General features: G+C 37.0%; 1 protein-coding gene and 2 long non-coding RNA genes across 6 annotated transcripts; all 3 read right to left on the minus strand.

The window, feature by feature from the left end:
• Window positions 1–13,297: 13,297 nt before the first annotated feature.
• On the minus strand, window positions 13,298–30,159 carry LOC104449178 (MADS-box protein AGL24). Of its 2 annotated transcripts, none has more exons than XM_039304893.1 (9): window positions 30,022–30,159; window positions 29,421–29,630; window positions 15,400–15,481; window positions 15,089–15,150; window positions 14,885–14,984; window positions 14,722–14,763; window positions 14,480–14,521; window positions 14,242–14,362; window positions 13,298–13,624 (listed from the first exon to the last, which is right to left on the minus strand). In XM_039304893.1, exons 2-9 carry the CDS (start codon window positions 29,600–29,602, stop codon window positions 13,545–13,547), a joined length of 711 nt encoding a protein of 236 aa, XP_039160827.1. In that variant the 5' UTR covers window positions 29,603–29,630; window positions 30,022–30,159; the 3' UTR covers window positions 13,298–13,544. The 2 variants fall into 2 exon arrangements, with proteins under 2 accessions (XP_039160827.1, XP_039160826.1); XM_039304892.1 differs by having other exon boundaries at window positions 14,206–14,362.
• A 15,303-nt stretch (window positions 30,160–45,462) lies between these two features.
• LOC104449177 lies at window positions 45,463–47,690 on the minus strand. Of its 2 annotated transcripts, XR_005547753.1 has the most exons (4): window positions 47,245–47,690; window positions 46,953–47,131; window positions 46,292–46,329; window positions 45,463–45,746 (listed from the first exon to the last, which is right to left on the minus strand). It is a non-coding gene; the product is annotated as an uncharacterized LOC104449177 (long non-coding RNA). The 2 variants fall into 2 exon arrangements; XR_726505.3 differs by having other exon boundaries at window positions 45,463–46,329.
• A 4-nt stretch (window positions 47,691–47,694) lies between these two features.
• Window positions 47,695–49,921, minus strand: LOC120286132. Of its 2 annotated transcripts, XR_005547755.1 has the most exons (4): window positions 49,305–49,921; window positions 48,207–48,278; window positions 47,896–47,955; window positions 47,695–47,789 (listed from the first exon to the last, which is right to left on the minus strand). It is a non-coding gene; the product is annotated as an uncharacterized LOC120286132 (long non-coding RNA). The 2 variants fall into 2 exon arrangements; XR_005547754.1 differs by having other exon boundaries at window positions 48,207–49,921.
• Window positions 49,922–72,089: the final 22,168 nt, after the last annotated feature.

Here is a 72,089-nt window from a genome sequence, read left to right on the forward strand (position 1 = left end):
TTTTCGTGTAAGCTTTGTAGCCATTGACATGTAAAGAAATGTATCTCAATTAATGATTGAAAACATTTTACCAATTTAAATATTTACTTAGGACGCTTTTGCTATTATAAATATTATATCCCATTAACTATCTTCCAAGTTGGTGAGTATTAATAATTCTCAATGAGCTTTTGGTGAAAAATAATTGATGAAGGAGCTCCTATGGATAATTTAACGGTAAAAGGGAAAAAAAAAACCAAATGAAAGCTTCTAGAACCTTGATTAATATTTTCCACGTGGCAGCTCAGTTACACTACATGTCACTAAAACCTCCCCAAGCAAAATCTTATCTTATAAAATGGGGTAAAGTGATAGCTTAAAAAAATTTGACTAATATTTGCCATGTGGCAATCCTATTATAGCCCATGCGTTCACCACCAATGGACAAAATAAATTTAAAAATGACGCGAAGACAAAAGGGACAAAAATTAGTTTTCTGAAAAAACACTAGACTAACTAATTATCGATCAAATTATTTTAACACTCATGAAGGGTTAGGTCCACAAATTAAGAACGGTGAACCATCCATTGGTTTCTAAACCCACCTGAGAGCTAGACCATTGATCAAGTTTCCAAATGGGTCCACATAATTAGTTGTGTCTTGAATTGGTTGTATGTGCAAGTTTGCAAGCTTCACCACCTACGAGTTCACCACAAAGTTTGATGATCATAACACAAATATCACTCCAAGAGTTTGCCACAAATGCCACAAATCTACTTGATTCTTCATGTAGACCGCTCTAATCAAAGAGGGATTAGCGACTTATAAAAGGGAGCGAAGAGTGAGGCTACGAGAAGGGCGACAAGCATCATGAGTGATGAGTGAGACTGCGACAGAGAGGTGTGAGACTGAGTGAAGAAACTAGGAAAAGGGGCAAAAAGGCAATTATGGTTTTGAACTTACCAGAGAGGGAGCGACGAGTGTTATGAGAGAATGAGGCTTTTCCGGTCTAGTTCTTTTGCTCACCCCTACCTTGTATAGGATTCCAAATCTATCTCCTAATAAGTGAGAAGGGGTAGCTCAAAATGTTCAATTTAAAAACTTTTATTAACAAAGAAATTAATTCCTTCAATCCTTTCTTGTTTGGTGAAGGTGGCCTATTAGAAATATCAATTTAGAGAGAAATCATTTCCAACATTCTATAGTAATTGTAAGTCCACGTAATATCACATGGTTATGCCACTGTCTTCAATATGAATAAATTTAGAGAATAATTAGAATTATCACTCACTATATAAAAGTATTTTTATTAATGAGATATGTGAATTCATTAAAAAAATTAAGCCGAAGCTCATTGAATAAAATGATTGTTATTATCTACTTCAAAAACGATTCGTTGATTTAAAATTTAACTGAATAGCTAAATAAAAATAAACGACTCAACCCACTCCGCTTGTGGGATGCGCTAGCTTGGGCCTTTTCCCCTTGCGGAAGGAGGGAGATTCGAGTTCTGGCGTGCGCATTGCGCGCCTTACCTGCGACGTCATGGGAGGTGGGTCCTTGCAGCGCCGCCCCGGATTTACGTTGTCAGCTGCTGGCTGTACGACGATTCTCGGATTACCAAAAAAATAAAAAAAAAATAAACGACCGAATGTATCTATCTATATATGGACAAAGCATCGTATTAGAAAAAGTGCCTCGCTAATTGTTAATTTCAAGATGCTGGAACATCAACATGATCTTTTGGGATGCAGCTACTGTAACTTCACACATGGCAGCACGAGCTTGAACATCTGCCATCCTGTCCCGGAGCCGATCTGATCGATGTATGTGTTCATGATACGCATCAATAAAGGAAGCAGGTCGAGACCGGATCCTTGGCAACACTTGACTCCAGGCAACGACAAAAAAGGTCCTTTTGACCAAAAACAAAAAAAAAAAAAAATCCACGGAAACGACGAAAAAGGTCCCAAGTAGTTCAGCTTGTTCTCTCCGCCATATCGAGCCCGCGAGAGGGTTTGCTCGAGATTCTATCTTTCCATCGACCCTCCGTCCTATGACGTAAGCTGGGGAGGATTATGACCTATTTGATCACACTCCAATTCTTTTATATTTCCTTTCTTATGTTGGTCAAGATAAAAAAAGACTAGAAATTTATTTAATAATATCAATTAATTTTTATATTCTCAAAATTAGATAAGTGATTTAATAATATATTTAAAATATAAACAAGCAATAGAAATAAGTTACATTTTTATTCTCGAAAATAATTTTTGAAAACAAGTCATTTTTTTTTTTTTTTTTATTTCTTCTTCCATTTCTAACTAGTCACCAAGCTAAGCAATGGCTGGCAACCTGCCAGAAATAAGGTTAGGCGACCTCACTGGTCTTTGACGGGGTTTGACCTCATTAGATCTAAGCAAGATCAGCAACTAGCTAGAGGATTAAGAAGAATAGAGGAAAAATAAGAAGAAGAAAAAAAAAATTTATTAAAAAATTAAAAGAAATTATATGTCATACATTTTTGAGAATCGTATCAAATACATTTAAATTCGCTTTTTATTTCTAAAATAGAAGTTGTGCACAGTGATCAAATGCGTTCACATGTTTAGAAACTCATTTATAATATAAAAATTATTTATCAATAAAAATTATTTTTAAAAATAGAATGTTTGTGAAACGCATTATTATACTGCGAGAAGTCTTTCTTGTGATGGTCCAAAAAGCAGCTTCGACCATCTTCGTTGTCGAAATTTCAATGGACAAGTGCCTTCGCTCCTCGCTCCATTCCTTTTATGTGTCCTTTCCAAGGTCAATTCGTGGACAGATTCTAATGCACCAAGTGGAATCGCTGCTATGATTCATTTCGAATTCGAATGTCCTTTTTCGCTTTAATGATTCACGGACTGGGACTTGAGAGGACAAGAAGCCACGTGTCTACCCGAAAGCCTATTAATTGAAAAACCTAAACTTCTATTTTACTAGCGTGAAATACATCGCTTTTGAAAGTAGCATCTTCTAGTATGATAGACAAGATTATTCAATCATATCTACATTATTTAAATTCCAAATGGAGAGGAAATAAAGAAGTAATCCTGAACAAATAGAGCATGCGTCAATGCTCTTATATGCAAGCACATCCATAAGCTAATGTATTGCTTTTGAATATTGTGACCTTCCTGAACAAGCATGTTGATGATAGGAAAAATGTGCAATTTGATTTCGGAATATTGGTCAAATGTGCAATATAATTTTTAAACTTTTAATTTGTTTAATGTAATCCATAAATTTTTAGTATATATTCAACTTAGTCTCCAAACTGTGTAATATTATTCTTGAACTTAAATTATAAAAGGATAATATTAAACATTTTCAGATAGTTTATGGATTAAATTGAATGTGTATAAAAAATCCAAGATCAATATTGAGCGAATTAAAGGTTTAGGGACTATATTGCAGTTTAAGCTAAAGTTCAAGAACGACATTAAACAAATTAAAAGTTTAGATAATGCATTGTATATTGGCTCAAAATTCATGGATAACAGGTTTAGAGGTAATGCTGAGTTGAGTACTAATGGTTTCTTATCGACTCGAATTCTCTCAAACCTTTATCTCGCGTGACATTAAGATTTTCATTTAAATTTGATTAATATTATGAGAATTCTATATGAGGTTTATAGCCTATTGCAGTTAGTTGGAAAACAAAGTGAAGTATGGAAGTATACTGCCCTTCCTACACAACCTACTATTTATGGTCAAAGACTTAATTACATTAGTTATCTAATTAGCACACTTTTGGTAGCTAAACTTGATTATTATTAACTAAGGTGTTTGTGCAGTCTTTACACAAAATTATGAATCCTAAGATTCTCGTCCACTAAGTGTCCATGCAATGCTTTTATGTTTATTATCTCTTGAAATGTAATCCAACCATTCAACTAAAATATGCAAAACACAATTTAGAAAGAAAAACAATGTAAAAGAATCACAATCAATTCATCAAATATAGTAATGAAAGAACGAGTAAAGAGTAAATGTAGTAACGTAACCCAATACAAGTTAGGCAAAAAGTATAATGTGGTCTTGTAATTAAGCTCCAAGATAGCAACCCTATGAGCTTAGTTCAAATCAAATTCAATTCACTGTCTGATACTAAACTATAACAAAAGTTCTCACTAAAATCTCTAAACTACATGAATATCAACTAAATGACACTAAGGTAAATCTAATTCTAAGCCCTAACTATCTAATCAAGACCTAATTCTCTAACTAATTTTTGAAATTTTAATTTCGAATTCTTTATTATTAATATATATATTCCCAATCCGAATATGGTCCAACATGGTTTCACGGGTCTAAACTAATGGGTGTAATTCGAACTTTATTACACAAATTCTCCCTTAGTTACAAGCCTTTGAAGCCCATTCTTGAAAACAACCATTTAAGGCCGATTTCTATTAAAATTAAAGTAAGTCCTATCTCAATTCTTTTTAAGACCAAATATAGCCCCATTTTTTCACCATACTAACATTTAACCCAAATTCAATCAAATTCATTGGAACATTCCAAATAAAGATATGAAGTGTCTTCATTTTCTTAAAAGAGTGTTTAAAATAAATATTATTTCAAATGAAAGTCTAAAGTAGCTATAATAGTTTGAATAAATGCCACAACTCATCAGCTAGCCAAAAATCCCGACCAATCAAGAGTACTTTTGTCGAGAGATAATAATTTTTTTTTAAAAATTTCTTTGTGCTTCTTCCTTGTTCACCTTCTTCTTCATCTAGCAAGATGAAGAGGGAAGAGTGGCCAATCACGTTTGCTTTGAGGCAAGAGGCTATGCCCAATGTGGAATCCAAGGATTTGAAGTCTCCATTTGATGAAAAGGACAATCGGATACAGGAGTGTCCTTCAAGTGGTGCCTCTTCTTCTAATTTCAACGGAGAAAAAATCTATGCAGCAAGGAATTCAAGTACTGGAAGGGTATAATCTGGGATATAGAAAAGTAACGGCCTTAGTCAAGGCAAACGTAAGAACAACCAGCCCCAGTGTAGCAACAATACTGGTGGCGCACGTACGAGCATCAAATCCGACCACTCCACTTGGTGGGGACATTTAGAAAAGAAAAAAATAGAACAAAACTCTCGCGCCAACGAACAAACAAAACCCAAACCCAAATGCAAAACCTCGACACTACCTTTCTTAGATCTACAAGCACTCCTCTCTTCCTCCTCCACAATGCAACCACCACTACTGCTCTGATTCCATTGCAAAACCCCACCGCATCGGCAGAATCTCCCCCTCCGCCGTGGAAAGTGAGCTCAAAGACCTCTTTACCATTGCCACTCCCCACTCCCCAGCCCGCGGCCCCCGCCGACAAGGACGACTGCCTTCTCCTCAAGCTAAAGTCGGAGGTTTAGGCCTCCACAATCACGCTAGAGAACCTGGCCAAGCTACTGGCTGGTCACGACAAAGAAGATGTACATGGCATTAAAAAAAGGAAAATTCTTATTTATCTTTTAACAAAAATACTCTTGATTGGTCGGAAAACTTGAAGGTTAGACCTTTATTTGAGATTAACATAGCCATTTCAGGCTCTTGTTTGAAACAAGTTTTAATTTAAGTCATCTTTTGAAAAGATAAGGACAAATTTTATCAGAATTTTTCCAAAATCAATTTAAGCCCTTTTTTCAACTATATATTCCTTTTATTCATCTTCTATCCTTCTTTCCTATTTATTTTCTTGTTACCATTGTTTTCCTTCTTCGTCAATTGAAGAATGCCGAGAACTTCCGCCTAAAATCCAGAGCAGCCTAAATCAACAATCGGCGCATTCAAGCTTCAAGCCGAGAGCAATATGCTGCCGGTCACATCCGTCCACCGCACTAAACCTCCGCCGGAACACCAAATTCACCACCAGTAACTACCAGCCACCGACATCTCCAACACTCATAGTGGAGCGATAATCAAAATAGGGAAAGATAGACTAACGCGAACATTTTCTCATATCAAAGCTGTCCATCAATTCGAATCCATTCGTTCTCCATGAGCAACCATGGATGACCGCAAAGATATGCAAATCAGAGAACACGAGGAGGGGCTTACATACGGCCACAAACACGAATCTCAGGAAAATGAATGCAAGATGGATTAATCAAAGACGAAGGTTGTGATTTGAAAATGAAATGAACATCAAAATTACTTTGACTCAGAAGATTATCCTCAAACAAGAGCACAGCTTCGTTTAGACATTTTTGCAAACACAGAAGCATCGTGGACGCATCGCTTTCGATCCATTTTGTTGTGATGACGTCAAACTATACATAATCTATTTACAAGCTCTTATTCATCATTTAACACTCATTCGAGCATCGATTGTGGCTTCCCCATTTCGCAAACCATAATAGAGTGAAGAGATTCGTACCTTGACGAAGAGGCTGCGGTCAGGATTGGAAATCGAACAGAGGAACGTGATCTCACCGTCGCCGTCGGAGTTTCGAACGAAAATCTGAGCAATTGGGACTTCTTGGATTACAAAACAGAGCCTAACAGATTTACCTGCTCCGGCGATGAAGAAATTGTAGGATCAAGGTTACGCTCTGCTTTCGGTCGAGGCCGAAGACAGATGTACAACGAATTTTGGCGACCGAGAGTGATCGGTCGTGGATTCCGGCCACGAGAAAGCTCCTGGAGTCTGGCTGGGCTGAGAAGATTTTTTCTGCGTGACGTCTGTCTTTTTCCTCCGGTGAAAATCGACGCAGGCGAAGGAGCTTCACACGATAATTTTGAACTGCTTCGAGATTTCTCGGTCAATATAAACAGAGCGGAACAGACCAAGGCGAGGAACAGCGAATGGTGTCGACCGGCGGCGGTGGGCGAATGGGCTGGACTTCCGCCAATGGACCAAGCAACGGCCTGTCTAATATGGGCCTGGTGGGCCGCACCGACTTCAAGCCTTTTATTTCTTTTTATTCTTCTTTTTTATTATTATCTATTTTTATAATACAGCTTCATTTGTCGACTAAAATTTAAATGTCGACATTGAAAAAGAATCCTTAATCCAAGCTAGAATCAAATTTAATTTTACTGATCACATTTGACCCCATCGCATTTTTATTGGTTTTGACTTTTTAAGCTTTTCTTATACGTTTTTTTGTCTTTGAAACCATGCTTGTCATTTGTGTTGACCTGTTTTCTTATATTAAAAATATGAAATTGCACTGTTTCATCACAGAAAAAAATTGTTAATCAAGTGTTTATGCTCTTGTTTCTTCATGTGTGAAGACTATGTTTTGATTCTTGATAGGTGCTAGAATATTCTCTCTTTCTTCCCCTTGAAGAGGCTTTAAAATCGGTAGAAGATTCCAGCCTTGAATCAATCGGTCCAGGGTTCTCGGATTGAATCAAACTCAACGTTTATCCCTACTTGTTATTTAAAATTAAGAAATGCCTTTTTTGGCATTAATCAAAAGCAAAAAGTCTGGTAAAAATTTAAAATCTCATCTTAATTTTAGAAAATTATGAGAAAACATATGTTATACATGTGGACATTTATATATTGTGAAAACTTGGATATCCCGGATTGGAAAAAATGGTCAAAATATGTGAACCACAAAAATTTAATCAAGTAAAAAATAAAAATAAAAATCATTTAGACATGCCTATATTTTTTGATTTGGAGCGAGCTTGATTTAGAGAATAACTTGAGTTATCACTCATTATATAGAAAAATTTCCTTTAATTAAAGATGTAAATTTATTTGAAAATCCAGATAAAACGGTTGCTGCTATCTGCAAAATTTTAACTTAGAACCGTAGCAACAAATGATTCCATGGGCTCACCTATATATGGACAAAGCATCTTATCAGAAAGTTGCCCCGGTAAATTCAAATGCAAGATGCTGGAAGGCTTTGATAGGTCTTTCCAATTGCAAGTACTGCAACTTCACACATGGCAGCACGAACGGTGACATCCGCCGTCTCGTCCCGGAGCTGATCTCATCAGGGTGTCTATCTCTGATACGCGTCGATAATTGAAGAAAGTCCGGACCCGATTAGTGGCAACAGCCCGTACGAGAGGCAGAGGAATTCCCTGTCCGCTTGTTCAGTGTCCTTTCGAGTCCACGAAACGACGAGAAGGGTCTCGCAACTCGCAAGTCCTTCAAAGCTTTATTGTCTTAGTTGAATATAATGTGAAATAATAAGTAGGAATTTGTGTATATTTCGATATATGATAACAAAAATTACATGGCTCTATGAGAGATTATCAAAGATAATATATATCTATCAAAATATTATAATTTTTTTTATTAATATAGATAATCAATAGTATTATCATAATTATTTTTAATATAATATAGTATTTTATAGAAAATCTTAAGAACTTGTAATATAAGATAGTATTTAATCAAATCTAATTTATTTGAATACGAAGGAGATAAAGAAATAATAATGTACAGATGGAGTACACGTCAAAGTTCTTATATCTGAACACATCCGTAGGCTAATGAGTCAGATAGGGATAGAGTTTTGAATTTACCAATCACATTCAACACCGTCTTCATGTTCTATTGGCTCCGAATACTTAAACTTTATTGATGTCTTTTTTCTTTGAAACCCTTGTTATTTCAAATTAAAGAAACGTTCCTTCGGCATTAACCAAAAGTGAAAATATTCCGGTCAAAATTTAAAATATCATCTACATTTCCACAAATTATGTTGCTCTATGTGTCAACATTTATATTTTAAAGTTTCGGACGTTATTCTACGGGAATTGCAATATTTTAAATGAGGAAACAACAACAAAAAGTAAAAATTGATATGCCTATGAATTTGTATATGGAGCTAGTTGGCACCCTCGACTGACAATAGCTAGACAATGCCTTGAGAAGTTCATCAAGATTCAAGAAGCTCTCACACATGAAGCTGTTGGAAATGCCTCAAAGATGGCCAAATGATGCCTCCCATGGTCTGCCAATTCCATCCTTAGCCGAAAAGGTCTATTGGTTCCTACTTTTTGCATCAGGATTTTCTACATAGGTCCAAACCTCAAATCTCAAATTGGAAACTCTACTATCAAATTAGACATGATCTAGTGATATATGCAAAATCTCTCTCTAAAGCTAGGGGGTGGTTTCCATTTGATGACAAATGATATGGTTTCACCATTGAGTATGGTAATCCAATGCTAAATGAGTCACAATACCCATGTTGTGCATGAGTCAGGTCGCGAATGAATCTCTAACCCACCTCCTCCTCGCTGCAATCACATCTGTAAGCCTCCACATAAATATATTGCATGCTTGTACAGTACCTATGAGAATGGAATAAAAAGCTGTACCCCTACTCTCAATCCATCTTTTGTCATGAAACTTTTCTTAATTAGCTGATCAGAAGGAACAATCTTACCACTTGGTTTCTTTGGGATCAAGACAATTCTTAACTAGAAAAAGCTACAATGAACAAGAAATTGTTAGAACAAATTTAAGCCAATACCTGTTGAACCATGATCCTCATGGATCTGCACAAAAGTTCAAACTAATATCTGTCGATCCTTGAAAAATATGGATCTGCATAAATATGCGTTGAACTTCCGAGAAGATAGATGAAGTGGAGTAACTGCGCAGTCCAAAACAAAACAAAAACTACATCATGAATGACAATTTTCGCATTACATAATAATATACGCAATCAATCTAATAATGTAAAACAATCATATTGTTGGACGTAAGAGAATCAAAAGATAAATCTCAGATTTCGAGAATATGGGCTGAACAGACAAATAATGTCCAAGAATAGTTCAACCATGTAATCATTAACAGTATCAATGGCAAAAGCACATTGGTAGTTAAGATTGTATTCAGACTTCAGAAAGGATCGTGATATCGAAAAAGAATGCTTTCTTCAAGGAACTTCCAAAGATTTTGTTTCTATTACTGGATTCTCTGCGGAATAAAATAAATTTTGAGTAAAATAAAGGAGTTAGGGAAGATAATGACAAGATTTATAGCTTAATCCAAGCCTATGTCCACTCTCCCACGCTAACAGCCTTCTTGGCTGGAAACTTCACACTATCTCACTAAGTCAGTAAATTGAGTACCAAGAAATTAAAACCTTATGAACGTATTAATTGGATAGCCGAGACCAAAAGGTAGAAAACCTAGAAGTTGGACATGTGAATTATGGTTTCATAAGAAATTTTGACGACCTAAATTCACTAAAATCATCAGCAAAATAACACAAAAATACCATAGCAAACGTTATGATAATAAAAGAAGATTACCGTTTAAACATTACGCTAAAAAAAATATTTGTAAAGCAATGAAAAGGCTAGCTGACTTTGATAATATTTTCAGCCGATGTCTATTACTCAATCATCAAACATATTAGTAGCCTTTGATTTATTTTGTCATCTTCAAAAATTGATGCAAAGATAATAAAAGAAGATTATAGTTTAAACAACCTAAAAAAATATTTATAAAGCAAGAAATTCAGCCGATGAAGAGAGCAAAGTAGGAATGGTCGAGAAAGTACGGAGAATATGTTTCCATTTATCGTCCATCTTGTGGCTGATCTTCCCTGTTTTCATCTATATTTTATCATCTATATTTTATCACATAATACGTTGGAAATATCTTTGAGTTTGAGTTCAAAAAGGAAACTATCCTAATTCAAGTAGGTTTCGTCAATTGAATAGGTTTCCTAGTTGGAGTAGGTTATCTTAAGGCCTATTTAGTGACCATTCTATTCCTGGAAATAATTTATGTTTAGAAATATTTTTTTTATTCTATTATATGGATGAGTTTCTGAGCATTCGAGGGCATTTAATAATTGCATAAAATTTCTATTTCTAGAATAGAAAAAGAACATAAATATGTTTGGTACGACATTTTTTTTTTTTGTGCATACAACTTTTAATTTTTTTAATAAATTTATGAGATTTCTTTTTTCTTTCTTTTTCCATCTCTTATTCTTCCTCCTATACTCGAGCTAAGGACTGGCCAGACAAGAGTTAGCAACCTTGCTAGCCTTTGGGGAGCCTTGCCAGATCTTGTTTGGTCGATCATTGACCATCACCAATGTTGACGACCAGCTAGAGGAGGAAAAAGGAAAAAAGAAAGAAAAAGAAAGAGAAGAAAAACAAAAAGAAAAAAAAGAAATTGGCTTGATTCTAGAATTGCTCCCTGGAAGAAAAGAGGTAACATTTTCTACTTCTTGATTTTGTTTCAAATCTATTCTTGGAACGAATGTGTTCCAGAGAGTAGAAAAATTAACTGACATTACTAATGGAATTTTGTTCTTTTTTTTTTTTTTTTTTTTTTTTTTTTTTAGGGAACAAAAGAACGAAAGTAGTCAAAAATTTGTCAATGACCAAATGGGCCTAAAAAGAGATTTTCTATTATGGATACAATTCTCTTCTATATGTAAAGTGGGAACCAAGAGGAGCTTTTGCTTGTGAATTGCGTGCTAAAGGTTTGAAGTCATTGATAGTTTGGGTTACGATTTTGTACAATTCTTTTGTAAGATTGAGAGGTTATCTTATTAGAATATTTGGGGCTAAATATTGCATGAGTTGGGTGTAATAGGACGCTAAGAAACACTGAGAATGTTTGATTAACTCGAGTGTGGCTGTCATCTCCATTTTATCGCTTAATTTATAATGAAATTTGATGCTACTCTCCTCATGGATGTAAGTCATAGTAATTAAACCAAGTAAATGGTATCCAATTTATTTTCTTCCATATATTTTATTATTCGAGCTTGTTTTCTATAATAATTGGTATTAGAGTTAGGCTTAGTTGAGTTGAAGTGAATCGATTATGACAAACAAAAGAAAAAGTGAAAATCTATAGATTTGATGGAAAATATTTGTTTATCTAAAAGATACAAATTTAGAATTATCTATAACAAAAAAATTTCACTTAACCTTGACTTGGAAGAAGTTGGAGTCGGTGAAAGAAGTTGATTGAAATTTGTTGGATGAACAGATGTTGGTGTCATTTGGTTGATGTTATGTTGATTGGTAATATCACATTTAACATTATGAAAGAAAAGACCATTGTGGGTTTGATAAAGCCCTATCAGACATGTAATGAGAAGCCCTTTGCGAACAATAGTACCTATGATTAGAAAAGACTACTGCATGTTTGGGATACTTTATAACATCTACAATTTAACTTTTACTATATCAAGTTTGAGTAAGTTTAAATTTTTGAATTCATAATGCTTTGCAATATGTGAAGTATCAAAAATGAAATAAGCTTAGAGAGAGATGTGGTAGCAACCATCACGTACTTTTATAGATATATATATGTTCATAAGGAGAGGCGACTTGAATTTTCTTGGTCTCTAAGTAGAAGTATCTACTAGAGAAAAAGAGTAGATATATATATATTTTTTTTTGATTTCCCTTTTTGCTTTTGTGCTCACCAAAAATAATTCTATGCTTGAGAGACTTGGGGGAGAAGAAAAAAGAAGGAAAATGCTAATAAACTTGAATTTTCATTTCCTTCTCTTTTCCACAAAAAATTTAAATTCATTTGCACTCAGGTTGTCACTCTCCATACTTTCCCACTTGCCCAATAAAGCCTAAAGTCCACCAAACTTTCCATATTCACCCATGATTTTCCTCCCCATTCCCTCCTTCCCAAACAACACATTACTACTGGGATGTGGTTAGCGAAGTGGCGCCACAGTAATAAAGTGTAGAATCTCGTAATTTTGTAAACCTAGCTTCTTCAACCATGTGAAACACTGATTCTTATAATCCTTTCTAATTTAGGTTCAGGTTGAATTTTAAAAGGATGGATTACTTAAAACCAATTCTAAGATGCCTTTATTTCTTCCAATTATGCTCCTATTAATTGACAGGTCACATATTAGGGCCATCATCAATTTTGTGTCCATAACTTGTAGCCCACTTATTAAAAATGAAGGAAAACATTAGCCTTTCCCAAATTTGATTAAATAGGGGTGATTTTTCTCGAGCGGGTTGCTCGTAGATAGAGAAGCTCTTAGAAAGGGAAACTCTAGATTTCTATTACTTATAAGATGTTACAAATGAGAGGGAGCAGGCCCATTCATATACGGGTGCTCCTCAAATTACTATAGTAAATTTCTCTTCAATCTAACAACCTATTGACTCACCCTCATTTATTATAGGAATACTCCAGATTAGTATACATTTACAATATTGTCCACCCTAATAATATTTTAGAGAACACTACTAGAGGGGCTTGCATGGTAATCTTGGATCATTCACAATTTTTCACGCATGGAAAATCTCCAGACCGTTACATACAGATATTACTAGTATTGATACATTTAAGCAATGTAACTTGTTAATAGATATCCTGCATTCAATGGTACATCATTATATCAATGTTGTCTAGAGCAACCGAGCAAGAGAATATAGTACAAATTCTTTAAGACGGAAAATCGTTACAACATTTCCATCTATATAGGAAGTTAAATCATCAACTAGCTATATGCACTAACTATATTCAATGATAGTTTTTGCAATCATAGGCTCCAATCCTTCGTTGCAATTATTGAAGTCACAGGCTTCAATACTTTGTTGATTGCTTGCAGAAAAATGCACCTGTTGGCTGTCTCCTGTCCGAGACTTCAGCTTCGGAAAGGACGCCTGCAAGATGATGGTTAGTGCAGAAAGGTTATCAGCGGAGAAATTAATGTTGCCAAAAGGTCTCTCAAAATAGAAACCTAAGTGACATGGTTAGTGCAAAATAGAATAAAAGTCTTGGGATTTGTGATGGTAATGAGTTTTTTTTTTTTGCTTTCGTGATGATAATGAGTTGAATCGTAGACAATAGGCTGGTGGTGGATCCTTCTCGGGCAGTCTAGAAACCTATTCTACTGTAATTCACATCATGGCTGAGCCAAAAAACAGAAAAACCCAAGAACATCAATCAAAGTCAACTTTTATACACTGGGACAACTTTAATTTCGAAAAATCATCTACAAATTGCCCTGACAGCACTACGTCCTCACGGGGAAACCTAAATGAAAAGCAATCCAACTTATTCGCCGGACGCATTATCTAACCACAATAATATCAGCTAATTATAACTTCAAAAATAAAAGAATTGTCTCCAAGAGGCCGGAGCCAAAAATTGTTAAATTGGCCAAATAACAAAGCATCTAAAGGCAAATATAAATTCAATTGGCAGAAGAATAAAATAAAGGGCATCAGGATATATTATGTACTCATTTTCAGTAAACCAGTTCTAATTGTTTGCCAACCCGAACTTGGGGGATAAGGGCTATCGTCATCCAGAGGAGGAATGCTACTGCTGCCGATGGAAACGTTGTTAACCAACTCTGAGTTCACGGTCACCAATTTCCCTCGATCTAAAATCTTCATCTGCGATTTATTGAAATCAAATAACCACCTTTCGACATTTGCAATTCTTTTTAAAAAGAGAGTGCATGGACATAAATTAGTGACGACTAATTTCAATTATCAGGGAAGCAATCTTACTTCATGTTTCAGTTGCTTGTTCTCTTTAATCAACTGTGCTTCCTGCAATTTCAGAAAGAAATAGTCTTCAAACCACTGGAATAGTCTTTGTATTCATTATGACCTTCACCGAACCTTAAATCTTCTCGAGTGGCGCTTCTTGGGTATGTACTTTACGTTGCGCAGTGCTTGCAGCATATGAAATTATCAAGTGATGTTTATAATGAAAGATGCACACACAGGTCTAGTTAGCGTGCACGAACCTCCCTTTGCAGTTTGTTGATCTCGTTCCATGTTTGCTCTTCCTGGAAAGAGAGGAACGACCAAGATGGGGAGAGACAAAAGAGTGAAACAAGAAAAACTCAAATGAGGGACCATTTTTTTTGGTTCTTATGAAACCCAAATGAAAAATAATTAAATAGAGACCTTAGTCTTGATCACGAGGCTCAATCCCGCCTCCAGTTTCTTCTCTAATTGCTCCAATTCCTCCCCGTTCAAACCCTCCAGATCCTCTCCCTTCATCTGCCTGTAGAAGAAATGGGAATAAATCTAATCGATCCGCCAAAAGGAGAGACAAGAAAAAGAAACATATTTTCAACTCAAACAAGCATGGAAAACATAGGCCCGCACCTCAGTTCATGAGCCTGACCATACACTTCGTTGCACAACATTTTCCAATTGGTGTTCTCTATCTAAGACAACAAAAAACAAGCATGAGAATAGGTTAAATCCTCCATATAATAATCGTTCTAATTCATTTATATCGGTGTTTCGTATGTCAGTATTATACTTTACGGTAAAAGAATGCAAGGCTTGCCCATTTGAAGAGGAATATGTCAGTATAACAGAATGCTTTCCTCAGGAGAATATGTTTCTTGTTTCACGAACATAAGGCACAAGTTTAAGAGAGCATGGAAGGCATATCTAAGCAAGTGATTCACCTCGAGTGCAACACATGGTCGGACTGGTTTCTCAACTTTGTTGGAGTGGTGCCCATAATACCTCGTTAGTGTATCCTCCATACTTCACAGAAAAAAGGACCCAAAAAAATAACAAAAGAAAAAATAAAAACAAAGGAAGATTTAGAAAGTGAACATGCTACTCAAAGTATATGCAGAACTACAACAAACTTACGTATCTAGTGTTATAAGACGCAAGATTTTCGCCTATTTCAATCAAGCCACTGAACTTTTCGTTTTTGGCCACTACGCCAGTAAGTTTTGATTTTGTTTTCAATGAAGTCACTCAGCTCGAGGGTCAATTAATAACTGACCCAAGATGTCGAACATAGAAGATGATGTAGCCTATAGTTGGCTGACCACTGTGAAGTCTACAATAGGTTGAGTGACCTCAGGTGAATGTCAAGTAAAAAATCTTCATAGGGCAATCGTCATTGCTTATGGACCCGAAGTTGGGTGAACTATCCATGACCAGGATGAAAGCTTGGGTGAAACCAAGTGGATGATTGAATTGACTGATATTGAAGAATCAGTGGATGAGTTTGTGGCTTGGGGCAAAGTGAACAAACCTGATAAAAAATGAACTTGCGAGCTAATTGACCTAATTGAGAAAAGAAAAGATTCAACATGCAGTGACCAATATCAAGACGTGTGAGCACAGTGCATCGTATTATAATTGATGAAACTCCAGCATATTCATTTATGTACAAGTATAATTGTTGAAGAGTGGCCAAAAGAAAAAGAAGAAGAAGAAGAAGATATATATATTGATGGTCCCTTGGGTTAGGTTTTGTATATGTGACATGTATTGCCTCAATAAACATAAGAGGGTTAGGCCAAGAATTACTAGCCTGCAGCAGCAGGCGTCAAAATATACTTCAGGAGGCGAGATATGAAAGTTAAGTATAGTGCATGTTTGATAAAGTCTATACCAAGTACCAAGGGGTATAGTATAGTTTATTTTGCTTGTAGTAGAGTATATGTTTGCAAAGGTACAGTACAAGTTTGTAAAAGTGCTGAATGAGGATTGTAGAATCTTTGATTAAGTACATTTTGCTTTTAGTATGGTACATATTCGTATAGTATGGTACATTTTGTTTTTAGTTTAGTACATGCTTGGTATTGTAAGTGTTTGTAAACTTACCCTAAACAAAGCTCAGAGGAGAGAACACATAGATTCTGCTTCAAGTGTTCAGCACCAGTTTGTAGAGAGACCGATGCATCAAACTGTTGTAGATATCTTTTTAGATTCCTGAAGTTTCCATTCTAGTTCTGAAATTCGAGGTTTGTTCATCTCTCTCCCTCTGGGTAAGCCATTAGTTATTGCTGCCATTTCAAGACAAAATTCTCTGGACTCTCTCTCTCTCTCTCTCTCCCTCTTCCCCCACTCCTAAGTCCTTTTGGAAGCCCTGAATCTGATATACGGTTGTGCTTTTCTCTCTTGTTGTTCTTTTGAAGTTTTGATCACCGTCCTTGTCGTAAGATTATAGTTGTTAACTATCAATCTACGTATATATTTAAGTTAGTTGGAATTTGTGATCCAATTTTTGACATGGAATTCTCTAGTCCAATCTAGACAACTCTAGTAGATGTGAGAAACAAACGATGAAAAGACAATCAACAAGCTGCCAACTTGTATGAAGACATCCACGCCATCTCTAATTTGTTCTGGAACACTCCATATTGTATTACTATAAGATGATAGTAGATATTTGTAGTAGAGAACTGTGGAGATCCAATTTCTGACATGGAATTCTTTAGTCCAATCTAGACAACTCTAGTAGACGTGAGAAACAGACGATGAAAAGACAACCAACAAACTGCCAACTTGTACGAAGACATCCACGTCATCACTTATTTGTTCTGGAATATTCCATCTTGTGTTACTATAAGATAATAGTATATATTTGTAGTAGAGAATTGTGGAGACTTCCTCCACCGATTTTGGCAGCTTATATTGTTGGGAATGACTGATCCCCGAAATACCTAGGATTCGACACTAAATCGAACCCCTAAATCAATGCGGAAGACGAAGCCCGGGAAAACAACACGCATCACCGATCCTAAAGCACACCACGGATTCGAGCGTACCTTTTAGCCACAGATTAAATGTCACGCCCCGATCCTCGGGCACGCACACATCCTTCTACCTTGGTCGATTTTATAATGCGATATCCCAGGATAATGTATCGCCGACCCTTTCTTTCTTTAAGCACATGCGGAAGCAGTTAAAATCTCCAGACAATAAAACAATGGGATAGAAAAGCAGGGCCATATTTTTCATATTGAAATTTATAACCAAACTTTTATACAAAACACAAACTACTTCAAAACTATTCACATCAAAATGGAGATATCAAAGAAGATAGCATCTCAGTCCATCTGGGCCGTACTCAATGCCTCTCTCAGGATTATCTTCTTCTCCCAAAAATCCTTCTCCGACTTCTCCTCCTCAGCTCCTTAGCGGGGTCCTGAAATGGTTTCCCCAAACTGGGATGAGACTACGTCTCAGCAAGTTCTACCCCACTAAGCCCGATTAGCAAACTATTATACTACAGGCTGCCTAAATACGCACAGGGCAGAGGACTTACCTTGGCCTCAGATCCCACCTGCAAGTCGGTACAATTCATAATAGGCACTCAAGCAATCATATCACCGATCGAAACATCGATCAAATCGACCTAGTCGATTATATTCCGACAAGACCACTCACGGTCAATTCCATTCGGTCAATCAATTCACAACATCAAATCAAAGCATCGACCTAGTCGATTACATGTCAAACACATCAATCCCCACCTTTGTGGGATATTTAAAAGCTAGGCCACGTGCATTCTCCGGGATGACCTTCCAAGTCTCGGGTCACGTGCCTCGAACCTTGGGCCCACGTGCATTCTCTAAGGCGACCTCTTCGCCAAGGTGATACATCAAGTCACCGAGCCACGTGCCCTTTTAGCCCGCACTTAGTCACGAGCTCCATCAATGCTCTCGGGCGTCGATTCGCCAAGGTGACGTACAGTGCACACTTTACTATGCTCTCGGGCGTCTTTTTCGCCATGGTGATACACTGATCACAGAGCCAACATAAACAATTCAATATGCTCTCGGGCGTCTTTTTCGCCATGGTGATACACGATCACGTGAGCCAACATAAACAATTCAATATGCTCTCGGGCGTCTTTTTCGCCGTGGTGATACAACGATCACGAGCCAATATAAACAATTCAATAAAGCATTATAAATGCTAAATAACACACTTGGCCAATTCAATCTCAATCAATACTCAATCAAATAATTAAATTAACTCAACAAAGCATTATAAATGCTGAATAAACATACTTGGCCATTCACCAATCGATAATTCAATCTCAATCGATTCCAATCAATTTAGGGTAAATCCCTAAAATATCACAATTTATTCAATTCCATACAACGTAGAGCTCAAATAAATAAACGGACTACGCCACGACGATCAGCACGAGATTCCGGTCATCGGCCATCAAAATCTTAATTTCCGAAAAATAATTAATTAATAAATATTAAAAATTCAATTTAGTACAAAATAAAGCCCGATTAAATAAACGGACTTCACCACGGTCATCAGCACAATATTCGGTCCCGGGCCATCTCCTTGAATTTTCGGAAAATAAATAATTATTAAATTTAATTTCGAAAATTAATAATTAAATACTAAAAATATCCACTTAGGCCCGAAAAGCCTAATTGGAGCCCACTAAGGGTCGGGAAAATTCCCGAAGCACTTCCAATAATTAGTAGACCACGTCTACTTGCTAATTGCGCAATCAATTTATCTAAATCGCATCACAATTCACTAATAATTGCTAATTTATTATAATCTAACAACCTAAACATAATTAATTAAATTTAAACCAACCTTAAGCATAATTAGCCAACTAATCCAAGATTAGTGAGATTACTCACCAAATCGCGCGCAAGTCGGGTCAATCCGACGGGGGCGACGCGAGGAACGACAAACTCCAAAGCGACTCACGGATCCGAGGCCCGGAAACGGCCCAAAACGGGCCCGAACCAGCTGGAAACCCATTTCGTGGGTTTCTGCCCTTGGCTGGTCGGAGCAGATCCGACGGCCAAAACGGCGAGGGAAGGCCGGCGGAGGACGAGGGGAACGCCGGGGAGGTCCGGCGGAGCTGGACGGTGGCCGGAGGTGGCCGGACGGTGGCTGGTCGGAGCTGGAACAGGAGCGAACAGCGGCTGGTTCGCGCGGCCTGGGCGCGCGCGGACAGCGGAACGGCGGCGAGCGCGCGGGCGGCGGTGCGGCGGTGCGGCGGCAGGACGAGCGGCTGCTGTCTTCGTCTGGCGGTGATGCTCGCTGCTTCTGGTTCGGGCTTGCTGGTTCGCACGCAACAAAACAAGGAGAAGAAGAAGTTGGTTCTGTCGTGTGCGGGAAGGAAGAAGAGAGAGGAGAGAGAAGAGAGAGAAAAGAGGGATAAGTATTGACTGGTCAATAAAAGAGAGAGAGAAAGTGAGCGGTGGGGCAATTTGCACGAGGGGGAGGGGAGAGGAGAGAGAGAGAAAAAGATAGAAAAAGGGGAGAGAGAAAAAGAAATAAATAATATCATTATTCCACTTTTCCTTTTCTCTTTCCCTTTCCCTTTCTATTTTCTTTTGGTGCTTCGATTTTTCTTCCGATAATTCTTTCTTGAAATTTGACTCGTCAATAAATTGATAGACGATGAGACGGTCCCAAAATGAATTGTGACACGCCGAATATTCGATTAAAACCAATTTAAATTTCATGGTTAGAATCAATCAAACGCGATTTTAGTCCAATCCAACCAATTGAGTAGCTTTTAGGGATTTTACGCGGATACATCCCTTAACGGCTTCACCCGATAGGTTAGTTAACTCGTGAGTGATCACTCGAGAGAAAAAAGGGCCATAGGCACGTTGACGATGTACGCCATTTCACTTTATCGAAACGGGCCGAATTTCGGGATGTCGCATTAAACACCGACGTTGATGGAGGAAGAGATCCGAGCAATTCGATCCGATGAAGCCTTGAAGGGAGGAAGAACAAGCCGTATGCGTTCGTTCTTTCTTTTTCCTTTTGAGAGAAAATACGCGGGGAGAGAAGACGTGAATTCCGATTTCCACCAATGTCTTCTCTCTCTCTCCTCCCTTTTTATACCTTCCCCCTCCACGGGCCCTATTCCCGTGGGCCGGGCCTTTTGGGCCCAGCATGGGCGGACGGGCCTTAAGCCCATCTAATAAAGCTTTCATCTCCCACTCGCACATGGTGGGCCGAACATGATTCTCTTTACCTCTCTTCAACATTCATACTCGGTGAATAATCCGTGCGACCAACATACTTTGAGAGCTCGTTCTATACATCTGTTAGGAATATAAGCTTGACTCATAATGGGCATCACACTCCGAGTAGATTTAGTATGCAATACCTAGATCGATCGATCACATTTATATCTCCTTGATCTCTTTTAAACAATGATATATATATATTGTATTCACAATTATAATTATCACAAAGACAGTCATAATTGGTCGACCGGTGAATACAAAACCACTGATGTGATTCTCCAAAATCGATCTTCCTCTTTCCTTCAAACTCTCATTTCAGTCCCACTTGCTTTTCTAGGAATGCCCCATTAGATCGAATCATCTCATGACCATTGGCAACACCCTAAGATAGCAAACACTAAATAGAAATCTTGAGAATAAGTAAGAGTCCTGAGGGGACTAAGAATTGAGGAACTCATTTCCTCAAGAGTCTCACACGTCATAAAAGTTGAGATTAAACTTTTGCCACTCTTATTGGTCGTCTTATGCATACGTAGTATGAAATACGTATTACGGTATTAACTCCTTTCCCATGGAGCGTATGTCTACATTTTTTAATACCGTACGGATGATAGTTCGGACATATCCAATGTCTAACTCGAGTTCACGTATCTACTCATTCACAAAATTAATCGAACTCACATCAAAAGCATCTTAGACGGATAAAGTAAAATATGTGGGGTATTTTACTTTCGGACATCACAAGTATTATGTCCTCATCTTAACACTTAGTTAAGGCGACATGCGTATTTTAAGCTTGAGCTCTCGATTATCACCTAGATAATAAGCTTTAAATACTGTCTCATCTCTATTTATCACACAAGTAAATAGAGGCGATTACTGTGTGAGTGGGCTAATCTTTTATCGTCCGACATACTTCTCAACTTAAAATAATACACTAAGTATTAAGATGCATAAAGATCATACAAAGATTCATAGGCATTAATCAATGAAAAACAAAATTTCATAAATGTGAACAACTCGGGAAATTACAATTCAAGTACATCAAACTCTACGCAATCCTAGAGATTTTACATGACCACAAAACACATCTCTAGGTATTGGCTTTGTCATAGGATCGCTACCATTCTATGCGTAGATATGTACCGCAAGTTCACATTCTTTCGTGCAACCATATCTTTTACAAAGTTATACTTGGTATCTATATGTTTGGTCTTGCCATGATACTTTGGATCTTTGGTGTACGCTATAGTCTTGGCTATCACAATTAACCAATAATTGATTTGCAGCTTTCTCAATAACACCTAAATGATCCAAGAATCTCTTAAGCCAAACCGCTTCTTGTAGCTGCCGATAATGCCACGAACTCAGCTTCCATCGTGGATAAGGCTATGCATGTTTGCTTCTTACTACTCCATGATATGGCGCCATTGCTCGTAAGAAAGCAAATCCGAGGTAGATTTTCTTTCATCTAAATCTTCTCCCAATCGGCATCGAATAGCCTTCAAGTCGCAGATCCTTTCCTTGGTAATTCAACTTGTAATCGCAGTTCCCTTCGGATACCTCGGTATTCTCTTAACGGCTTTCCAATGTCTTTGGATCGGGATTGGATTGGTATCTACTCACCATTCCAAGCGCAAAACATATGTCGGGTCTTGTACACATCATAGCGTACATCAAGCTTCCAACAAAGACTTGCATAAGGAACATGTTTCATTTGTTCCTTCTCTTGTGGAGTCCTTGGACACGTCTATGGCTCAATCCTTCACCTTTTGCAATAGGAGTGTCTATGGGTTTACAATCTTGCATACGAAATCGTTCAAGAACCTTATTTATATAGGTTTCTTGCGAAAGAGACAACGATCTCTTGAACGATCTCTTGAAATCTTAACTCTCGAATGTATGCGGCCTCATCCATATCCTTCATCTCAAAGTTGGAAGACAACCAACTCTTGACAGTCTTAACAAACTCCATATTGCTTCTAGCTATTAGTATATCATCAACATATAATGATATGATCACAAATTGATCCTTGGATCTTTTGATATATACACAATGATCCTCATCAATCATCGTAAAATCATATGCCATTATGGCATTATGAAAACGTATATACCATTGTCTTGATGATTGCTTAAGACCATATATCGACCTCAAAAGTCGACATACTTTTCTTCTTGGCCTTTCACTATGAAACCAACAGGTTGTTCCATATATATCTCTTCCTCTAATTCTCCATTGAGGAAAGCGGTCTTTACATCCATTTGATGTAATTCAAGATCCAGACTAGCCACTATTGCCGAATAATGCGAATTGAGGTAAATCTCACTACGGGAGAAAACGTATCTTCATAATCAATTCCTTCCGTTGATTATACCCCTTCGCCACAAGGCGAGCCTTATGCCTTTCAATCGAGCCATCGGCCTTTCGCTTTATTTTGAGAACCCATTTGTTCCCAATAGCTGCGTCCCTTTGGCGAGATCAACCGGTTCCCGAGACTTGGTTTGATTTCATTGACTCCATTTCCTCTTCCATTGCATTGATCCATTTTCCTTACTAGGGCAATTCAAAGCCTCATTAATATTTCTTGGCTCATCCTCATCTTGTGGAGCAACCATAAAAGTTTCCCCTTCAATGCCAAAACGTCGACGGGGAATACTTTGGCGACTTGTTCGCCTAATGGGAGATTGTACACTTTGCACATCATTTCCCATTATGCTCCCACTTGGATTAGGTAATGATGTCGTCTCATCAAGTGGTTGCAATTGAGAATGAGTTGAATTCAATTCATCACTTCTCATATTACTCCCACTTGGATGAACTCCACTAATATCATTATCTGATCCAAGGTCTCAAATAGGGAACAATCTTCCCTATTTCGCCCTTCTTAGGAAATTCATCCTCTAGGAATGTGACATCTCGTGATTCAAACTCGTTATACTCCCACTTTCCTGCTCACCTATGAACACATACCCTTTTGAGTGTTACGAGTATCTTATGAAAATACTCTTCTTTCCTCTGGGACCCAATTTCCCAAACTTGTGAGAGGACTCATGTGTGTAGGCAAAGCACAACCCCATGGCTTAAGAAAACTTAAGTCCGGTTTCTACACATCCATAACTCATATGGAGTGGAAGTAATTGATTTGGAAGGCACACGGTTAAGTATATAGGCGGTTAACAAAGCATCACTCCAAAAGGTAATGGGTAAGTTAGCATGTGCCATCATGGACCTAACCATCTCCGGTAGGGTTCGTTTCTTCTCTGCAACACCATTTTGTTGAGGAGTATATGGAATAGACAACTGTCTTTCTATTCCTTTTTCATCACACAATTTTCTGAACTCATTAGATAAATATTCTCGACCTCGATCGGATCTCAATGTTTTTATTTTCTTGTCTAATTGATTCTCTACCAGGTTCATAAACTTTTTGAAACAACTTATTGCTTTAGATTTATGAGAAATCAAATAGACATATCCAAATCGAGTGTAATCATCTATAAAAGTGATGAAATAAACGAGTCCCATGCCTTCCTTTCACATTCATTGGACCACGAGATATCGGTATGGATTAAATGCAGAGGAAATTCAGCTCTTTTTCCTTTTCCAAATGGTTTCCTTGTCGTTTTTCCTTCTAGGCAATGCTTACATATGGGCAAATCGACTTTTTCAATATTGCCCAACAAGCCCTCTTTGGCTAGTCTGTTCATACGGCTGTTGTTGCCAATGTGACCAAGTCTAGCATGCCACACATTCACATCATTATCATATTTATTAGGAGACGTGAGAAGGGAATAACAAACATTAGTATTAACATAATCAATATCTAATACAATAAAACCATTCAGAAAATAACCACAACCATAGTAATTTGTATCCAAAAACAAATTCACACCTCTATTATAGAAGTTCATATTAAAACCTGATTTAACCAACACTAATACGAGACACTAAATTCCGACGAATCTCCGGAGCATACAAAGCACATCATGAAGGAACAAAGTGCGTCCACCACGCATATTCGGTTGGTATGTGCCAATTCCTTTCACTTGACTCTGGAGTTGTTTCCCACATAGATCCACTTAGTTCCGAGTTGGTACTCGTCGGAATTCCACGAAGGATCCTCTATCCTTCGCTACATGGTCCGTCGCTCCCGAATCCACAGTCCACAAAGATTAGACTCGGTTAAGAAAATAGAACTCGACACAAAAGTAAAGTTCTGAAAAGTACAAGGGTGCATACCTTCTTTGGCTCACGACGAGTCGCGAGCATAGTGACCCTTCTTGTCACGGTTGTAGCATTTCACCCTTGCAAGCTTTTTCATGCGGGGACCTTCCCTCTTTCATGTTGGTTAAACTTGGGTTTCTTCCCTGAAGAACTGCTTCTTCCTTGCCTTTTCCCTTATCAAACCGGTTAGGGCGCTTGCGCTTGGAGCTCGAAGCTTCATTTGAGCTAGAACTAGCATGATAAAGTTCGGCATCCGGCAGCCACCAACAAGCGGTCCTCTTCCAGCTCAAGATGACGCATTGCATCCTCAAAGGTTTTGATATTTTCATTATGAGTCGGGTGCACCTTCATATGCTCCCAACTCGAGGCAAGGAACGAATCACTTTGCTTGCACTTGCTGCTCATCTGTGAGGACATGGCGCATCTCTCGGCTCGGTTATCATGTTTGACATCTTTCTAAGATGTTGCTTCATGGTCTCGACCATGAGGCTTCTTATAAGAGTCAAACCCGATAGTGAGCTGCCTCGATCTAGTCACCGAAGTATGACCAAATCTAGCGCCAATGCCTCCCACATTTCCTTAGCATTGTCAAAACGCAGAAACTCTCGCATGACGTCATTTTCCATGCCGCTTAGCAACGTGATGCGAGCTAGAGAGTTCATTCTTTTCCACTTGCGAAAAAGCTTCTTTGTCTCTTTTGTCTTTGTGCCTTTGGTTCCCTCTTCGGGTTCTACCATGGTCATGACAAGAGCCTCAAGTGCTTCTTGCTCTTCCAAAGACATACTTTTGGATTTTCATTTGCCAAATTTCATAGTTGTCTCCGTTGAGCTTTTCACCTTTGTTCGGCTCGGCAACTATGCTCTTTGTGGTGAAGCCATTGATACGAACAAATCGACAAATATGCACGAATTATTAATGCCTATCATTTATGCATCCCTATTTACATAGACCCATCATATTAATGAATAATTTTAAGTAAGGTTTTAGAATCAAAAGGTCACTATGTTTCCAATCATCCTCCAAAATCCTAACTTAAAACTATCATTAATATAATTATCTTATGCAAAATCAATTCTATGAAGCTACAAAAACTTCTAAAACTACCCATAGCTAATTTCCCACAGCAACCAGCAGTAATAGAAAGCAAGATATAATAGACATCCAATAAAAACAATAATGCTTTCAATTAACACAATTAGGAAGTAATCATTACATAATATGTCCACAAATCACACTTAACATATATCACCAATACAACTAACACCAAGTCGGACACGAAGTGGGAAAGATCCTCTTTTGTTCAATTTCTTGATCTTTTCCCTTGAAACAATACAATAATATTCATTTACAAAATCCATCACAATTTTCTTATAGGAAGCGACTCCGTTGACATCCCATATGCGATTCAACACATCTTGCCATTCGGGTGGAAGAGTGTTTATGAAAAATCGCACCATCTCTCGACCGTGACATAGGACGACCATTCCATACGACTGTTGAATTTTCCCATTGACTTCAAGGACATGATCAATTAAGTCACCTCTCTCCCATCGATGATCGGTCGGCCATTTATCAACTTAGACAGTCTATCCTTTTGTTCATCCGGTAACTACGCGTATAGGTGTGCGCAACCTCAGGGGAGGCATTGTTCTTGCAACAAATGCAGAACAAATAAGGGATCACATTATAATCCACATAGACTTAATTGAAAAAAGAAACACATTCTTTTCCCCCTTTTTTTTTTTGGTCAACGGTCAAAGTCAACGGTCAACGGTCGTCGGTCAACAGGTCAACGGTCGGTCAACGGTCAACGGAGGTCAACGGTCAACGGAGGTCAACGGTCAACGGTCGTCGGACCGCTTGCGCGGACCGACGCACGTGCCGTGCGCGTGCGGGGGATGATGTCACGCGAGCGTCATCCGTAGCGTGCACGACACGTGCCTTGGTCTCCGGTGGGTCGGGTCGCCGCCGGTGACCGTTCGGCGAAACGGCGTTAGTGATGACATCATCGGTGACGTCATCCAACGATTACCGGCCGTTGGATGACGTCACGGTGGCGTCGGCACGCGTCGGTCCGCGGGACCGGCGCGTGCCGGTTCGCTCGCCGGCGGCGTGCACGCGCCCGGTTCGCCGGCCGGCGCGTGCGCGGCTCCCGGCGGCGTTCGACACATCGCCGGACTCGTCTCGGCGTCGCGCTTCTTCCTATGCAATCACGATTTTATTTTGACTTACGAAAACTCGGAAAAATGGCCGAAAAGCGCTCGGGTGTCGGGATTTTCTCCCGGTTCCGTACGGCCGAAGGGATTTCACGAAAAATCAATGAAAAACATCAGAATTGATCGGGAAAACGTGAACTAGGGCTCGATACCAATGTTGGGAATGGTGATCCCGAAATACCGGATTCGACACTAAATCGAACCCCTAAATCAATGCGGAAGACGAAGCCGGGAAAACAACACGCATCACCGATCCTAAAGCACACCACGGATTCGGCGTACCTTTTAGCCACAGATTAAACACCGGCGTTGATGGAGGAAGAGATCTGAGCAATTCGATCCGATGAAGCCTTGAAGGGAGGAAGAACAAGCCGTATGCGTTCTTGTTCTTTCTTTTTCCTTTTGAGAGAAAATACGCGCGGGGAGAGAAGACGTGAATTCTGATTTCCACCAACGTCTTCTCTCTCTCTCTCCTCCCTTTTTATACCTTCCCCCTCCACGGGCCCTATTCCCGTGGGCCGGGCCTTTTGGGCCCAGCATGGGCGGACGGGCCTTAAGCCCATCTAATAAAGCTTTTATATATAAAGGAGCAAGTGCTTCATGTTTTGAGTGGAGCTGATCTTAAAATCCACATCATCTAGCACCTCCTTCAACTATTGTAAAACCATCTTTATAAAGTAGTGAAACTATCTTTGTCCCATAAACCTTCTCAAAATATCCTACCCTTGTCCATCCTCTATCAAATACAAACTATACCATGCATATTAAAATTTCTAATGTGATATCAAAATTAGGTACGTTCGGATGATTTTGGGCATTTGTCCTCAGGCCCGAGGGAGAGCCAACAGAGCCGGAGCCAGAATCCAAGCCGGTGCCGGAGCTGGAGTTGTAGAACTAGAGCTAGAGCCCGAGCTAACAACTACAACTAAGAGCATTTTGATGACCCATGACATATGGAACATTATTAAAGAAAAGCATTGCACATTCGTGCGATTGTGCCAACAAAAGGATGCAAGGGATCATGGAATTGAGATCTACGGCATGGGACATCATAAGAAGAGTTCTAGTCCAGTTCAGGATGATACCAATCATGCTGGGAATATCACGAAATTGGATAAGGGGGAGTGTTGGAATTTGTGATCCAATTTTTGACATGGAATTCTCTAGTCCAATCTAGACAACTCTAATAAACGTGAGAAATAGACGATGAAAAGACAACCAACAAGCTGCCAACACGCCATCTCTTATTTGTTCTGAAACACTCCATCTTGTGTTACTCTAAGATAATAGTAGATATTTGTAGTAGAGAACTGTGGAGACTTCCTCCACCAACTTTGGCAGCTTATATAAAGGAGCAAGTGCTCCATGTTTTGAGTGGAGCTGACCATAAAATCCACATCATGTGGCTCCCTCACCAGCACCTCCCTCAACTATGTAAAACCATCTTTATAAAGTAATGAACTATCTTTGTCCCGTAAACCTTCTCAACATATGCTATCTTTATCCATCTCTATAAAATATAAACTATGCTATGCTTATGTGCACATTCAAATTCTAACAAAGTTTCTATAGATTGTACCTTCGTGTGAAATCATGACCAAGACATATTGATCTCTCAAGACACAATCAAAGTACCCAAACTTGCACTCTCAAGAGACAATAGACTGATATTGAAGAATTAACGGATGAGTTTGTCGCCAGGGGTAAAATGAACAAACCTGATAAAAAATGAACTTGGAACTTACTGACCTAATTGAGAAAAGAAATGATTCAAAGTTAACTGACCAACATCAAGATGTGCGAGCATAGTGCTTCGTCTTATAATTAATGAAACTTCAGCATATTCAAATTTATGTACATGTATAATTATTGAAGGGTAGCCAAAAAGAAGAAAGATATATATTAATGGCCCTGAATCTGATATATGCTGGTTCTTTTCTCTCTTGCCGTTCTTTTGAAGTTTTGATCACCGTCCCCATCGTAAGATTATAGATCTCAACTTTCGATCTACATATAATTTAAGTTTCTATACATTGTACCTTCATGTGGGAATTGCAGCAAAAAAAGCGTGCTTACAATGGATAATGACCAGACATATTGATCTCTCAAGAGACAATCGAAGTACCCAACTTTGCACTCTCTCTCGTCTCAGCCCCCCACCCCACTTCTCTCCCTCTCTCTCTCTCTGTCGCACGCCAAAGGGATGCATATGATACGATGATGAAAAACTAGAGACTCATGAAGAATTAATTTTTGAGTACCTGGAGCTGGAGAAATCATGGAGCTTGCCAGTGGCTGAGAAGATGATGAGGGACACGTCAGCGTCACATAGAACGGAGAGTTCCTGAGCCTTCTTGATCAGCCCTCTTTTCCTCTTCGAGAACGTCACCTGCCTTGCCGTCAACTTGTCTATCTTCTTTATCTTTGTTTTCTCTCTCGCCATCTTCCTTAAATCTCTTGTCAAATTCTTTCTATGTATTGAAAAAGGAAAGGAACAAGAAGAAGAAATCAGACGAGACCCAGGTAAAAAACTAGTAATAAATCACCTAGTGTATGACGTGATGAGGCCTAGAAATTGATATTGCGAGAGCAACACAAAGATATTGAGTCATATGGTCAAAGTTCTGTGAGATTAGATCACCAGAAAACCCTAGAACAACAGGAAACGACTTCAAATCCACGAGCACAACACACACATCCACTAAAAAAAAAAAAAAAAAAAATAACAATAGTAAATAAATAAGAAGAAGAAAATGCCGAGAAAATGCAAGTTAGTTGAAGGGGGGGAGTGAAGATCTGTAGGTTTTGTGATTCTTCTTTAATTTTTTTCTTCTTTTTATATTTCGTGGGGATGTGGTTTACCCCTTGTTCAGACGCTGAATCAGATGTTTTTTGTTTGTCTGATCATAGCTAAAAACAAAACAAAGCAACCGGTGAGAGAAGGGAGGGGGTAGAAAGAGAGAGAGAGAGAGAGAGAGAGAGAGAGAGAGAGAGAGCGTGTATAACTGCTTGTGTTGTGGGCTCGTGAAGGGAAACTGGGTCACCCCTTTTATAGCCAAAGAGGAATATCTTTACCATTTACATTTTGCCCAAAAAAGGTTAAGAACTATCTTTCAGAACGAGTTGACCAGAATCAACGCAATCATAGGACTTTCATTTATTCATCTAAATATATTGCTTTGCCACATAATAGTGTGCTTTGGGCTCTTTTAGCACCTGTGAAGTATAAACTCTATATTTATTTATTTATTTATTTATTTAAATTTTGCTGAATGGTAATGCTCCTTCAAGGACATGTGATCTCTCTATTTCATTGTTTTTTTTTTAAATGAAAAAAAGCTAAAGCTGAATACAAAAATTTAATATCATAAATCTGCTATCCCTATTTTTTCACCTAATAAAACATAAAATAACTCTTTAAGTGGTAATGAAAAGAAACTAGTATTAAAATACTTATCGGTTTTGAGATTAGTGAGTTAGTTAGCAAATACAATTTCTTTTGTTATTTTTAAGCAAAGTAGGGCCAACATTATTAATCATAAGTTATGGACTAACAAGATAGTGATGGTTTTAGAGTCAATCTCGTTGATGATCTTATAAAAACCAAGTTGTTTTGCGAAGCTGAGTCTTAACCATAAAGCCCAAAATTCTACTTGTATCAATGAACATGCAATAAAACCACTTAGCCACTCATCTCCTTCAAATATGAATAAACCCCAGTCATGTTTTGCCTTTATCTCACCCATAAGCGTTCAATTAATCCATCCATAAAGCGGGAAATCCCATATGACCAAAATCATAAGTTTTAATGATTTCCTTTATGTTCAACCAAATTACTTGTGGAAGAATTGAAGGGAAAACAAATGTCCTAGAAAAACGACTTATTTCTCCATTGCCAAAAGAACCACTCACCTACTCCAAAATTATGTCCAGGATAAAAATTCAATTGCCCTCTAGCAACGAGATTTAAATCCAACCATGGCGACAAATTCATTGTGAAGAATTCTCCCAAATATTGTTGTGAGAAAAATTCAAGTCATATCCTACGGACAATTGTTTCCACGTTAGACTCACATCTCAAGAATTATGAATTTCCTTCCAAGTTGCAAGCGGTGTTCAGTATATTAGTCAAAAGTCACTTATGAATGTACTCAAAAGTCACTTATGAATGGCTAAGCAGAGGAAACCTTGAATATGTTGAGGTCCCTTTCACTTTCAAAAGGTGGATCATATACTATTAAATTTTTGATTGTCTGACCTATTGACTACTTCGCATGCCGACTTAACAGAGAAAGTAAGGTCAAATTGGTTCTTCTTTTCTTCATAAATAGAACTAGAAAAGAATATCAGAGCATGAGCATTTTGTTTCAAAGACAGAATCCTAATTGGATTTTGATTTGCATATAAATTGTCGTATTTGAGACGTCTTCGATACGTTTTGTTTCTCAATTTGTTTTTGATTTGCATCACTCCTCTTCAAATTCCCCCAACAAATATGTATCGGCTCGTTTATTTTTAGGTTAACATTTATATAATCTCTCAACAAACTATTTGTTGTCAGACCTATAGTCATTAATAAATAACGTAATACTTTTTAACAATTTAAATTTTTTGATATTCTATATAGGAATTATAATTACATGCGTATAATTAGGACGCTTTATGATTGAAGGATCAACCCTTCGACAAATTGCATGAACCTTCCTCATTTCGAATTTTATCAAGAAGACTTAGGGCTTGTTTGGCAACGTGCCAAACAGTGCCAGATTCTGATTTTTTATTCCCAGAATCAGTTTAGGACGAGAATCACATTTGGTAAAAATTTTGTTCCCGGAACAATTTTGGACAAGATTTGAGAATAAAAAAAAATTGATTATCCGTCCGAGAATCAGAAAAAGAATCAAAATGGTGAAACCCTCGCTCTTCCCTTTCGTCATCCCGGTTGCCGTTCGCCATCGCTTGCCACCGTCCACCCGCCGCCCGCCGCCCGTCGTCGCCGTCCGCCGCCGGTCGCCGGTCCGGCGAGGTCGCCAGAGGCTCGCCAAGCCAGGGCGAGGTCCGGCGAGCTCGCCGAAGGCAAGCCCAGCCATTGGCGAGGCTCGGCCGACGAAGGGTCGACGCCGGTTGCCGGTCGGCGACCGGCTAGATGATGAAGAAGAAGAAGAATAGGAAAAAAGGGAAAAAGAAAAAAAAAAAAGAAAAAAAGAAAAAGAAAAAAAAAAAGAAAAAAAAAAAAAAATTATTTAAATTTTATTTAAAAATTAAAAGAAATTAATTTGGAATAGAATCAATTAACACGCTATCAAACGCAATTCTATTCTAGAATAAAAATTTTGGATAGTTATCAAACGCGCTTTTTTACTTAGAATCGGTTCAGAGAACAGAATAAAAAATAATCATTTTTAGTCAGAATCAGCTCCCGGAAACAGAATCGTTGCCAAACGCGTCCTTAAAGTCCATTAGACCAAATCCCCGTGAAGAAGAATGGGCAAATGCTGTGACTTTAGCCCAAGTTATAAGGGAGAAGATTGGGCACATTCATCAAAATTTAGATTTGACAGATGTTCATTTTTTTTTTTTCGGTACGACCATGGCTGTCAGGCCATGCCATTGCTCATTCATTAGTGAGCCGTCAAAGCGATTGATTACCGTATCAAGTCAGAACGTGTCCACTTCAAGGTCACTTAGGTGGCTATGGAAGAAAATAAATAATAGCACAAAAGGTGAAAAATATGAAAATGTCAATCACAAGTAGATTTTTAATTGAGAAGCCAACATATAGAGATTGATATAAATATTTTTACATTTATCATTTTTTATTATATAAAGGTGTTATAGTGAAAATCAACTCAATGATACTATGCCTATCCTTTCAATTTATCACTAATAATCCCTATTAAAAAAATCGATATCAACATTCAAGATATGTTTTCAATTTGGGATAATGGCACAAATGGCCTGTATATTTTGGCCCAATATGCAATATGGTCCTTGAATTTTGAATTTTTCAAATGCAGTCTTTGAATTTTAGTCTAATTTGTAATGTTATTTCAAGACTTTTAATTTATTCAATATGGATTTGAACTTTTAATAGATATTCAATCAGTCCCTGCCAAAGTTCAGGGACCATTTATATTCTCTTTTAATTTTGTAAATTCTTCAATGTCATTAAAATTTTAAAGTAATTTTTGGGTAGAAACTGCATAAGTAACCTACCTTGGAAGTATATATACCACCTGATTGTGAATTATGTAGGTTGTACCTTCAAAATAAAACCTATCTACATATTAGTGCAATTCACATCACTCGGTGTTATTGACACTTAAATTATGGCATCGTGTTCAGTAATTCACTGCATAGAAAATTAATGATCGATCCCAAACACTAGCAAAAATAATAATAAAATTGCATATAGTTATCAGAATCAAATTTCAATTAAATGCATTTAATCGAATTGGCAGTGGATAGTTTTTAGCTTAATTGAATGAACTGAATCTACTTAGATGGGGAAAATTTTGGCCAAGAAGGCGGGGACTCATTGAGCTTAATTGAATTCAGCCCATTGGGATTAATCAAGAATTATGCTTTAGATTTTAGAGTTCATCACTTGGTAAAGGCCTAAATTAAGCCCTCGGATTAACTTAGGTTTTTTTTTTTTTTTTCCTGTGTGTGTGTATATATCGCATTATGCCTCATAATTCAGAGGTCGGAAAATTAGAAATCTCAAAGCATATTGAGAGAAAACACGTTGAGATGAGAGAAAGGAGCCTGGCCGAACACCCTCGGCTATGCGACCCTCGCGTCTGAGACTCCCCCCCGGTGTTGGTGCTGCTTGCCAGCCTTGACCAGCTTGATGTCTTGACCAAGCCGCCTGATGCTCATCCGTGAGCCACCTACACCGACGATCGACGGTACTGCTTCCTCCTCCGGCAACAGCTTACCGCACCTTCAGCTACTGCACCTGCACTGCGAGGCAACAAAGCATCCAGTTACCACAACAACGATGAGTTGACAAAGCTACTGCACTGTGATGAGGTCACCTGCACTAAGCCGCGATGCAACTCGAAGACCCAGTGTGTCACCGACCCACCTATTGCTCAGAGACTGCAGCACGATGACAATCTATTACCTCCATCGCTATTCTTCACCAAGCTGCAGAATTGTTCCTTTGTTTTGCAGGTGAGTGACGCGGAGCACACCCACGGGTGAGAATCACCAAGCCAGCCTCACCAACCCGTGAGTCCATCAAGCCAAGGATGCAAGATGCAAAACGTGCAATCTCATGATCTCCATAACCAGAACAAGAACATAGATAATTGAGTAGAAAGATTAACGTATCTGTTTTGGAATCCATTATTCTTGATGCGGAAGCAGAAAAATGATGATCCACGCGCAAATCATTCTTCTTTATTACCTTCTGTATCACTGGCTTAATGAGACGGGCCATCACCCTTTTGCGCTAGATAAACGTTTATTTTATAAATACTCATTTTGTGAGGATACTTGTAAGAATTAGAGTTAGAGGATTATGCAACCAGCCGACTAGCCTCACTTGGCCATGAATTTACCACAAATTTCAGTTCAAGTAAGGTAGTTTTTTTTTTTTTTTTTTGGTAAGACGTTCAAGTAAGGTAGTTGATCATGCAAGAAGATGAAAAACTCTCTCCTAGTGATGTTAGCTCTTCCATTAGCCTCATTCTCTTGTTTGTTTGACGTTCTTTGGAAGTTAGTCCATAAATAAAGATAATTTGGTAGAGGGTTTTAGAAGGTTGGCTTGGAGAGCAAGGAAATGCATGAAATATATGAAAAAATCCAAGCTTCATGATGACCATACATTGGACATTAAATGAAGAGGGTAATTCATTAGCTTAGGTGGCCATGTGAAAATATGGTCATAATGATCAAATATTAACCTTGGAGAGCAAGCTAGGCTAAGTCATGATTATAGGGTGATTCATTGCACAAGTGGACCAATAAAGAGATTGACAAGTGTTCTTAATCATTTTCCTATAATCTTAGAGTACCACGCCATTAAGCTAGTCATGTCATTCCTAGAGAGTCTATTGGGCCACTTGTTCTGACCATTAATGAAGGGCATAACTCATCCAACTTAGGTAGCAAGGTGAAGATTTGGTAATGATTGCAAGGAGCTTTGGCTTGAAGAGCAAGTTGGTCAAGTCATGATTATGTGATTACTCATGAACTTAAGTTGACCAATGAAGAGCCTAACAAGTGTTCTTCATTATTTCCATTAGAACTTAGGTGTGCCACCTCTTCAAGATAGCCTTGCCAATCATCCTATTAGGCATGCCACTCAAAAAGAGTTCATTAAGCCATGTGTGAAGGGCATTAAATGAGGCTTGGCCTATAAATGAAGCACAACCCCTTCATTTCCCAACCCTTGGCTCACTTTCCCTTTTCCTCTCCTTTCATCTTACACGCCCTTCTCTCTTTCTCTCTTAGGCTAACTTATCACCACCCTCACCGCTTGGTCATTTCTTGATCAAATCCTCATTACTTTGTCAACTATAAGTGGAATCTCTAACCCTCAGCTAAGGCAATGTGCTACGTTGTTTGATTTAGTCGTGTACTCATCGTGCATAATCATGTGCATTACAATGATTTATTTTGTATGGTTTGCTCATGTCTTGCATTCATAAGTAGAATCATGCCTCGGGTCACAGATGCGCCTAGCTTGGTTTTGAGATTAGTGTTGAGGTGTGTGATGGATTGAACCTCACTTGGCCTAGGATTGATATTGAGGCGTGTCGATCCAAGCTTTGCCTGGCTTTAAGTTGGCACTTAGGCATGTCAGTTCAAGCTGTGAGTCACACGCTGCACCAAGCATATTCAGGCTTAGTTGTGTGCAAGTCAATGAGCGTTTTGTATGGTTTGCATTCATAAGGATGATTACGCCTCGAGTCACGGACGAGCCTCGCTTTGCTTGGGATTGCTATTAAAGCGTGACAAATTGAACTTGGCTTAGCCTTGGATTGGCATTAAAGCATGTCCTTCTGAGCCATGCTTGGCTTTGGGTTGGCGCTTAGCTGTGTCGATTCAAACCACGAGTCACATACTGTGCCTGACATACTGCACCTGATATAATAGTATAGTTATGATGTTATAGATCATGACATACACACTTGCATGAGCATGCCCTCAGGCCATATTTGCATCGGCTAAGATGAAAGAGAATGAACCGGCTTGTGTAATACACAACGTGTGATCACCTAATGAAATATAAGAACCATCGCCACTTGAGGTGGGGACGATGCCCCTACACTAATGGGATGCCGTTGCTAATTGAGATGACGATGATGCCTTGTTCATGTGAACGAGATGCTCCACACCAACAGAATGCCTCATTAATGAGAATGAGATGTCCTACACTGATGTGATGCCTCGTTCATGAGAATGAGAAGCTCTAGTTGAGTCAGGAAGTCTCTGAAAGTACGGAATACTCGACTTAATGGCCAAATGCCCAACTTGAGGTTGGAAGCACTTGAAAATACGGGAAGAACAATTTGAGAGGGTTAATGAACCTTTGTGCATGCCGTTGTATGTTGTTTGATGAGTTTGTTTAATAAATTTGAGGTATATCATGCATTGACGATAAGCCAAAATTGAACATGCCTAGACTTGTAGGTGAGTTTGAAGTTGCAGCCTTCATAGAGGAGATAGGGATTCCCGAGCTATGTGGATAGATATAGCATGATATAAAAAGAAAAGACCCATAAAAAGGGGTTTGTAAATGTGTTGATGTAATAGAAGAGTAGTGTGCTGTGTTGTGTTTTCCATACTACTTGTTTGTTGTGTTATCTATGAGACGATTGTTGTACACACCTGCTCAAGCTCATAATAACAAAATCGAAAAGAAATTGGTCGGTAACACTCCTGGGATATCACATCAATACCCCACCGGTCACGATCTTGAGTCAAGTCATGATATATATTAAAATGAAAATAGTTGTTAGAAAATTTCACATATTGAGGAAAATTATTCAATTAGTCATATATCTATTGTATAGATGCTAATTGAGTCCCGAATTATTGGTAATTTAGTTTAAAATCTTATTGAGAAATTTCAATGTAGTTATTCAAGTCAATTTTTGTCAGAAATCACTGAGGTAATAATCTAATTATCACTAGGCATCTTACATGACACACTGTCATGTAATTTAGTCGAAATGACTTAAGTGTAATTCGTTGCAAAGGTTTAGACTAAATTGGTAAAATGAGAAAATTTAGGATTGAATTTGTTTCTCTACAATAAATTTAGGATTGATTGAACAATATCCCTCGATCTATTAAGGATACTAGATTAGAGAGAATCAAAATGAATTTTCAACCATATGTAGCACAAGTTTTTATTCTAGTTGAGATTAATATTGCAAAAAGCCCCAAACTAACACATTTGTAACAAATTTACCTAAAATTAATTTTTTGACTATCAAAACTCCCAAATTGATATACTTACACTGAATAATTTTTTGACTATCAAAATCCCTAAAATGGTACATTTGTCGTAAATTTACTATCTGTTAGTTTCCGTTAAATTAAATTAATACAACAAAAAAAATCATAAATTGGTATGCCTGTGAGAAATGAAGGGTAAAACTTCAAATTAATAGATCTGTCAGTTGTGATGTATCTTCCAATTTAGTAATTTAATGATAAAATATAACAAAAACTAATATAGGGCAAATTTATTACATACATACCAGTTTGAGATTTTTAGGTAAATTTTTTACAAGTAACTAGTTTTGGGTTTTTTGTGGTATTTACCTTTCTTGTTATTAGCAACAACATGTAATTTCACGTGGGGGTCCACTATTTTTAATGCAAAATAACATCGAGAGAATATGAAGAACAAATTCTTTGCAAATGCTGCAATCATGAGTATCTAATTCAAATTTTGTTGGGTATTTCATAGACACTTATACACAAACACACGTACAAAATAATTGTTCGAAAAAGTTCCGAACTTATATTATGGTGATTAATTCAGTCATAAACCTTTTAATTGCACTAATTTAGTCCTAAAGTTTTTGTTAATTTGCCAATATAATTCTTTTAACTAATTTTAATCGGAAATTGGTGACATGAACATTGGTAATCCTATAAAATATGGTTGAAACTAGCATAAATAATTTTTTTTAAAATTTTTTTGATAATTTTTTTATATAGTTAAGCGGCTAATGGGGTAAGGGGCCCTTAACAATAAAAAAAAAGAAAAGAAAATCAAAATAATAAAAATAATAAATTTATATATATCGACACTGATCGTGTCACGTTAGACAACCAACAATCATATTAGCGATTTCCGATTAATTTATGATTAAATTGAGAGCCGTGCAATAGGTTTTAAATTTGTTAGATAATTATCTCCACATGCACAAATAGTGGTACAGTATTACATGTCTTTCCAAATACACATTATTGTAACTCAACACGTCATAGCACGAGCACGAACATCCCTTATCCTGCAAGGAGCCGATCACATTACCTTGTCAAACTCACTTCTCAATCACTAATACACGTATGAAATGCATCGACGTCCGACAAAGGTCGACACAGCAATCTTTGAAAATACCGTACGAAAGGATATGCATATCTTATTCTATGTCCCTTTACGAGTCTGCAATACATTTTATTCAAGAATCTATAAACCTATCGACACGTCGTACCTCTATGGTGGTTGAAACGACCGAGACGTTCCACGTACCTCAGCCTCTTCAGAACCCTTTTGAGCCCCCCGAAAGTTTTTATCCTCTATCGTCCTCGAAAGGACTGAAACGTTCCACGTACCTCTCGGCCTATTCACCTCCCTTTTGAAAAGACTCGATGTGAAAATCTCTCGACGATGCGGCTCCTTCGGTGCGCCCTTTATGTTCCATTTATGACATGTGGACGGGAGGATTACATTCTGAAAAGGTCTTTTGGTGATGATGTCCAAAAAGGAGCCTCGACCTCCTTGGTTGTCTACATTTCATTGGCTTCTTGCCTTGACTCGTCGCTCCTTCCCTTCGACGTGTCCTTTTCAAGGTCAATTTGCGGACAGGTTCTGATGCGACTACCCAAGCTGTTGCCTTGGTTTATTCCGTTTTCGAATACCGGAAAAACAAGATTGTTTGATTAAATCCATCATATTTAAGTACCAAATGCAAAGGGAATAAAGAAACGATGACTTGCGATGATCAAATTTACAATTGGCTGAAGTATTGATCTTAAAGAAGAATCCTCAATTCAAGCTTTCTCGTTCATCACAAGATTAGCTCTCACATGTTCAGATGAGGATCAAACTTTGAATCCTCCTGTCATGATCAAGCCCGCCTTTTTTTTTTGGTAGAATGATCAAGCCCATCTTTGCGGACCACTGGTTCCAATTTCTTCCACTTTCTTGATAAGTCTTTTGCCATTGAAACCCTTGTTTGTTGGGCATTAGGCCAGAGCAAAATATACCGTCATAATTCATAATATTATTTGAATTTTTAAAATTTATGAAAAATATATGCCGTTCTATGTATCAATATTTATATATATTGAAAGTTTCAGATATCTTGAATTAGAAAAAAAAATGAAATGTGAGAATTATGATACTTTTGTTAAGTAAAAAGTAAAATGTAAAAATCAATTGTGATCTATATTTTTGGATTTGGAACTAGTTCAGTGTTGTTGCGTGACAGCGCACCCACCGGATCGAGAGTAGCTAGAGAATGCCTTGAGGTGCTCGTCAAGATTCAAGAAGCTTTCTCACACAAAGCTGTTAGAAATGATGCCTAAAAGATGGCCGACACACGGCTCAGCTTAAAGTAGGCCTATAATATGCCTAGTTTGCATTGGGAACTTCCAAATAGGCCAAGCCCCAATCGCAAGTCCGAAACCCTGCTGTCAAATTAGAAATGATTTGAGTGAAAAATTCAAAAGATGCAAAATCTCTCTCTAAAGCTAGGGGTTGGTTTCCATTCATGATGAGATGTAATATTTACTTATCGAATTGGGGGATTTACCGTTCTCCATTTACTCTTAATTTAACATTTAAATCAAAATGAGAATCTAACAAGAATCTCTCTATCAAAACTTATAGTTAATAACATGGTTATGCCAACGAGCATTTTAGGGCATTTGTTAAGCATAATAATGAGAAAATACTCTTTACTTTTGAAGTATTAACCGTTTGATGAAAATGTTGGAGAAAGCAAGAAATTAATTACAACCATAAAAATCTTCAATTAGATTATGAATTCACTACCGAGCAGGACATTTTAGGGATAAATGTGTCATGAAATCTGTGTTGTGCAAAATGGCGTACCTTCAAGCCATGTCATGTCAAGAAAGAATCCCTTGCCAACTTGTCTCTCGAGCATAGCTACATCATGTGGATAAACTTCCCCACTTGCAATATGCGGATAGAGCTAAGGTGACATGACCGCATCCTCTGTTCCACATAAATCACCCGATATCGAATCTTGGGAAGGGTGGGATAGTGGTTGGCTCATTACAATTCATTCTGGATGGGTCACTCTTCCTCTCTCCTCATATAAAGGCAAAAAGAGAAAAGAGCATAGTTATCGTGCGAGCAACTAGGCATTTCAATTTCCTACGAATATTCTATTCCTTTCATTGGAATCATAGAATTGTTTCGATTAGCAATCTTGGTGTAATCCTTCATAAACAAGAAGGCATCATATGAAATTACAAACAACGGATCTTCCATCAATTACACATTTAAATTGTCCCACATTAGGTTTCACGGTCGATAAGCAGACGTTAGTCAAGCCTCGGATAACAAGCATCGTGTAAGGGAAGTGGAGAAAAAAATCATAAGAGTAACAGGCTCAGTCGTGTGTTATTGAAATGCTTGTTCCAACACATTTGAGCCTCCCATAACAAGAACCTGATAGCTTCTACCATAAAGAACATCAAGACTTCTCTAGACATCTTCAAATTTCTTGAATTTCCTCGAGTTCTTGATTCGTATGAATAAAGGGTAGAGATAGAGGGCCATAAGCAAGTCACACGGTGTCATCCCCATAAGATGAACATTTGACAAAGTACCAAGAGGAGTTCAGCAATAAGAATACCAAGAAAATCCATAGAATGATAAGGAGCTAAAACCAAACTGTACTACAGTAAATCCAAGATGAAACAAATTTGCCATCTAGTAGAATCCACACAATAAAATGCCTACACCACGACAATAGTGGTGGATACTTGTAGACAACTCAGCCGTCATGGAACAGAACATAATTTATGACAAACAATCTATTGCAGAAAACGATCCAAGAAACATTTGCACAAGTTATAAAGAGGGTACACTATAAAACTACTAGGATGCATCAGAGGAATTGGAGAGCCTCAGGCACTCACTCTAGCACCTCCTAAGACAAGTATCGTTCCAATTGGGCACTTGGTGTTGATTAACAAAAATGATTTTCGCACATCCAATTGGGACCTGGATGGATATGCGCAGCTTGTAAAGAAAATTTTCTCATTTTCCATAGATACCCTCGTTAATTCTCAAATTTTGAAATCATAAGAAGACACTTATGTCCTTTTGCATATAATTCCATTCTTTTCTCTTATTAGCATCCAAACATCATCTTCACTCAATCTCCCACTTTCCTTTATTTTCTTTTTTCTTGTCTTTGTCAATCTTTTCATCTCCTAACCACTAACTGTTAATTAAAAAGAGTGAGTGTGTGTGTTTTTTTTTTTTTCGAGGGAAAATTATTCAAAAAGTCATGAACTTATTGCACTTTTACCAATTTAAATCTGTCAATTGAGTTCATTCGGCCAATTGGTTTACCTAAGGAAAGGTCAGGTTGACTCAATTGACAGAATGTGAAAATGTTTTTTTTTTTTTTTTTGGTAAGTCAGAATGTGAAAATGTTTATAACTGAATTAGCTTGAAAGGTTTAGGATTGAGTTGGCAAAAGTGTAAAATGTTTATGGCTTTTTGGATAATTTAATTATTATTATTATTATTATTATAATAAAGAGATAAGTCACTTTTCTAGGATAATTTGATCTTCCCTTAAGGTCTACTACAAGTTTTTGTCCATTTTGGGTTAGTCGGGATCCTTCGCCATCAGGGTGAATTAAATTGAACACTAATGGGCAACACGGGACTTACAGCTACAGAGGAGTTATTAGAAACAAATGTGGGGATTCAATTGGTGGTTTATCACCTTAGTTGCATGCTTGTATACGGTTGACATATGGAACATTAAACAAAAAATCATTGTTATAAAAATTAAAAAATTTATATAATGAAAAGAAATTATTCATAAAAGTACACAATATAAACAAATTGTATATGTAAAAAGAGAAAATATTTTAGGATCTGCACTTTGTTTAAGAAGGTTCTTGTGGGATTAAAAAGATTTAAATCTTAACATTGGAACTTATGAGAGATAGAACTTCTAACAATTAGTTATTCATGGATACAATATATAGATAATTAGTAAATGAAGATGTTTAAGGATGAAAAAAATGATTGAGATTTAATAAAAATCGGAGGTTCTCTTTACTTTACATAGTTATCTATATAGATGTGCTCCATGGGAATAACATATTTTAATGGGGATAATGTCCAAAAAAACTTAAATCCATTGTACAGTAGTCAATTTAGTCCTAAATTTTTCAATTTAACCAATTCCTAATTCTTTTGAAGACTTATCAATGTTATATTTCTAACTAATTTTGATTGGAAATTGACGACGTGGACATTGCCAGTCCTATGTGGCATAACCGATAATGACATTGATTTTTTGTAATTTTTTTATAAAAAATTTCTGAATTTTTTATTTTATTTTCTTTTGTTTCACTATTCATCTTACCAAAGGGTCATCAAGGCCTTGATGATGGCTAGTAACCCTTAGAATCTGTTTGGTAATGCTTATGTTTCGGGGAATAGTTTCTTTTTAAAAATAGTTTTTTTTTCTATTTTTATTCCTTGGAACAATTTCTCAATAAAAGAACGCATTTGGTAACTATATAAACTTTCTATTCTTGAAATGAAAAAAAGAATAGGAATGTGTTTGGTACGATTCACAAATTTTTTTATAACGTAAAATTTCTTTTAATTTTTTAAGATTTTTTTTTCTTATTTGTCCTTGCCGTCACCTGCCACTGCCATTTCCACCATTGTCGATAGCCGCCGTTGTCTTTGTTGGCTAATGACGGTAGTGGCGGGAGGCAGTGGTCGGCAACGGCGGTTAGCAAAGGTGATCGGAGTTTGGCAACGACGATTGACGGCCGGAGGTAGTGGTCTATTGGTGGCCGTCGATAGTGATGATTGGCACTCGGAGGGGGTGGTCAGCTGGTGGCGGTTGGTCGGCAGGGGGTGGTGGTTGGCCAGCAATAGGCGGCAACAAGGGCCAAGGAGGAAGAAAAGAAAAAAAAAAGAAAAGTAAAAAAGAACTTATTTTTAAAAATTATTCCTTGGAACAAGAAGTTTTTTTTTTTTTCTACTTCTTATTTCTATTCCAAATATATCTTCCAGCCACTTTTCTATTAATGGAAAAATTAATTGATGTTACCAAACAAATTTATGTTCTTTTTTATATCGGAGAGTAAAAGAATAGAAAAACAAAAGAACGTGAATATTGCCAAACATGCCCTTACTGGCCACAAGTGAGGCTCGTGTAGCCCTTACTGACCACGCTAGATTTGCGTGAGGGCTGTCACAGCCCTTGCTTTTGGCCAATGACTAGTCAACTATTAATCATATATATTCCCTCATCTTTTAGGAAAAAAAAAACAATACAAAAAAGATAAAGATAAAATTTAGGTAATTTTAAAACATTATAAAAATCGTCTATGTCAGTGTTGATTATGCCACATAGGTGGCTAGGGCTAGCTGGATTGCCATGTCAGTGACTTTCAACCAAAATTAGTTGTGAGGGCCAATTAGCAAATTATCAAAAGGTTTAGGCCTAAATTGGTCAAATTGAAAAGCTTAAGACTAAATTAATGACTGTACAATAGGTTTATGATTATTTAAACAATTTTCTTGATTTTCATATATAGTAATCTATATTGGATATCTAACCCGCTATGAAGATTTTCATATTAGCTTAATTAAACATTGAAGTCCCACAATACTAATGTAAATAAAAGCAATCAACCTTAGTGTTGAAAAAATGACTAAATTCACGAGTGTATTCCACAACAGAAATAAGACCATCTTAGAGTGTGTTCGAGAGAGTTTATCTTTTACCATTTAACTTGGAAACATTTACAATTTTGATTTTTTTTTAATATCATATTTGTGATGGCTCGATGTTTTGAATTCATAAAGGTTGCAATAGGTGAAGTCTCCACAAAAAACAAAAAACAAAGAAAAAAGTGCGCAAAGAGAGAGACGAGGTAGCAACTAGGCGAATTTCCGAGGGCTCTATTTAGTAGCATTTATCGAAGGAAAGAGAAGAAATAGTTTTAAATTTCCCTTTCTTTTCTCCTCGCCGAGAATAATTGTATGCCTGGGACATCAAGAGGGAAGGAAAAATATAATAAATTTGAATTGTCATCGTTTTTTTTTCAGAATAAAAATTCCACTCAATTTTCATACTCCATACTTTTCCCAAAGGAGCGCAAAAAAGACCAAGCTTTCCATATTCATCTCTCATTTTCCTCCCCTCCCCTCTTTCCCAAACAAAACATAAGCGATGTGATGCGGCTAATAAAGTGGCACCCTCGTAATCCCTTATCCTTGCAAGTCTAGCATCTTCAACCATTTAGAACCCCAGTTCTTAGAATCCTTTCTAATTTAGGTTGGGGTTGATTTCGAAAGGGACATTATTCAAAATCAATTCTAGAATACTCTGATATTTTGCTCCAACCATGCCTTCCATTAATTGATAGTTTACAATATGGTCATCATTCATTTGATATTCATAACTCATAACTTACTATTTAGGAATAAAGAAAAACAGTACTCGTCTCAAAACCTGTTTCAAGGGCTAGTATTTTATGGGCATGGATATTATGGACATTGACATATCTTGTTAGCATAACTTGTAGATAGATGTCAAGCAGTCAATAGTATGTTCTTCAACAAAGATAATTTTTCGCTCCAAATAGACCTTAACAATTAATATAGATTGTATTGATGTTGTTGTCTAGGGAAACCAAGTAAGAAAATACAAAGATAGACTTCAGATGGAGAATTGTTGTCACAGTTATATCTACATAAGAAGTTGAATCATCAACTAGGTATATGCACTGATAAACATTTTTGGGGGGACTAATAAGTGATAAATTTTTTTTTTTTGGTAAAAAAAAATTTGTATTCATGACTTAAAAAGGATACATGAGAAGTACATAGATTTTCATGGTAAAGTAAATCCAAGCAGAACAAGGCCAGAACACTACAAAATGAAGTCAAATTCAGAAAACAAAGAGGATCAACAAACCACCAGCAGGTTAAGCACACACTCACTCCAAAGGAATGGATTTGTCAAGCAAAATAATTGGCGGTCAATCACTAGATTTCGTATCATCATTAGTGATGAGCACGTGCCAGAAATTCCTTCTCCAATAACTACAAAATGCACCTAAGTTCGGCTTTCTCTGCGTCATCGCTGTATGGAGACAACCAAAATGGGTTAAATAAACACATATCTAACATTTGGAAGAGCAAATCTTCATAGTTTAGCAAGATGCTAGAGCTCCTATGATCATCATTGAAACTAGAGGCAAAGGACCTATACATGGATGGAGCATAGGGGTATCGAGTCATCGAAAACATTTTTAAACTCCTAGATTTAAATTGAGAGAGAAGAACTCCTAGGTTTTAGAAGTAGATTTGGAGATTTCAAACTCTCAAATCTAGAACTAGATCGGGAGAGCACAGCTCTCGGATCCAGATCAGAAGAGAAAGAGGAGGAAAAGTACAAAACAGCTTGAAGAAAATCAAAAGAGATGGAGGGGAGGGTGAGACTAATTCAAACCCTCCCCATGGTTGAAGGTTGAAGAAGACAATGAAAAGAGAAGAGAGAGGAAAAGATTTTTTGGCTTATAAGCGCTAATTCAATCATAACTATTTGAATCACGGGCTTCAATCCTTTATTTTTATCATCGAAATAATGCGCTTCCACCCTTTATTGTTTGCTAGCAGAAGACGCACCAGTTAGCTGTCTGATAGTTCAGCTTCGGAAAGGAAGCCTGCAAGATGATAACATAAGCAGAGAAATTAATGTTGCAAAGAGCAAACTGACTTGGCTAATGCCAAAATAAAAAAAGGTCTGGGAATTTATGAAGATAATGAGTTGAATCACAGACAAGAAGCCAGGGGTAAATCCTTCTTGTGCAGTCTAGCTACCTACTATTCTATCATTCACATGCCTTGATCCTTCGTGCGAAATGGGAAAAATTAAAAATTTATCCATAACTTCATAAAATTGGTATACTTGGTGGACTGCTGTAGCTAGTTATGATCATTTAAATAAATGAGTCATTGCACTTAATATATCGATTTTGTAAAATAGATTTCTGTACACCAGTTAATTATTCTTTTCAAGGATCATGCATGAATTCTCTGACAATCCTATGTCCACGCTGGAAACCTAAATGAAAAGTTATCCAATGTCAATAGTCCGACGCATAAACTCGCCTGCAATAATAGCAGTTGATAACAAGATCTAAAAAAACTCCAAAAGGCTGGGGCTAAAAATTGTTAAGTTTCCTAAATGTATCAATTTAATTATCAGAAGAAACAAAAAAATAAAGTTGCATCAAGATATTTTATTTATTCTTTTGTTGTAAATCAGTTCAACTTGTTTGCTCACCCTAACTTGAGGAATGAGAGCTATCATCATCCAGAGAAGCAACGCTATTGCTGCCGACGGAAATGTTGTTGACCGTTGACCGACTCCAACAACATGCCTTCGGCCTCTAGGACCGCATTATCGCCCTCTGAGTTCATGGTTACCAACTTTTGTTGATGCAAAATCATCATCGTTGTCATCTGTAATTTACCGAAATGAAATAACCACCTTTTGACACTTCTTATGAAGAAAAGAAGAATGCACGGCAATTTATTAGTAACAAGTAAGATTGTTTATCAGGAAGTAATCTTACTTTCTGTCGCTGTTGCTTGTTCTCCTAATCAAACGTGCTTCGTGCAATTTTGGAAAGAAACAGTCTTCAAATCAACAGATAGAATCTTTGCATCGAATAGTTACATTCAACAAATCTAAATCTGCCCAACCCACGCCACTTGAATATGCACTTTAACGTTATATAATGTTCACAGCATGGGAAATATCTTTTGGAGGGTTGACCTAACCGCGTAATGTTTATAATGAAAGATGGACACAAGGGTCTAGTTAGTGTACATGAACTTTTCTCTGCAGTTTGTTAATCTCAGTTGACACTCGCTCTTCCTGGAAAGAGAGGAACGACCAAAATATGGAAAATCCAAAGAGTGAAACGAGAACAATGCGCATGAGGTACCCTTTTCTTGGTTCTTATGAAAACCAAATGAATATAAGTTAATGAAGAAACCTCAGTCTTGAGCACGAGGCTCAGTCTTGAGCACGAGGCTCAGTCCCGCCCCGAGTTTGTTCTCTAATTGTCCCAATTCCTCCACGCCCAACCCCTCCAGATCCTCTTCCCTCATCTGCCTGTAATAAAAACTGGAAATAAATATAACTGATCTGCAAAAAGGAGGAACTAGAAAAGAAAAACATAGTTACGACTCAAACAAGCACGGAAAAAATATGCACACACCTCAGTTGTGAGCCTTATCATTTACTTCCTTGTGCAACATTTTCAAGATTGCTCCTCGTTCTAAGATAAAGACAACCAGAATGAAAAAAAATATTAAATCCTCCATGCGAAATTCGTTTTAATTCATTTTATATCAGTGTTTCGTATGTTGCTATTATACTTTAGGGAAAAAGAATGTAAGGCTTGCCTATTCGAAGAGGAACCTTTTAACGTAATAGAATGATTTCCTCAAGAGAATATGTGTCTCATTTCAAGAACATATGGTGCAAATTCCAGAGAATATAGAAGGCATAATTAAGCAAGTGATTCACCTGGAGTGCAAAACATGGTTCGACTGGTTTCTCAGAGCTATTGGAGTGGAGAAAATACCTCGTTAGTGTATCCTCCATATTTGCAGGAAGAGAACATAAAGAAAAAACCACAAAGGAAGATTTAGATAAGACAATGATACTGAAACTTGACGCAAAGTGTTTATAAGACGTAGGAATTTTGCCAATCTCTATCAAGCCTCTGAACGTTTCTGTTTTAAACATTAAGCCGGTAAATTTTGATTTCTTGGTCGATGAAGTCCCTCAGCTGAAGGGTCGACCAGATGATGCATCCTAAAGTTAGCTGACCTCTTGTGGAGTCTTACATTAAGTTGAGGTGAGGTGAAGGTCGGATGAACAGTTCCTAGATTCTAGTTATCCGTGAAAAGATCAGAGCGACCCAATAAAAAGTGAATTTAGAGTTCATTGACCTAATTGGAAAAAAAAGGGGATTCAAAGTGCAGGGATCCACATCAAAACATGTGTTCATAGTTCTGAAACATTGTCACATTCAAATTTTTAGGTATATGTATACATGGCGGGCAGCCAAAAAAAGAAAAAAAAGATAGCAATGACGTTCGTTGAAATGTAGCTCTATGCGTGGTTAAAACTAAGCCAACTACCAAGGGTACAGTACAGTACATGTTGAAATATGATTGTAAATCTGGATGATGCCCATTTTGGTTTTAGTATTGTATATATTCGTATAATTATGGTCCATTTGTGTAAAAGTGCTGAACTAGGTTTGTAAAATCTTGATTAAGGCCGGTCAAGATTATTTGGGGCCGAATTCTTTTCTGATAGCTATTTAGCTGGATCAACCTTTATTTTTTTTTTTGCTTTTCCTTTAGTTAAAATCTCGTAATTCACGTATTATGGCCTTTTTTTACATTTGAAACTCCTAAAAATTTTACAATATGTACATGTTGGCATGTAAAATCTTATATACCCATAATTCTAGAACTCGAATAATGTTTTAGATTTTGATGAAAAAAACAACAATATTTTTCACTTTCCACTTAAGTGTAAACAAACATACCACAATAAAGCTCGTAGGAGGAGGAGGGAAAGAAATGCAAGAGAGAAAACATGTGTTACTACCTTAAGTGTTCAGCACACTAGAAAAAGACGTGAAAGGTTGCGCCCTTTGGAGAAGCTAGCACCACCATTAGACTGCCGCCCGCAAACACCACATCTTAGTTGCCTCATTCGCCGCGTCTCAGCCACTGAAGACTATTCAGACCTGTACTCAAACTCAAGTCGACATCTTCTATGCACCGGGATGTTAGAAATATATTTCCTCATTTTTCTATGTCGCTTTTGATTATACATATATGATTTGATTTCCTTAAATAGTCATATAATAAAACCTATAAAAATGTTCATGTACTAGATATCAATATATACATAAATCCAGATACCTGTCTTCTGCATCTTATTCTTAACTCTAGTTTAGAATTTCAGATTTCTTCATCTCTCCTCCTTGCTCCTTTTGGGCGTTATGAATCTGGTATATGCTGGTGCTTTATATTCACTCTTGCTGTTCTTTTCAAGTTTTGATCACCGTTCCCATCGTCAGACAATAGATCTCGACTTTCAATCTACAAATTTTTTTAACTTCCTGTATAGTATACTTCGAGAACGAATTGCAACCAAATATTGCGTCCCCATGACGGATTTCAACCAAGACATACTGAACTCTCAAGAGACGATCGAAATGCCCAACTATGCAATCCCCATCCCCCCCCCCGCCACCCCTCCCTCTCTCTCTCTCTCTCTCTCACACACACACACACACAAACACACACAAAGCCCCGCCCTTGCATTACACACACCAAAGGTATGATCAGATTGCACATCCAAATTGAAAGTCCCAAGTTAGTTCAATATTTCTATGGGATGCATCATATGATGATGAAAAACTAGAGACTGGAGACCTGTGAAGAATTAATATTTTGAGTACCTAAAGCTGGAGAATTCATGGAGCTTGCCAGTGGCTGAGAAGATGATGAGGGACACATCATCGTCATTCAGAACGGAGAGCTCCTGAGCCTTCTTGATCAGCCCTCTTCTCCTCTTCGAGAATGTCACCTGCCTCGCCATCAAGTTGTCTATCTTCTCTATCTTTATCTTCTCTCTCGCCATTTTCCTTGTATCTCTTCTCAAATTCTTATGATGTCAGGAAAAGGGGGTAAAGATCAGACGAGACCCAGGTCAACAAACTAGTGGTATTTCACCTAGAGAGAGACATAATGAGCTTGGAATTTATATCGAAAGAGCAATACAAAGATCTTGAGTCACATGGTAAAAGTTCTGTGAGACTAAGTCACCATAAAACCCTAGGAAAACAGGAAAACAGTTCAGATCCATGGGCACAACAAACAAAACACACCAACAAAAAGAAAAAAGATGAAGAAAATGCCCAGAAAATGCAGAACAATTGAGGGGAGTGACGATATGTGGGTTTTGTGATTTCTCTTGATTTTTTTTTCTTTTTTCTGGGGAGGGTTTACCTTGTTTAGATGGTGAACCAGATGGGTTTTTTTTTGTCTAATCATAGCAACAAAAAGAAAGCCATCAGTGAGAGAGAGAGAGAGAGAAAGGGAGTACGCGCGTGCACGAGAACCATGTGTTGGGGGAAGATCCTCGAGAATTAAAACTGGATCCTCCCTTTATTCGCCAAAGAGGTTATCTTTCCATGATTATCTTTTACGATTTGACATTTATATTTTGCCTAAATAGATGGGAAATATCCTCGAGAACGAGGAGACCAGAATCAACGAACCCCAGGACTTTATTTTATTCATTTAAGTATTGCTTTGAGCTCGAGCATCTACAAAGCATGGACTCGTTATTTATTTATTTATTGTTCCTTTAATTCTAGCGAAGGGCTCTGCTCCCCCAAGGGATGTGAACTACTGACCATTGATGTATGAGTATTGCATTTTAGAGAGATCGAGCAAATTCTCTTCTTCATTGACTATCAAATAAAATCAAACTGGTTCATCTTTTCTTAGTAAGCAGACTAAGAGAAGAATATTAGAGCATGAGTATTATGTTTCGGAGACAAAATCTCTAAAGGAGCTGATTGGATTTTAGATTATGTATTTATTTGCCAAAATCGCCGTCTTTACGATAATGTCTTTCATTTGTTTTTCCCTATTTTCTTTCCCTACATTTTATTTTTATTTTTATTTTCATCATTTCTCTTACTACCCTGGAAGAGATTTATTGGCTCACTCATCTTTAGGTCATCATTTCTGTAAGTTATCAAAAAACTAATTACGTCAAGATAATTACAAAAAAGTTCTAAACTTATAATATGGATGTTAATTTTGTCTTAAACATTTCAATTTGGTAAATTTAGTCCCAAACATTTTGATAATTTGACAACATAATCATTCCGGCCAATATTGACAGAAAATTATTAACATGGATACCGATCATTTTATGTGACACAACTGACGCTAATTTAGATCATTTTTGCATCTTTAATTAGAAAATTTTGAATCTTTTATAAAAGTTTTGAATTATTTTCTTGCCTTTGTCAACCTTGCCCACAATAGTGAGGGTTGCCAAAACGGTAGGAAAAGAAAAGAAAAGAAAAGAAAAGATTAGAAAATTTATAAAAAAATACATATATTTTTAAAAATATTACAAAAATTGTCCATATCAATGTCGGTAATACCACATAAGACAATGGTGTCCATGTCAGCCCTAAGAATTAGGCTACAAAGGTGGAAAGCTCTCCATTCCTGATTTTGCCTGGCAAAATTGGTTGATAATGACAAATCATTGAAAGATAATCAAATTGAAAATTTTATAATTAAAATGGTATCTTTACAATAGGTTTAGGACTTTTTTGGTTGTTTCCCCATAAGCTTTGTAGCCATTGACACGTAAAGAAATGTATCTCATTTAATGATTGAAAAGATTTGAACAATTTAAATAATTTCTTGAAACACTTTGCTTTTGTAAATATTCTATTATTCCATTAACTATCCTCCAAGTTGGTGAGTACTAATAATTCTAAATGAGCTTTTAGGGAAAACTAATTGATGGAGGAGCTCTTATGGATAATTTAATAGTAAAATGAAAAAAAAAAAAAAACTAACGCATTGACTTATACAAAACTTACCTGAAGTGAAAGTTTCAAGAACATTGATTAATATTTGCCATGTGGTAACTCAGTTACACTACATATGTTCACTAACCCGTGCCCGCAAAATTTTGTCTTATACAATGTGGTAAAGCGAAAGCTTCAAGAAATTTGACTAATATCTGCCATGTGGTCATCCGGTTATAGCCCAAGCGTTCACCACCAATATGATGAGCAATAATTTTAAAATTGATGTGAAGAAGGACAAGAAATTTAGATTATTAGTTTTCTGAAAAAAAAAAAACACTATGATAACTAAGTATTGATCAAACTATCATAATAAACATGATAAGCAACCAAACTTAAGCAAATCAATTTATGTTAATTTCTAAGAGGCAATGACAAGCAACCAAACTTAAGTAAACTAAGTTATCCTGATTTATAAAATGCAAACACATTGTGAGCAAGATTTAGAAAAAAAATTACTGCATTTTAAAATTGAAGCAAATGAATGCATCAATAAATGATGAATCCCAAGCTAAAAATAATTTTCTCAACGTGTGTAACAAATGTAACAAATAAAAGTAGCTCAAGGTGCATTCATTTCGCGAAAAACTCAATGATTTAAGAAAATGTTTTGTTTCCTAGTAAAACATTTTTCAAGAATATGGTTAGTTTTCCCTATTTGGTGATATATGATCGAAAATATTTTCTATTGTTTGGATATTATTGGAATTTTTTTCAATCCCATGGCTATATTTCATGCAAAAATAAGTTCTAATTTTTAATTTTATTTTTTTTTTATAATCGAATTTTTAATTATTTTATTTTCTCTTTTTAATTTTTATTTTTTAAAAATGGAATTTTAATTATTTTAAAATTTTCTTATCTTTCATTTCCTTTTTCTTCTTTCCTCCGCCACTACCAGCCGACAATGGCCACAAAGCGAGCTTCGCCTTACTAGGATTGAGCAAGTTGCTAGCTCGCTTGGATCTAGCAAGCCATGAACTTGCTGACCTTGGCCGAGCTCAGCTAGTGAGCGTGGGCTCGCCCGGATTGGCCAAGCCTTGATCTCATTGGCCCATGTCTTGGCTGGTTGCCGCCAACGGAGAAAGATGGAGGAAGCAAAAGAAAGAATAGAGAAATGAAGAAAAAAAAAAGAAAAAAGAAAAGAATAATAATAATAATAATAATAATAATAATAATAATAATAATAATAATAATAATAATAATAATAATAATAATAATAATAATAATAATAATAATAATAATAATAATAATAATAATAATAATAATAATAATAATGTTTTCAAAATAATTGACTATTCAAATTTTATTAAAAATTATTCTTATAAGAATAAAATTTTCATTAACCAAGGATTCTAAGATTAGGAAATTTGTTGGAAAATGTTTTCTAGTTGTTTCAAATGGGAAATCGTTTTTCTAAATTTAAGCTTTGTTGGGAATTTTTTTTTTCTTTTGACTCATTTTCCTATATTCCTAACTGAATCAAACGCCGAAAAATGAAGAAAATATTTTCCAAAAAAATAATTTCCGTGAAACAAACGCACCCTCAATTACAATTTATATATATTTCTCGAACTGTTACTTATTATTTTTGTTAAAGGATGACATTGATATTATGGTCATTAACACTGAGAGGCTTATTATGGTCATTAAGTATTATTTGATTAATAATATAAATGTGAAGAGCAACAAACCTTAATTAGTTTTTACGCTCTCCTCTTTTGTTCCATACACTCTCCTCTCTTCTTCTATATCACTTTCTACACGATATCAGAGCTAGAATAAAATAAAATAAAATAAAAAACTAGTTGTTGTGACTTTTGATTTGACATTGGCGAGTGTCATCTAGCTCAATTCAATGTCGCTCGGCCTCATTGAGTCCAAATCTGACCCGATCCAAACCTGACGCCGAGCATCGTCGACTTAATCTGATGTCTGATGATGTTACATGGTCTCGTTCATCTTTCAAGATCCAACATCGATCGAGCTCGTGCTCCTTCGTGCGAGCAGATCTGAGCTGTGTGGTCCCCAAAAGTTTGTTCGTGTGTTGTTCTCTATGTTCTACAAAAAAAAAAAAAAAAAAAAAAAAAATCACAGCAATTTACTTGATGGGATTGTTGATCTTGCTTGCCTCGAAATTGATGTTGGATGAGGTGGTTTCTATTTGGGCATAATTTATGATTTCAACGTATGCTCAGATGAAATTAATGAATTTGATTGAAGTGTTGTGGAGATTTGGATTGGTTGAAAGAAATCATAGTAGTTTGTTGAATTGAATTTTGGTTGGTGGGATTTGAATATGATTATTGTGCTAAAAAAAATAAAAATCTTGTGTTATATTGGTACACATGGTAAATGGTGGGGAATAAAGGTGTAGTAGCTGAGGTTGTGTCTACATCCGCTAATTTCCAACAATTGAGGAAAATCTTGTTGTTAGTGTTGACTGGGGAGAGAGCAATAGAATCATTTAACAAGTAACAAATCTACCTCGAATACAAATTGAGCTACTATGGATGCCAAAATTCTTGGTCAGATGTTAAACTTCATGGAATCCCAAGTTGTGGATTTGGTTATACATATTAATACAGTGAGGAAGTTGTTGGACTACTTAGATGTCCTTTATTTTGGATAAATTAATCTTTCAAGGAATTACAAAGTATCCCAAGAACTTTATCAAGCTGATAGAAATGGTCGGCCACTTATCTAGTATCTTGCTGATTTTAAACAGATCTATGAGGAGCTTAGTTTTTTACTACCCATTACCTCAATTGTTAGGGAAATGCAGGAGCAACAAGAGCAATTGGTTGTTTTGGGTTTTTTGGGATGACTAGGACCAGAGTATGATGTAGTCCATTCCCTAATACTTGGAGGAGATAGAGTGACTTCACTCATTGAGACGTTTGCTCATGTCCTGAGGGTCTCACGTGAAGCACCTAAAGATATATTTTCTACAAGTGATAACTTGGCCTTGGATGCAAGAGTAACTAGAGTAATTGCCTGTTATGGGTTTTTTGGGAGGATTATGACCAAAGCATGACACAGTCCATTCCCTAGTATTTGGAGGAGATAGAGTGACTTCACTCACTGAGATTTTTTTTCATGTTGTGAGGGCCTCACATGAAGCACCTAAGGATGTATTTTCTACAGGAGATAGCTCAGCCTTGGTAGCCTGAGGAAATTGCGGTGGTGGCAGTGGTGGCCAAAGTGGCGGCGGCAGCTGTGGTTTTAGTAGAGGCTAACCACCCTCGTCTAGTAACACTTCTAATGACACATGGGGTAATACTGAGTTTGTTTGAACTTGTCATTACTATGGTTTACCTAGGCACATTAAGAGATTCTGTTATAAGCTTCATAGAAGGCCCCCTCAACAAGCTGCAACTAATGTAGCCAATGCAATAGGGTTTAGTACATCTTCACAATCCTTTGAACGAAGAAAGTTGATCGGAATGACAGAAGAGGAATTTGCCAGGTATAATCAATTCCAAATTTCCAAGCCAGTTTCACAATCCTTTTCCATAGCTACTTTGGTCCAAATAGGTAATGCAACATCGTGTCTTTCTTCTGCCTCTCGCCCTTAGGTCATTGATTTAGGTGTTACTGATCATACGACTGGAGTTTTAGGTATCTTTTTCTTTTTTTTCATGAGTTTATGTCCAATGTTACATTAGTTGATGGTTCTTTATTCATAGTAAATGGGATAGGCACAGTTCCTTTGACATCCTCCATATATTTATTTTAGTCATGTATCTTCTAAGTTTTCCATTCAACTGTCAGTCATCTTATAAAAAATATATAATTGTTTTGTAACTTTCTATCCCAATTCCTATGTTTTTTAGGACTTGAAGACGAGGAAGACGATTGGTGAATGACATTTGTCGGGGGAGGGGGGGGCGCTATCCTTGTTTGATAATACTACCGTTTCATTCTTTATCTAGTCTTAAGTGTGAGTCGTGTTAGTTTGGAAAATTGCACTGTAGTAGTTATCATCCAAGAGTCAATAAACAAGCTTCCCAGCCGTTTGTGTTAGCTCATTCTAATATATGGGATTCGTGTCCTAGTCTTCCTAAGTTGGATTTCAAGTACTTTGTTACTTTTGTAGATGATTATTCCAGAGTTACTTGGTTATATTTAATGAAAAGTTGTTATGATTATTTTCTTTGTTTTGTGCATTTGGTAATGAAGTACATACTCAATTTTCAGTTCCCACTCGTATTCTTCGAAGTGATAATACTAAAGAATATTTTTTTAATCATTTTTATGAATTCATGGCTCAACAGGGCATCCTTCACCAATCTTCTTGTTCAGATACACCACAACAAAATGTTATTGCCGAAAGGAAGAACCGTCACTCGTTAGAAGTAGCTTGATCATTAATATTTGAAATGAAGGTAGATAAATCTGTTTGGGTTGGTGCTGTCATGTTTGCATGTTATCTTATCAACTGCATGTCATCCTCTATCTTAAGGGTGTCACTTCACGCTCTCTTCTTTTTCCTTTAGAATCCTTGTTTCATTTACCACCTCGTATATTCGGTTGTGTCTGCTATTTTCGTGACCATCGTCCAAGGCTTTCCAAATTAGATCCTCAGTCTCTTAAATGCATTTTTTTTTTTTTGGGTATTCTTGTACACAGAAGAGCTACCATTGTTGTTATCCTTCTTCGCACAAGTATTTTACCATTGCAAATGTTTCCTTCTTTGAGTATACTGTTTATTTTGATGAACCAATGGAGCCTCCTACAGTGGATGATGATTCCTTTACATATGTTATTGTGAACTCCACTATGAATTCTCCATCAATTCCTCTACCAATCTACCATGTATATAGTAGACATCCTCATCGACATGTGGAGCCGCCTGTAAATGCACCTCCGCCCATTTCATCTTCTTTGTCCTCTGAGTTTGAGGTAAGCGTGTCACATATTGACCTTGATATCCCTATTGCACATCATAAATGAGTTCGCAGTTGTACCCAACACCCTATTGCACAGTTTGTCATCTATTTTGGTTTGTCTACCTCTTTTTGGGGTAGTTTGGACACTATTGACACACATCCTATTCCTAAAACTATTGTAGAAGCACTATCTAGTTTACGCTGGAGAACAGCTATGGATGATGATCTATTGGCATTGGACCAAAACTAAACTTGGGATCTTGTTCATCTACTTGTAGGGAAGGCTACTATTGAATGTAAATGGGTGTTTACCTTCAAGGTTGTTCCCGATGGTTTGCTTGCTCGCCTCAAGGCCAAACTGGTTGCAAAAGGTTGTGTACAGGTTTATGGGGTCAATTATGGTGATACTTTCTCTCTAGTGGCTAAGATGGCCTTTGTTCATCTTTTACTTTCTTTAGCTGATTCTGCTTGTTGGCCTCTTTTTCAACTTGATGTTAAAAATGCCTTTCTTCATGGTGATTTACATGAAGAGGTGTATATGAAAGCAACCACTTGGGTTTGTTGCTTTTGGGGAGCTTGCTTATGTTTGTCGTTTGAAGAAATCTTTATATGGTTTGGAGTAGTCTCCCAGAGCTTGGTTTAGGAGGTTTACTAAGGTGGTGCTCTAGTTTGGACTATTTAGATGTAGTTATATTTATCGCGTTTCTAGAGTTGGTCGGATATTTCTTGTAGTTTATGTCAATGATGTTATAACTGGAGATCATTTTACAAGGATTGATGAATTGAAACTGTATTTGCAACAAAAATTTCAAACAAAAGATTTAGCGTGATCAAGATATTTTTTGGGTATTTAAGTGGCATAGGCAAAGGTATTTATATCTACAACACAAGTATGTTTTGGATTTGCTAAAAGAGGCATATTTGCTCAAACAGATAGGTATGCTAGGAGCTAAACCACTAGATACACCAATGGAAGCTGGCTTGAAATTGATGGCGGAGGATGGTACATTGTGGTTGATATGCAAAGATATAAAAGACTTGTTGAAAAATTAAATTATCTAACTGTCACTTGATCCAATATTTCTTTTTCCAGTGAGTGTTGTGAGCCAGTTTATGTCTTCCGCCCGTATCTCTCATTGGGATGTTGTAGTCAGAATTTTGAGATATTTGAAGAAAGCTCTAGGTCGTGATCTCTTCTATTGTGATCATGGTCATAGAAGAGTGGAAGTATTTTCAGATGTTGATTGGGCTGGGTCTCCTATAGATAGGAGGTCTACATTGGGTTACTGAACTTTTTTTGGGAGGAAACTTAGTATATTGGAAGAGTAAGAAGCAAAGTGTTGTGACTAGATCCAATATAGAATCAGAATATAGAGCTATGGCTCAAGCTACTTATGAGTTATTATGGATGCGTCAACTATTAGTTGAACTCGGACTCAAAGATCTCGTGCCAATAAAGTTGTGGTGTGATAATCAGGTAGCAATCCATATTACTTCAGATCCAATATTTCGTGAGCGTACCAAGTATTTTGAAGATGATTGTCACTTTGTTCGTGAGAAACTTCAAGCTGGAGTTATTTCTACTAGTTATGTTGGGATTGGTAAACAACTAGCTAATATTTTCACCAAATCTTTAGGGAACAGTAGGGTTGAGTATTTTTGCAACAAGTTGGGCATGATTGATATCTATGCTTCAGCTTGAGGGGGAGTGTTAAAGGGTGAGAGGGTTATTATGGATATCGACAGTGAGAGGGTTGTTATGGTCATTAAGTATTATTTGATTAATAATAAAAGTGTGAGAAGCAGCAAACCCTAATAAGTTGTTACGCTCTCCTGTTTTATTCTATACACTTTCCTCTTTTCTTCTATATCAATTTTTACAATTTTATTGTGGAATTATAATGACTAAAGTAATTATATAAATGCTTTTGTAGTAAATGTTGTTTTTGTATCCTCTTGAATGTTATAGTTGGGATTATCATCATCTCAATTTAGGAGGTATACCCCTTTGATATATTGCCATATTAACATTAGAAGACCAAACAAATTGTATGCATCCACATTAATATGACATAAAGTGGAATAGTCCCAATAGAAAAAAGACAATCAGGTTACCAGTCAAATAAATGTAACTTAATGGTGACTCCTACGTGGGAAGAGCCGCTTCTTTCTTGCTCTTAGTTTCATCCTTTAGTATTAATGAGTGGAGTGCATAAGTCCTTTCAAAGATAGGGTTTTTTTTTTCTTGGAGTACCTTGTATTAGGGGTAATCGGTTCCAGAGTAGGCCTATTCTCATCCTGAAATTGGAAATTGCAACCATCCACCGGTTCCTAGACCCACCTGGATGGACCCATCCACAAAGTTTGACAATCTTAACACAACAATCACTACAAGAGTTTGCCACAAATGTTGCATATTTACTTAATTCTTCATATAGACCAGTCTAAGGGGAGAGGAACTGAGGGCTTACAAAGAGGGAGGGACAAGTGTTGTTAGTGATTGAGGCTACAAGAGAAGCGACGAGTGTCATGAGCGACAAGCGAGGCTACAAGAGAGTGGCATGAGACTTAAGCGAAGAAACTAAAAAGTAGGCAAATGGTTTTGATGTGAGGAGCGATTCTCGTCCTGAAAAGCAAGCAAGGCTACGAGCCCCGAGTGCGAGCTACAAGAGAGAGTGTGACTACTTGAGTGCGTTGGAGGAGAATGAAGTGAGCTAGGGCTTAGTGAAAGCTTGAAAAAACTCTCTAGTTAGGGTTTTGAAACACAAATCTAATATATATATGATTTGGGTGGGTCCACAAGGAACCTTCTAGAATTGACTAGTTCAAACAATTTCTAGTCTGGTTTGATTTTTTTTCCTCACCCTTGCCTTGTTTAGGATTCCAAACCTATCTCCTAATTAGCGGATTTGTCCAAAAATAAAAAGTGGAAAGGGGTAAAGCCTAAAAATGTTCAATTTAGAAACTTCTATCGACAAAGAAATTAATTCCTTCAATCCTTTCTTTGAAACTCTTTGAGGTGATAAGACAACCCGTTAGAGTACCAATTTAGAGGGAAAAATTCATTTCCAACACACTATGGTAATTAGTATGGCCATGTGATATTAAATGGTGGAGCCACTATCTTCGATGCGACAAAATTATCAATTACTTTATCAAAAAATCTCAATTAATGAAAGATATAAATTCAGTAAAAAATTAAGACTAAGCACGTGGAATGAAATGATTGTTATTATTTATTTGCTCCAATAACTATTCTTTGATTTAAAATTTACCTGAATAACAAAGTAAAACACCTGTCGAATAAAACAAAAACAAAGTAAAGGAACGATGTAATGTATATATCTATATATGGACAAAACATCATATCGGAAAGCTGCCTCGCTAAATTTTAATATGTAGATGCCGGAACATTATCATGGCCTTTCCGGATGCAGCTACCGCAACTTCACACATGGCAGCACGAGCTTGAACATCTGCCATCCTGTCCCGGTGCTGATCTCTTCCTTCTCATCGGTGAATGTGTGTAGGATACGCATCAATAAATGCAGCGGGTCGGGACGTGATCTATGGCAACACCGAATCCACGAAACGACAAAAACGGTCCTTTCGAATCTATGAAAACGACAAAAAGGGCCCAACTAGTTCACATTATTCTCTCCGCCCTTTCGGGCTCGCGAGAGGTTTTGCTCGAGATTCTATCTGCCTATTCACCCTCCATCCTTCGACGTAAGATTGGAAGGTCTACATTCCGAGAAGTCTTTTCTGTGATGGTCCAAAAAGGAGCTTCGATCTTCTTGGTTGTCGAGGTTTCATTGGACTCGTGCCTTCGCTTCTCGCTCCACCCCTTTTATGTGTCCTTCATTTCGTGAATAGATTCTAATGCGACAAGTGGAATTTGCTGCTTTGATTCATTTAGTTTTCGAATGCCCCTTTTGCTTTAATGACTCACGGACTTGACTCGAGAGTACAAGAAGCCATGAGTCTACCCAAAGGCCTATTTATTGAGAAATCTAAAGCGTTTATTTTACTAGTGTGAAATGCAATGCTTTTGAAAGTAGCATCTTATAGTGTGATGGACGAAATCATTCAATCATATCTAATTTATTTGAATTCCAAACACAAAAGAAATAAAGCAATAATCATGTACAAATAGAGTACACGTTAGTTCTTATATTTTTGCTTTCGAAAACCACAACCCTCTCAAACAAGCATGTTAGTGATATGATGGGTTTATAGATAATGCTGAGTTAGGACCTAATAATCTTCAATTGGCTTGATTCTCCCAAATCCTTACTTCGCACGCATTGGGATTCAAATGAAAATTCGATTAATCCTATAAAAATTCAATATGAAGAGTCACTAATAGTCTATTGGAATGGACTAGAACTAAGTGAAGTATGGGAATGTACATCACTTTTTATGGAACCAAAAAGTTTAGGAGTAGAAATTTTATTACACTAATTATCTAATTAGTAACCTTTTAGTAGCTAAACTTGATTTTTTTATTAGCTAATGTGTTCATATGAACTTTTTAACAAAATTATGAATTCTAAGATTCTTATCTGCTAAGGGTCCATGCAATGCTTTTTATGTTTATTGATCATAAAATGTAAAATAGTCACTCAACTAAAACAGGCAAATCACAATTAAAAAAGAAAAATAATATAATATAATGGCAATCAATTCATCAAATATAGTAATGAGATAATGAGTAAAGAGTAAAATGATGTAAAGTAATTCAATACAAGTCGAGCAAAGAATATAATATGACCTCATTATTAAGCCTAGGACAGCAACCCTATGAGCTTAGTTCAAATCAAATTTAATTACTTGTTTAAAAGATCAGCCTACCAAAACTAAACAATAACAAAAGTACTCACAAAATCTCTAAAGTATATGAATATCAACTAAATGACACTATGTTAAATCTAATTCTAAGACCTAATATCTCATCAAGACCTATTTTTCTAACTATTTTTGAAATTTTAATGTTGTTTTTTTTTTTGTTTTTTTTTAACTATTGGAAAGAGGGACTTGGGCTGGGTCCTTGTGCCCAATCCGAATATTGTCCAATATGGTTTCACGGGACTGAGCTAATGGGTGTAATTCATGTTTTGTTACACATTTTTAAAACAAACCATCTGAGCCTAATTTGCTATTAGAACCAAAGTAATCCCTATCTCAATTCTTACTAAGATTGAATTTAGCCCCATTTTTTCACCACGCTAACAATGAGCCCATAATTCAACAAAAATAAGTGAGAAAATTCCAAATAAGAGTATGAAGTGCTATCGGCTCAAAAAAGGACCAAAGTGAACTTTGTTTCGAATGAAGACCTAAAATGATTATGATAATTTCAAATAAAGGCCTAACCTCACCGGTTGACTAAATATTATACCGATCGAGGGCATTTTCATTCATATTATATATATGTATGTATATATATTTCTCTTCTTCCTTGTTCATCTTCTTCTTCATCCAACAAGATGAACAGGGAAGAGTGGCCAGTACGGGGCAAGAGGCTGTGCCCAACATGGATCCGAGGATGTGAAGTTTCCATCCGATGAAAAGGACTATCAGATAGAGGAGTGCCCTTCTAGTCTTCTAATTTCAACAAAGAAAAAACCCGTGGAACACTGAATTCAAGTACCAGAAGTGTTGAATCTGGGATATAGAAAAGCAACAGTCTTAGTGATGGCATACGCAAGAACAGCCAGCTCAAGTATTGCAGCGATACTGGTGGCGTGCATACAATTGCTCCTTGTTGCACGTATCAACATCAAATCTGACCACTTCACTGGGTGGGCGCATTTAAAAAAGGAAAAAAAAAAGAAAAAAGAATTATCATGCCAATGAACAAACAAAACCCAAACCCAAACTTAAAACCGTGACACTAATTTTCCCAGATCTACAAGCACTCCTCTCTTCCTCCTCCAGAATGCAACCACCACCGCGCACCGCCCCAATTCTATTGCAAAACTCCCATTGCATCAGCAGAATCTCCCCCTCTGCCATGGAAAGCGAGCTCAAAGACCTCTCCCCATTGCCTTGTCCCAGCCCTCTGCCTTCACCAACGAGGGCGACCGCCCCCTCCTCAAGCCAGAGGAGGTCGAGGCCTCTGTGATCACGTCGAAGGACACAAGGAGGGGCTTATTTGAATTAATGGACTAAGCTTTGATTTAAATGCCCCTAGAGCGGATGCTGATTACAGGGATGAAAAAAAAAACAAAATTATCTTTGGATGAAAATACTCTTGATCAGCTGGAAGATTTGAAGGTTAGACACTTAACTAAGACTGACATAATCATTTTATGCCCTCATTTGAAGTAAATTTCATTTTGGGCAATCTTTTGAAGAAATTAAAGCACTTCATATTTTTATTTGAAATTTTTCCAAAATTAGTCCAAGACTTTTATCTATATATATATTATTCTTCCTTTTTATTTTTCCTTTTCAGTCTAAGACTCTTATACATTTTATATTCTTTCTTTTTATTTTCTTGTTACTAGGGGTGATTAGGTCTAGGGTGGGTAGGGTCTAAACTGGATCATGTACCCGACCTTATTATAACCGATTCTCCTTTTTGGGACCCTATACCCGACCCCTGTTTGTATTTGACCCTGTATCCGACCCACCCTGTTTTTCTGGTCTAGTTCCAAGATCAACCATCTTTTTACTGGAACATATTTTGCACCCTATATCTAACCCACCCTATTTTTCCAGTCCGATTCTAGGTCAATCATGTTTTCTACTGGAACCTATTTTCAAATCTCTCGATATCCTATACGACTTCGAATTTTATATTAATACGTGAGAAAATAACGTAATCCTCTTAATTTGTATTGAAATATTAAACACTTTTAATAAATAAATACATGAACTTTTTGACTAAACGAAAAATTAAGGATTCACAAGACTAATTATAATAAATAAAATCATAAGACAAAGAATTAGCAACAAACATGGGTCTAATACCACCACCTTGGTGGCCGCGATTGTTTGGGCTCTCTCCTCCTCACAAAAGGGAGGAGTTTGAATCCCCTCATGGTCGCTTAGGGCTTTTAGTGGGACGCCAAGGGTGGTGGGTCCTCCCGCTTATGTGTCCCCCAGGTTCTATTTATGGAAACCAAGATCTTGATTATATGGCGAACAGAATTGACGAGCTTTCATCATAAATTTTCAAACGACTCGAGATCTCCTTGATTGATTCTATCTAATGGGTAGATTGGAAGAATTCCTTTGGAAAGTGCCAATGGTCGTGAAGGCATGAAGGAGTATTTAAGGTGGACTCTCCAATTGTTCGATAGTGTGCGTAAAAGAAAATTTTCAAAATCTGAAACTTCCTAGTTCCTTGTTATTTCATTCACTGAGCTCAAAGTTGTATACAAAAGAGTAAAAACTCATAGTGAGATTTTGTGAGAGACCGGTAGACTCTTCACTGTGAAATCAAGATCACAAGATTGTAAAATCTATTTTGTTTCTTAGTGAAATTCAGTCGGTAGGCTGTCAGCGCGAGTTCCAGCCAGTAGGCTGTCAGCGCGGAAAAGTGAACGTATGCTTGATCTAAGCTAAATTATTATAAATCTTGTTTTCTTATTCTCTTCCCTCAACTTTTTTATTTTGATTCGTAGCTCTAATTAACTGTTTAAGTTTAAACTTCTTGATTTTATTTGAAATTGCTAAAGGTTGAAGTTGTTCTTAGATTGTGATTTTCTATAAGCAAATTACTTCTACTGAATTTTGCGAAAATTTTTGTTAACACCTATTCACCCCCTCTAGGTGTTATTACTAGCCATTTCAAACAAAACACATTGAAATTGATTGCCATATTGTTCATGAAAAATTACAAGCTAGCCTCATTGCTCCATTGAAGACTGGCACAGAGTCACAACTAGTTGACATGTTTATCAAACCTCTAGGCCGAGATCAACACATGCGATTACTTTCCAAGTTGGGCGTCTGTAACCTACATGTGCCAACTTGAGGGGGAGTCTTAGCGTGATCACATGAAATCTTAGCAAATCATATGAAGTCTTGGTGTGATCATATACCTTATCCTTAGTTGTATTATTCTACGAAATCTTAGCAAATCATATACCTTATCTCTAGTTGTTTATTAAATCTTTTAGAGGTACTTCTCATATCTATAGGAGTTGATTTTGGAAATATAGTTGCGAATTGTGTAACAATACGTACATTTAGAATACAAGAAGAATTGAATTGGTTCACATTGAGATTTTCCATTTTGTCCTTTCTCAGTTATATGCTACGACAATAAAGTCGAATGTAGGACCAAGGTTGCGCTCTGCTTTTAGTGGAGGCCGAAGACAGATGTACACCGAATTTTGGTGACTGAGAGTGATCGTTCGTGGATTTCGGTGACGAGAAGGCTCCTGGAGTCTTTTGCCGGCTGACAAGATTTTGTTTTGTTTTTAAGGTGACATCTTTTTCCTCTGGTGAAAATTGATGCCGACGGAGGAGCTTCACACGAGAATGAGCTGCTTCGAGGTTCTTGGTCAATATACTGAGCCGAACAGAGTGAGGTGAGGACCAGCGAATGGTGTCGACCGGCGGCGGTGGCAGGCAGCAGGCGGCAGCGGCCACGTGCCATGGAAAAGGATAATCGTCGAGGAATTCTCTCGAATCCAAGCGTGAAATCGCCTTACCTTATGAGTCTCAGTTGCTGGACTTTATGGGCTTACAGGTAGTCGAATGGGCTGGACTTCCGCGAATGGACCAAGCTGCGGCCTCAGGCCTGTCTAATATGGCCTGGTGGGCCGGACAGAATTGAAGCCTTTTATTACTCTTTATTCTTCTTTTTGTTATTATCTATTTTTCAAATAACACTTAATTTGTTGACTAAATTTTTAGATGTTAACGTCAAAGAAGAATCCTCAAGCTCAAGCTTTCTTCATTATTACATGACTAGAATCTAATTTGATTTTACCAATCACAATCAACCCCATCTTCACCTTATTATTGGTCCCGATGTTTTCAACTTTTCTTGTACGTTCTTTTGTCTTTGAAACCCCGCTTGTTATTTGGGGTAACCTGTGTTCTTATATTAGAATATTAAAGTTGCATTCTTTCATTACCAAAAAAAAAAATTGTTTGTCAAGTGTTTATGCTTTTGTTTCTTCATGTGTGAAGACCATGTTTAGATTCTTAATGGGCGCAAAAATATTCTCTCTTTTTTCCCCTCGAAGAGAAGTCAAAAGCGGTACAAAAATTCTGGCCTTTAATCGATTGGTCTAGGATTCTCGGATTGCATCGAACTCGGTGTTCGTCCCTACTTGTTATTTCAAATTAAGAAATGCTTTTTTGGCATTAAGCGAAACCCAAAAGTCCAGCAAAATTTTTGAAATATTATCTTAATTTAAATATATATATATATATATATATATATATATATATATATATATATATGGAAAAATATATGTCGTTGTACATGTCAACATTTATATACCGTGAAAATTTTGAATATCTTGGATTTAAAAAAAAATGGTAAAAGTGTGTGACTGCAAATTTAGTTAAGTAAAAAATAAAAAGAAAAAAATTATTCAGACATGGCTATATATATATTTAATTTTGAGCTAGTTCGGTGTAGTTATTAGGGGTGAGCATGGTCTGGGTTGGGCCGGTTCACCCCCTAACCCTAGGACCAACCCACACAGTGCCGGTCCTTAATTTTTGGGACCAAGGACCGGACCAATCTAATGGGTTTGGTCTGGTTCCAGGGTCAACCCGGGACCAACTGATAATTTTTTATTTCATTTTTTGTACTCCTTAAAAAAGCGATTGAGGACCAGATTAACCCAATGAGTTTGGTCTAGTTTCAAGGTCAACTCAAGACCAACCAATTATTTTTTATTTTATTTTTTATACTCCTTGAAAGGGCAACCGAGGACCTAACGACCCAATGGGTTCAATGATGAGTAAGATCAGCTAAGGAAGGCAAGCAATGAGGGTCAAGTGGGGTGAACATCAAATAGAATGAGCATCGAATGTCGAGTGGGGAGCAACAAACCAAGCGAACATCGAGCTGTGAGTGGCACGAGTGGCCTAAAGCAAGTGAGGCGAGTGTCGAGTGGCGAGCGGAGAAGTTGCTTCTTTCGATTTTGGTAAATTGAAGACTAAAATGATAAATAAGACGGAAGAAAACGAATACTAGAGAATGATGCCATAAGATATATTTTTGGATGCCGTGAGGACTCCTCACAAAAACATTTTCCTCATTAGTAAATTATGATTATTGACGCCATAAAAGACATTAAAAACTTAAGTTATTAAAGAATAATGTAAAATTACTTGAACTTTTGAAAAGCTATTTAATGTTATTGACGTCGTTTATTTTTAAGGTTTTCTATATATATATATAGTTAGGGTTAGTCCGGGTTGGACCGACCCAGAACTCTTAGAACTGAGAACCGACCCAATCTCTTTGGGAACCAGACCAGGACCGACAGGGTTGGGTCGATTCAAGGTCGGTCCAAGGTTGACTTGGACTGATGCTCACCCTTAGCAGTTACGCAAGCACCCCCAATTGAGTGTGACATTCAGAATTTTATAAATTGATTGAAAATATTTAGGATATTATGATAATTATTAATTTACTTGGATTTTCTAATGACATGTTCAAAGATTTCAATTAGGTCACTAATTGGGTGACATACGGAAAATTTAAAAGATAATTTTCGTGTTCGTGATTTTTCAATATGTGATTCAATTGAGGATTATATAATTATGAGGAGTCATAATTCAAGGAATTATTTTTTTTTGAAAAAAACGTGTATTTACTAAATTTTTAATTGGCTTAAATTAATAGATAATATTTATATGTTAATTATATAAATTTTAAGCTTTGAAAATGCAATCAAATTCTCCCTACTAAATCTCAACTAAAATTTTTAAGTTGTCAAGTCTAGGGGTGATTGGTTCCTAATCGCGTCCCATCTGATGAAATTGGTAATTTAGCCAATTTTTTTTTTAAATACCAAAGTTATTACTATATTAGGGTTCATTACTATTTTTAATAAATATATTTTTTTTTAAATAGTTGGTCCAATCCAATCTGGGTGGTTCCTGATTCAATCGGTTCAATATGCTCACCCCTACTTGGCTCGATCATCATCAACCATCCAACACATAACAATTCTAGTGTAACTGGATTGCTACATCAAATTCTCTGATTTTTCTGTTCTTTTCTTTCCTTCTTCGCCGCAACCTCCTAGTCGATCAAGCCATGCCATCCGAAACCCCACTGATTGCTTTTCTATCGCCGTCGACCTCCAGCGGATGCCGCTGCCCCACCTTTGATGCCTTAATGCCCGAGCTGTTGCCATGTTTGAGCTCGCAAGCTACTGCCATTGCACTGTCGCATCACCAGCCGTGTGCCCCTATCATCATCCTCCTAGCCTTTTGCAGCTTGTAAAGATGTAGAGACCTCAAATCCGTGGGTTTCTCCATAAAAATCAACACCTTGGTGACCTATGCTTGACAAAAACAATAACAAAGAAATGCAACCGAGGATTGAGCACGCCGGTGCCAGATCCAGTGTCTTTGTGATTGACAAACAATGGAGTTTAATTGATTAGGTGAGATTTATTGATGAAATTAGTTCATCGAACAATTGACAATCATGCAGAATGGACATCAACTTTTATGTGATGCAGTCATCAACAACTAAACAATATTGACATCGACAGGTAGTTGAGAGATGTTCAACGGATATCATGACTCATTGATGGAGCATAAAAGGGATTAGCCATCTTGAAAATTAGCTAAGTATTGAAAACAAAAGGAGACCCACATGGATTAGAATGTCAAATAAAGACGTAGGTACGGAATGACAGTTGAGCATCCCAGCAGCCTGGGAAGTTGCAACCGCTTGTGGATAATGATTGCCAACAAATAGCACGTCTAGGATAATGTGCAATTATAATTGCATGAAGTGTGATAACCGCTCGTTGTAAGTGTGGTTTGTGGGATACAAATACCCACGATTTTTATTATAATAACATAAGCATCACTACTAACTAAGTTTCATTATCTTTTACTTAGATCTATCAAATGGGCAGGCCGAGTTGAACATAATCCAATCCAAATTGATTCATTTGACCTATTTTAACCAATTTTTATATAATACAAATCTAGTGACATATACTTAACCAACTCTACTAAACTTGTACTAAACTTGTACTTGACTTGATCCATATTGTTAAAATACTTTTATATTTAACCAAATTTGGAAAACTCATGCCCAAACGGAGGTGAGAGTGCGAAGTGAGCAAGCACAATATTGAGCGACATCAAGAGAAAATGAAAAGAGAGTCACGGAGGTGGGGTTAGGTCTAAGTAAGTTGTGAACCCATTAAATACTCATAATATTTTGAGCTTTATTATTCTAAATCCATTTATGACATCTTTACCAAGTATAACTAATTCATATAACAACTTAGCCCATCAAATATGAATTAAAAAATGGGTCTATGGTCCATTTTGATAGGTTTATTTTGAATAAATGTATTAATTTCCAATCCTTCCATTTTCTAGTCTTTTCATTTCCAATTCGTACGTTATAATTCTTGTATTTCACTTTCCTTTGGACACTCTGACTACTATTCTATGCAAAATCACCACGAAACCCGTTTCCATTAAAAAATCAAGAATCAATTTTTGTGTGAAAGATTTTTGTTATTTGGATACACTTATCTTTTGCGGATCCTTTTAACATGCCTGATTTGTGGTTCTATTTAAGGAAGTCCAATGGCGAGAACAAGGAATCAACAAGAGCTTGACAATGTCACATGTGCAAATTCATCACCACACAACAACAATTATAGGGCTGTGTATTCCCAGTTTTCAGCCACTCAGACTGCAACGGAAGAAGTCGGGCGAGGAAATGCTAACATCCGGAGGAATCTTATGAATGAGCAAATAAGGGAAATGACTTCAAACCCTAGCGTGGTTTCAACCATACGAAGGTTGTTTGAGGAGTAGCAGAATGAATTAGCGCACTACATCATGAAGCATATTTCTAACCTGATTGGACCGATGGTTGTAAATTCAGTCAACGATGCTTTTTCCGCGCTAGGATCATCAACAAGCCATTTCCACTTCAAGAAAGTGCAATGATCCCATGGTATGTCCCTTCAATTTCTAGGCATTCTAATAATGTTAATAATTTAGGCCAAGTGATTTTGACCCATGTAAGAATTTTACAAAGACCTACCTACAACATCTAATCACGGCCATAATGAAGCAAATTTGATTGGTCTGGTTAATGAAATATTCAAGTTAACCATGGCCAGATTAATCCAAACAATAATAATAGTTTCACAAATGAAAATGTTCAACAGAATGGACCTTTACCGAATGTAGAATATTAGGCTTATGAGGCTAGTACAAAATGTTGATAACATAAGGCCATTCAGTATAGCCATTCCACCGAATGTTGGAAATATGCTCTATAGTCAAACTCTGCCTATTAATTGCAATATGGATAATCAAGCCAGACTATCGTCCTCGCCTGGGGGGCAAAAAGGTCAAATTATTGACCATGGGTTGATCGAGTGGTTGAAGTTGTTTTACAAAGACTAGTGGTCGACCGGGGGGCTGAAAGGCATGTTTACAAAAAAACATATCACGAATGGGTCGATAATCAACCCTTTCCAAGAGGGTTCAAGATACATGATTTCACCATTTTTACTAATGAGGACGACCCATCGAGGGGGGTGCAAAAGGTCAAATTATTGACCATGGGCTGATCGAGTGGTTGAAGTTGTTTTACAAAGACTAGTGGTCGACCGGGGGCCGAAAGGCATGTTTACAAAAACCATATCACGAATGGGTCGATAATCAACCCTTTCCAAGAGGGTTCAAGATACATGATTTCACCATTTTCACTAATGAGGACGACCCATCGACGGTTGAGCATATTGGCCAATTTGTTGCTTAACACGATGAGATAGGGACAAATGAACTTGTAAGACTTAGGCTATTTCCTTTGTCATTATAAAAAAAACTACTAATAATTTTCCACCCATTTCAATGTATAATTGGATAGAAATGAAAAGGCCATGCCTTTCCCAGTTTTACATAAAAATACATAAAGTAATAATGATATATGTAACAAGATTTTATCAATACAACAAATCAGTAGACCAGTTCATTCCTCAATTTAAAAAGGAAAAAGATGTCTCACTTCACTTAAAAAAAAAAAAAAAAAAAAAGAATTTACATTCTTGGCTTTCAATGGGTTAAAACTTGATTTAAGGGAAAGATTTGAAGGTCTTGGGCAAGTAACTCCTCAAGCATGGGAATATTGATATGATCGCTCCAAAAGAGTATATGACAAATTTTATTTTTAAATTGGATTTTGCTTGTTCGAATAACCAAGTAGAATATAAAGCATTGACAATCGGTTTACAAATTTTAGCCAATTCAAAGACAAAATTTTAAAAAATAATGGGAGGTTTCTAGTTAATTATTAAACAATTGAAAGGAGAATATTAATGTATTAATGAGAATATCATTATAATATGCTTTGCCCGAGAAGTTACTTGATAACTTCCTTGATTGTGACTTGATTCATATTGCAAAATATGAGAATTTAGAAATCAACAAATTAGCTCAAATGACATATGAATATCGAATCTCAAAAGAATTGGCCAAAGTATTAGTCACAGAAACAAGAATTGGCCAAAAAGGTCAAATTATTGACCATGGGCTGATCGAGTGGTTGAAGTTGTTTTACAAAGACTAGTGGTCGACCGGGGGGCCGAAAGGCATGTTTACAAAAAACCATATCACGAATGGGTCGATAATCAACCCTTTCCAAGAGGGTTCAAGATACATGATTTCACC

Source organism: Eucalyptus grandis, chromosome 11 (assembly GCF_016545825.1).
Source record: "Eucalyptus grandis isolate ANBG69807.140 chromosome 11, ASM1654582v1, whole genome shotgun sequence".
Taxonomy (NCBI): Eukaryota; Viridiplantae; Streptophyta; class Magnoliopsida; order Myrtales; family Myrtaceae; genus Eucalyptus; species Eucalyptus grandis.

Excerpts from the sequence above, each read along its gene's own strand:
- LOC104449178 (XM_039304892.1), bottom strand. The coding sequence starts at position 29,602 with ATGGCGAGAGAGAAAACAAAGATAAAGAAGATAGACAAGTTGACGGCA. Across the intron at positions 14,764-14,884 it reads GCCTCGTGATCAAGACTAAG|GAAGAGCAAACATGGAACGA; the intron begins GTCTCTATTTAA and ends CTCTCTTTCCAG. Across the intron at positions 13,625-14,205 it reads AACTGGTTTACTGAAAATGA|GCGTCCTTTCCGAAGCTGAA; the intron begins GTACATAATATA and ends ATCATCTTGCAG.